Genomic DNA, 71,769 nt, shown 5'->3' with positions numbered 1-71,769 from the left:
ATAACTTGAGCTCGTTGCCTTTGGCAGGCCTCCGACAGATGAAGAAGCCTCGCTTGATCTAGAGCAGGGACGGAAGGTTGCTGACGTCTACTTCGAGTAGTTGTAGGCACTGCGGCCGCAAACACAGGCACCCCCAGCGACGAAGGTGCAGGAAGATCAGGCTCCAGGACGGCAAAACTATTTGTTGTTTGTATCCTATCCGGGCCTCTTGTTGGGAGTGTAGACTGCTTTGCCGGAGGTTGCTGTCTTCGGTGTCCACGGCTCGTGACATGCGACCATCGTTGATGGTCTTGCTCCTCTTGCTGTGCTCCTTTGACTCCGCTATCAGATGGGGGAGCTCCGGGCTTTCTCTCTCCAGTTTCCTGTAAAAATTAAACTGTGGTGTTAAATAGTTTCAACTGTAAGTTCCCTTGCCCCAATGGGGTGTAAACTAGAATGCTAGCTTCTCTCATTCTTTGTCCAAATGCTTCACTTCTGCTTTTCTGTAATGTTGTAACTACTTAGTTGACAAAAAAAAGTGTTTCTCTTCCCTTTTTTCTAAACTATGTTGGCTGTTTGAATGGTCCCTTTTTGTGTTGAGGGGAAAGAAGGCGAGAAAGTTACTCTAGCCTATCTGCAAAAATATGATTCTAATATAATTGGCTTTAAAGTTCCAAACCCTCACTGGTATGAACGGTGTCAGCATTTTTTTTACATTTTGTATTCTTTGGAACTTAACATGAATTGTGGGATTTTGAGTACTTTATAGGTAGAGGACATTGTACAGTACAAGGCTATGTCAATAACTCAATTTAAACAAAAATGCAGATAGATCCTTATACTGTAGACTCAAGCTTTCATAGTAGCTCCTCTCCCTTCTTGTCTTGAAGCTAGGTCCAGTAGTAGCTCCTCTCTCTCGTCTTGAAGCTAGGTCCAGTAATAGCTCCTCTCTCCTTGTCTTGAAGCTAGGTCCAGTAGTAGCTACTCTCTTTCTTGTCAATAAGCTAGGTCAACTGGCTGCTCCTCTCCCTGTGCTGATGCTATATTTACTGTTGTTGAAATGCAGTGGAATCAACATTGATGCAACTAGTTTTTGTCAAGTGGGTATTTACAGAACTAGCTTTGTCATGAGAAGTGCTTTAAAGGAGCCATAAAGTTAATATGAAATTAAAAAGTAAACAAAAAAAGAGTAAATTAACAGTTCATTTCTGATGTCATACTGAATATGTGTTTGTATGTGAAAAGATGGCGCCGGAGAAGATGGCTGCCGTTTTATGGGCCCTTATCCAACCGTGCCATTTTGTTTTTTCACGTTGTTTGTAACTTATTTTGTACATAATGTTGCTGCTACCGTCTCTTATGACCGAAAAGATCTTCTAGAACAGAAATTACTCACCTTGAACTGGACAAAGAATCTCTCTTTAATGAGTCAGGTCGGGGAACAATTTACTCCAGACACCCGAACAGGCCCTCATCCCAGTCCTTCGCAGGAGAAAGAGACGGAAAATATTTTGCAGAAGATCGGGGTGCCTTGTGAGGATCCGCTCGACGAGAGGCTAATCTGCCGTTGCCATCTGTACCATTAGCCAACGTACAATCGCTGACTAATACATTGGATGAACTAAAAGCACGTATATCCTACCAATGGGACATTAAAATCTGTAATATCTTATGTTTCACCGAGTGGTGGCTGAACGACGACATGAATAACATACAGCTGGCAGGTTTTACATTGTATCGGCAGGATACAACAGCAGCCTCTGGTAAGACGAGAGGTGGCGGCCTATATATATTTGTAAACAGCTGGTAAACGATATCTAAGGAAGTGTCTTATCTATACATAAGTCACTTTAATAACTACCTACATGTACAGTGCCTTGCGAAAGTATTCGGCCCCCTTGAACTTTGCGACCTTATGCCACATTTCAGGCTTCAAACATAAAGATATAAAACTGTATTTTTTTGTGAAGAATCAACAACAAGTGGGACACAATCATGAAGTGGAATGACATTTATTGGATATTTCAAACTTTTTTAACAAATCAAAAACTGAAAAATTGGGCGTGCAAAATTATTCAGCCCCTTTACTTTCAGTGCAGCAAACTCTCCCCAGAAGTTCAGTGAGGATCTCTGAATGATCCAATGTTGACCTAAATGACTAATGATGATAAATACAATCCACCTGTGTGTAATCAAGTCTCCGTATAAATGCACCTGCACTGTGATAGTCTCAGAGGCCAATTTTTCAGTTTTTGAATTGTTCAAAAAGTTTGAAATATCCAATAAATGTCGTTCCACTTCATGATTGTGTCCCACTTGTTGTTGATTCTTCACAAAAAAATATTTTTTTTATATCTTTGTTTGAAGCCTGAAATGTGGCAAAAGGTCGCAAAGTTCAAGGGGGCCGAATACTTTCGCAAGGCACTGTATATAGAACCTCAACTACCCGGTGCCCCCTGTACTATTGTTATTTTACTGCTGCTCTTAATTATTTGTTACTCATTTCTTAAAACTGCATTTTTGGTTAAGGGCTTGTAAGTAAGAATTTCACAGTAAGGTCTACACATTGTATTCAAAAATAAAAGAGAGCCGCACACTCTAGGAGCTCAGATGCAAAAATGTAATACCAACATTTCGACAGCCAAGCTGTCTTCATCAGGGTATAATAACAAACACTGCGGGATGACTCGTTTATATAGTGTCAAAAGACACAGGTGTCTGTAATCATGGCCAAGAGTGGCTTAATACCATTGGTTAATAATCAAATATTAAAATGTCAAACAAAGAACAGCATACAAACAAATGGATAGCATACGATCATAGATTAATTTAACTACACAAGTTTACAAACAATTACAATGGCAAAATCACAATCACAAGAATGGCTACACATTGTATTCGGCAGATGTGACAACATTTTATTTGATTTTGTGTTGACAGAATCCTGTAACCTACTGTATGTATAAGCCTGATTCCATTGTGTTCCCCTTTCCCTAACATTTTGGTGTTGCAGATCTAAAAGAATGGGATAGGTGATGACTCCATGTGCTTTTCTAATAGGCCAAGTGAAGCATCCTCCATATTGCTTACATCCTTCCAGTCCTGTCAAACTTGTGCACACTGAAGGGGTAGGAGCTAACTGCCAAACTGGAACTAGGCCTTGTTTGAGTTTCTCATGGCTTACTATTTTCCTCAGCCCACAGAGGCCAGCATGCATGTGTTTATACAACAAACCCTGGTTCATCAGATTTGCAGTCAGGACATAACAGATTGTTTATGTCAGAGCTGGGGAAAACAGCAGCACTCCATCAGCAGAGACATTAAGCATATTTTTCAGAACTTCTCAAGATTATAAAAAAAGAGAAATAACAATGTTATGGATTAAATCCATACCGAGTTTAATATGAAAGCTCCATTACTTCTATCACTGTGTCAGTATCTTCACAGATGATCCATGACCAACTGTAAACCCAGGATAAAGAGGTTCAGTGAATGTGGTCTGGACTCTGTGGAGGAGAGTCATTGTGTCAGAAACGTTGTAGAAGGACAGAGTTCCTGCCGTGTGGTCCAGGTACACGCCAACTCTGGAGGAGCAGGGGACAGTGATAACAGTTGTAGAGCAATTGTGCATGAAATTACAGCTAGAGGTTGAGCAGTATAAACTCAACGACTGATCATTCCGTCCAAATGCAGCGACGCCATTCCATTGGTCTCCTTTCCTGATGATTCCTTTATATGAGACGGCTACATTAACAGAATCCCCACTCCACTCTACCTCCCAGTAGCTGGCTCTAGACAGACCCTCTCTACACAGCACCTGGACGAAGTAGGTAAATCTGTCTGAATGGTGAAGGTAGGGCTGGGCCTTTCCAATATTTGTCACCTTCCTGTTTCCCTCAGACAGACACAGGCACTCTTGAGCTGAGTTAGGATCCAATGTGAGCGGTAAGGAATCTGAGAAAATGTCAAAACAAAGTTGAAAATGCAGATGTAATAGTGTGTGCATGCATGGGTATATGGAATTGTGCGTTTCAAACTCACATTTCAAGAACTCTTCTCTGATCCTGGGTTCGGGGAGTGGAACATCATGAAGATTTGTTGCTATGGATAACAGAGATAATCAAATATAGCTGATCCACTCTGATCATTGTGGCCCTGGGCACACTCAACAACAGTTATGTTAAAACGTTTGTGCACTTACCTAGATTGACTAGATAGTGTTGTTTTTCCCGTAGAATCTCATAAAAGGCTGCTTTCACCTTAGAGCCTCCTGAGTGTAGGGCCTCGTACAGCAGTCTCATCTGTTCCTGGCTGGGCCTGGCATCACGGATAGTATTATACATTTCTTTATGAAGCATGCATCTCTGAAGAAGTTCATCTGCTATAGGCATCACCATGGTTACCCTCTGAATGAGCTCAGACCTTTGCTCATCCACAAACTGGACACCTTCAGTTGGAGAGAGAGAGAGAGAGAGAGAGAGAGAGGTAAAGTTATCATGACAATAATATCACCATCTTTCAATCTGCCTTTAGATTTTTATAGTACCAGTCAAAAGTTTGGACATAGGGTTTTTCATTATTTTGATGATTGTCTACATTCTAGAATAATAGAGAAGACTATTATAGAAGACTATAAGACTATCAAAACTATGAAATAACACATGGTATCATGTATCAACCAAATAAGTGTTAAACATATATTTAATATTTCAGATTCTTTAAAGTAGCCACCCTTTGCCTTAGTGACAGTTTTGCACACTTTCTCTCAACCAGCTTCATGAGGTAGTCACCTGGAATGCATTTCAATTAACAGGTGTGCCTTGTTAAAAGTTAATTTGTGGAATTTCTTTCCTTAATGTATTTGAGGCAATCAGTAGTGTTGTGACAAGGTAGGGGTGGTATACAGAAGATAGCCCTATTTGGTAAAAGACCAAGTCCGTATTATGGCAAGAACAGCTCAAATAAGCAAAGTGAAATGATAGTCTATCATTAATTTAAGACATGAAGGTCAGTCAATGTGGAACATTTCAATAACTTTGAAAGGTTCTTCAAGTGCAGTCGCAAAAACCATCAAGCGCTATGATGGAATTGGCCCTCATGAGGACCACCACAGGAAAGGAAGACCCAGAGTTACCTCTGATGCAGAGGATAAGTTCATTAGAGTTAACTGCACCTTAGATTGCAGCCCAAATAAATGCTTCACAGAGTTCAAGTAACAGACTCATCTCAACGTCAACTGTTAAGAGGAGACTGCGTGAATCAGGCCTTCAAGGTCGAATTGCTGCAAAGAAACCACTACTAGTAAAAAATTAAGAAAAACCCTTGAATGAGTAGGTGTCCAAACATGTGAATGGTACTGTATATGAATTGATAAATCATTATCATAAAGGCGACCTAAAATCTAATATAATTTAATATTGAGTTGGCCCCAAAAGCAACATTACCATATTCCTCTGTACTTATGGTCGCTGGCATCAGCACTAGAATGGTATGAAAGAGGGCCAACGAGAGAGAGATTTCATGAAACATGTCATGTTAAAGATGCAATATAGAAAGTCTGACAAGCTAAAACATTGTTCTCACATTTACTGTTCAAAATCTAATTACACGATCATACCATATGATTTACTCTCTTGCCAGATAAAGCAACATAATCTTTATGTACAAACATTTCCAAATAACAATAAGATATAACGCTGTACTTTTGCTGTTTGTGTGTGAAGTCCTACCTTTCCCAGGTATCTTGGCCATTTCCTCCTTGAATATAACCTCCAGTCGCTGTTTAAGTGCAGATATTGATTTCTGTAAATCCTCAAATGAGATTTGGTTGACAGTGATGCTGGGTAAGGCCTCAGATCCAGGAGGGACACAGACAGACTGGAAACTCTACAGAGACAGATCAGAAAACAAGAAAAAGATTATCAACGTGGGCAAGACAAAAGAGCTGATCGTGGACTACAGGAAACGCCCCCATTCACATCAACAGGGCTGTAGTGGAACGGATTGAGAGCTACAAGATCCTCGGTGTCCACATTGCTATGGACCTATCACGGTCCAAACAGACCAACACAGTCGAGAAGAGTGGACGATAACATCTCTTCCCCCTCCGGAGGCTGAAAAGATTTTGCATTGGCCCTCAGATCCTCAAAAAGGTCTACAGCTGTACCACTGAGATTATCGACTGGCTCATCACCACTTGGTATGGCAACTGCTTAGCTTTCGACCGCAAGGCGCTACAGAGAGTAGTACGTACAGCCCATTACATCACTGCGACCGAACTTCCTGCCATCCAGGAACTCTATACCAGGCAGTGTCAGAGGAAGGCTTTAAAAATTGTCAGACTCCAGCCACCCGAGTTATAGCCTATTCTCTCTGCTACCACATGGCAAACTTACTAGGACCCAAAAGCTCCTGAACAGCTTCTACCCCCAAGCCATAATACTGCTAAAAACACTCTACCCACCCACTCACACACTCATCACATATGCTGCTGCCACTGTATACAGTGCCTTGCGAAAGTATTCGGCCCCCTTGAACTTTGCGACCTTTTGCCACATTTCAGGCTTCAAACATAAAGATATAAAACTATTTTTTTTGTGAAGAATCAACAACAAGTGAGACACAATCATGAAGTGGAGCGACATTTATTGGATATTTCAAACTTTTTTAACAATCAAAAACTGAAAAATTGGGCGTGCAAAATTATTCAGCCCCTTTACTTTCAGTGCAGCAAACTCTCTCCAGAAGTTCAGTGAGGATCTCTGAATGATCCAATGTTGACCTAAATGACTAATGATGATAAATACAATCCACCTGTGTGTAATCAAGTCTCCGTATAAATGCACCTGCACTGTGATAGTCTCAGAGGTCCGTTAAAAGAGCAGAGAGCATCATGAAGAACAAGGAACACACCAGGCAGGTCCGAGATACTGTTGTGAAGAAGTTTAAAGCCGGATTTGGATACAAAAAGATTTCCCAAGCTTTAAACACCCAAGGAGCACTGTGCAAGCGATAATATTGAAATGGAAGGAGTATCAGACCACTGCAAATCTACCAAGACCTGGCCGTCCCTCTAAACTTTCAGCTCTAACAAGGAGAAGACTGATCAGAGATGCAGCCAAGACGCCCATGATCACTCTGGATGAACTGCAGAGATCTACAGCTGAGGTGGGAGACTCTGTCCATAGGACAACAATCAGTCGTATATTGCACAAATCTGGCCTTTATGGAAGAGTGGCAAGAAGAAAGCCATTTCTTAAAGATATCCATAAAAAGTGTCGTTTAAAGTTTGCCACAAGCCACCTGGGAGACACACCAAACATGTGGAAGAAGGTGCTCTGGTCAGATGAAACCAAAATTGAACTTTTTGGCAACAATGCAAAATGTTATATTTGGCGTAAAAGCAACACAGCTGAACACACCATCCCCACTGTCAAACATGGTGGTGGTAGCATCATGGTTTGGGCCTGCTTTTCTTCAGCAGGGACAGGGAAGATGGTAAAAATTGATGGGAAGATGGATGGAGCCCAATACAGGACCATTCTGGAAGAAAACCTGATGGAGTCTGCAAAAGACCTGAGACTGGGACGGAGATTTGTCTTCCAACAAGACAATGATCCAAAACATAAAGCAAAATCTACAATGGAATGGTTCAAAAATAAACATATCCAGGTGTTAGAATGGCCAAGTCAAAGTCCAGACCTGAATCCAATCGAGAATCTGTGGAAAGAACTGAAAACTGCTGTTCACAAATGCTCTCCATCCAACCTCACTGAGCTCGAGCTGTTTTACAAGGAGGAATGGGAAAAAATTTCAGTCTCTCGATGTGCAAAACTGATAGAGACATACCCCAAGCGACTTACAGCTGTAATCGCTGCAAAAGTTGGCGCTACAAAGTACTAACTTAAGGGGGCTGAATAATTTTGCACGCCCAATTTTTCAGTTTTTGATTTGTTAAAAAAGTTTGAAATATCCAATAAATGTCGTTCCACTTCATGATTGTGTCCCACTTGTTGTTGATTCTTCACAAAAAAATACAGTTTTATATCTTTATGTTTGAAGCCTGAAATGTGGCAAAAGGTCGCAAAGTTCAAGGGGGCCGAATACTTTCGCAAGGCACTGTATCTATCCTGTTGCCTTGTCACTTTACCCCAAACTATATGTTCATATTTACCTCAATTTCCTCGTACCCCTGCGCATTGACTCAGTACTGGTACCCCCTGTACTGTATATAGCCAAGCTATCATTGCTCATTATGTATTTATTTCTATTAACATTTTTTTAAATTTAAATTCTGCATTGTTGAGAAGAGCTCATAAGTAAGCATTTTACTGTTAGTCTACGCCTAGTTGTTTACGAAGCACGTGCCAATTAACATTTGATCACGGAGAAAGACATTGACTACACTTCAGGAGTGACACCTGCTGCAATGGACAAAGAGTCAGTGATGCCACCTGGAGGAAATGGATGTGATCCTCTGTGTGTGAGAGTTGCTCCAACTCAGCCTCTCTCCTCTTCAGCTCAGCTACATCCTGCTCCAGTTGCTTCAGGAGTCCTTCAGCCCGACTCACTTCAGCCTTCTCCTGGGCTCTGATCAGTTCCTTCATCTCAGAGCGCGTTTTGTCAATAGAGTGGACCAGCTCAGTAAAGATCCTCTCACTTTCCTCAACTGCGGTCTGTGCAGAGCACTGTTAGGACAAACAGAGAGGAGGGGTTACATTTTAATAGGGCTAGGCCCCTTTTTTCTCCATTTCCTCCTGAAGCCCAAAGTAAACTGTCTGTTGCTCAGGCCCTGAAGCCAGGATATGCATATAATTGGTACCATTGGAAAGAAAACACTTTGAAGTTTGTAGAAATGTTCAAATAATGTAGGAGAATATAACAATAGATATGGTAGGAGAAAATCCTAAGAAAAACCAACCAGAATTTTTTGGGTTGAGAGAGATCCTCCTCTTAAAATGGCAAGTATAAGGTCATATTGAAAATTAGCTCCCTGGGTGCAATTCCTATGGCTTACACAGGGTGTCAGCAGTCTATGTTCAAGGTTTCAGGCTTGTAACTTCAAAACGAATAAGAAATATGAGTTTTAGTACAGGGACACAGTCTTGGTAATTCGTGTTTGCGCGTGCCATGAAGACAGGGCGCACCTTTCCTATTGAACATACTTCTTTCCGTAAGAAATATTATAGTTTGATTACATTTGAGGGTATCCGAGGAGAAGATAGAAAAGTATTTTGACTTGTTGAAACAAAGTTTAGGGATAGATTTTAGGATTCCTTTCTCTGCATGTTGAACGAGTGGATTCCTCAAATCGATGGCACAAACTAAACTGACTTTTTGGGATATAAAGAAGGATTTTATCTAACAAAACGACACTACATGTTATAGATGGGACCCTTTGGATGACAAATCAGAGGAAGATTTTCAAAAAGTAAGTGAATATTTAATCGTTATTTGTGAATGTATGAAACCTGTGCCAGTGGAAAAATATTTTGATGTGGGGTGCCGTCCTCAAACAATCACATGGTATATTTTCGCTGAAATAGCTACTGTAAATCAGACAATGCAGTTAGATTAACAAGAATGTAAGCTTTCAGCTGCTATAAGACACTTGTATGTACTTAAATGTTGAATATCCATCATTTTTATGATTATTTATTTGAATTGCGCCCCCTCCAGTTTCACCGGAAGTTGTCCCACTAGCGGGATGCCTAGCCATAAAAATTAACCAGTCTATTTACTCAGCTCTCACCAGAACCCCAGCCTGTTCCCCCTAGATATACTGCACTTCAGTTTAGGAATAGTAAGTCACTTTATAGAGTACTATCTGTTAAGTGGAAACATGCAAAACTCACCTTGAGTGACTTCACAGCCTGTCTCACCTCCTGTATCTTCACCTCTCTCTCCTGAATTCTCTGCCTGGCCTGGTTCTCACTTAACTGTTTCTGTAGAGAAACAAATGTCATAGAATGAAAGCTTAAATATCATGATGTTAATTTATATTGGCTGTGTCTTTCTAAAAGCATACATTTGTCACATTAGTACCATCATATAGACGTGTTAGTAACATCATACAGACATGACTCTCACATTAACTTATTCTGATTAATTACATTGTCAGATACACTGTATCCTGGATGAGATGTTTAGAGTTGTTGCCCTTACCAGCCTCTCAATCCTTTCTACTGCTGGGGAAACGGTATCATGGCCTTTGTGTTTCTCGATCTCACACTGATAACAGATACACTGCTGATCCGTACGGCAGTAAACCTCCAGCAGCTTGTCATGATGAGAGCAGATCTTCTCCTGTAGTTGTGTGGAGGCTTTGACCAGCTTGTGTTTTTTAAATGCAGGCGATTCATAGTGATGCTGGAGATGAGTCTCACAGTAAGAGGCTAAACACACCAGACAGGACTTTACGGCTTTTAATTTTTTCAGAGTACAGACGTCACACTCAACATCTCCAGGTCCACCAAAACAGAGAGCTGGAGGAGCAGCTTGGATTCCTGTCTTCTTCAGAATCTCCACAAACTCAGTTAGTAGAGGGTTTCTGTTCAGAACAGGTCTTGGGGTAAAGGTCTGCCTGCACTGGGGACAGCTGTACACACCTTTTAGATCGTCCTGATCCCAACAGCCTTTAATACATTCCATACAGTAGTTGTGTCCACAGGGAATAGTTACTGGATCCTTCAGTAGATCCAGACAGATCGAACAATTGATCAGGTCCGTGGCCTCTGCCATGTTGATACACACACTGACCAAGTAGCAGAGTTCTGTAAGTAAAGCATTGGTGGTTGTGAATGGGAAGGAAACACTCTATTCTGTAAGAGGTGTGGTGTTGAGCAAAGATCAGGCAGTTGTTGCAGACTCAAGGGCATATCTACAGTAAGTTCCTTTATTTCTTAAAAACGAAAGAACACTCATGAATAATGACTATTTGGTCACACGAAAAATAACTTTCAAATAGTCTTCATAAGCACTATAAATGCTTCACAGTCAAACAAAGGCTGATATTATATTGCCACTATTTAATAATAACTTATTTTTCAATTAAAATGTTTCACTTTTATTTAGACAGGTGGGTAATTGACGAATGCGTTTCCTACAATTATGACCTGCCATTGGCTGTGAGTAGATCACCCCAGCTTTCCCAGAAATGCCAACTTTTGATGCATGAAATAAAGCTGCTTCTTCTGACATTATTGTAAAAAAAAAAAGAAAAAAAAAAGGTATTTATTTATTTAAAATGTATTTAACTAGGCAAGTCAGTTAAGAACAAATTCTTATTTACAATGACGGCCTACCAAAAGGCAAAAGGCCTCCTGTGGGGAAGGGGGCTGGGATAAAAATAATAAATATATATAAAAATAACATGGTAGCAGCACAAAACATGGTACAAACATTATTGGGCACAGACAACAGCACAAAGGGCAAGAATGTAGAGACAACAACACATCACGCAAAGCAGCCACAACTGTCAGTAAAAGTATCCATGACTGAGTCTTCGAATGAAGAGATTAAGATAAAACTGTCCAGTTTGAGTGTTTGTTGCAGCTCGTTCCAGTCACTAACTGCAGCAAACTGAAAAGACGAGTGACCCAGGGATACATGTGCTTTAGGGACCTTTAACAGAATGCGACTGGCAGAACGGTTGTTGTATGTGGAGGATGAGGGCTGCAGTAGATATCTCAGATAGGGGGGAGTGAGGCCTAAGAGGGTTTTATAAATAAGCATCTTGCTTGGGTCTTGCGACAGGTATACAGACATGACCAGTTTACAGAGGAGTATAGAGTGCAGTGATGTGTCCTATAAGGAGCATTGGTGGCAAATCCGAATGGCAAACAACATCTAGCACCCTTACCTGTCGATCTATAAATTACGTCTCCGTAATCTAGCATGGGTAGGATGGTCATCTGAATCAGGGTTAGTTTGGCAGCTGGGGTGAAAGAAGAACGATTACGAAAGAGGAAACCAAGTCTAGATTTAACTTTAGCCTGCAGCTTTGATATGTGCTGAGAGAAGGACAGTGTACCGTCTAGTCATACTCCCAAATACTTGTATGAGGTGACTACCTCAAGCTCTAGATCCTCAGCAATAGTAATCACCTCTGTGGGGAGAGGGGCATTCTTCTTACCAAACCACATGACCTTTGTTTTGGAGGTGTTCAGAACAAGGCTAAGGGCAGAGAAAGCTTGTTGGACACTAAGAAAGTCTACACAATTCCAGTAACCGTCCGGTTCCCCTCAGAAAGAGACAGGTGCTCATTAACTGTGTTGGGTTCCAAGGTCCACTGGCAAGAATCCCCCGTGACAGATGTATCAGGTAGTTCCGGGATTATAAGGCCTTTTACTTACACTTTCAAACCTCCGCTCTGGTCTTGGGCTCAGGAGTGGGGTCCATGATGTCACTATAGAGAGACAAACAACTCTTTCGTTTAAATCAACATAATCTTCGATAAGATTACAGCATTTTAGGAAAACTTCTATTACAAAATGAAACGCTACCACATCTACATGGAGACTCAACCTCTTCAACTGAATTCCACTAAAACAATGATTATATCTTTACCAAAGTCATGAGGTAAGGCAGCTTGGAGTTGTCTTCTTCATTTACCCCAGAGCAGTTCTAGGCCTATTGGTTTACACTCCCATAGGCACCAACATCTCACTTCCTCTTCAGTCTCTGCTACTACTTACTTAGTAAGTGACTCATGAAAGATAGCAAGCCCATAAAATGTGCATTACTGCCACCAACTGGACATTATAAAAACCCACAGCAATCAACAGGCAAGAAAGGAAATCAGAATTTATAATCAACACCTAGCCCCTACACTTTAGGCACTTCTATACATCTGAAACAATTGGAAAGGTGGAAGACATATGGTGAAAATTCCATCCAGCCAAATTTTACATAATTCTCGCAAAATGTGCACTTGCACACTTCTCAACATGTATTTGAAAGCATTGGATTGTAAACATTGGCTGGAGAGTTTCCACCATTGTTAAATCCATGAGCGGAGTGTGCAACTTCACAGGGTGGAGGATCAAAACATAATCTTAGAAGGCATGATGACCCAATTACCTATCAAATTATTTCATACAGGAGGGTCTTTCATACAGGAGGGTCTAGGGGTATTTTGAATTCAGCAGCGCTCACAGCTTTCGACACATTTCCAAAGCAACTTTTAAATTGCATATTCTGAACATTTTACTGACTGAATACACTCAATATCGCTCCCCCAGTCTCTCCCTTATGACAGTGCAGACTAGAAGGTCATGGTTCACCCATGATGATTAAGGGTAGGATTTGGGGAGAGTAACCCCATGCTTGTTCTGCCAGACATAACAGCATTCAGACCAACAGCCTGTTCTTCTCCATCTGATTCATATCATTCCAAAGGGCTCAGACCTCAATAAACAACACTACATAACTCCACTCTGCTGATTTACTGGCATGTCCAGATGTGGTCACCACAGAAAATTAGAAGGACTACTGGTTAGATAGGAAACGGAAACCAATTGTTACTTACCTTATTAATGTACTGAATGTGCTGGTTGACAACATGCATAATAAAGTTTGCTTAACTATATATATATGTCTGTCGCGACTACAACACAAAGCATATTGAAACATGGTGGCAGCGGTACTCAAAAGAAACTGGATCTCATCGATTAAAATAAAGAATACATCCCAGGCGTCAGTTTGGAAAAGTGCCGCGTTAACAAGCTCGTCATCACGCTAAACATCAACGTTAGCTTTTATCATAGAGTCACGATAGCCAGCTAACTGGCTATTGGATACAAGCAGATTCATGAGTAGCTAACGTTCCATTCTACAAATAAATCGTCATGGAAAAAGCACTGAAACTAAACGGGAAAAATATACTTTGATGATTGTAATTTAGCACTCACCTGGAAAAGATGGATCGAGGAATTAAATTTGTACATGGGAGAAAAACCTGATGACTACACAGTGGATCTACTGTATAATCGCAGTGGATATTTATGAGACCCTCTTTTTTAATGTATTATGAACACAACAAATACAAAAAAACAGAAATATACAAACAAGAGTACATAAACCTAACAGACAGGAGTATTACATATCAAGATTAATTTTCAATTTGTTAAATATTTTGATGGTGCGTATTGCTTTTTTGTTTTTACATTTACTGATCATTTCAAAATAATATTTCAATTCTATCTTAAATCATGTGAAGAGGGGTTTGTTCTCTACCCACTTCATTTTATGGACAAAGCATCTTCCATGAAAGAGTTCAAACCAGTTCTGGAAAAACAAAGACTTGTTTTTGTTTTATGTCTTTATTATTCCAGATTGTATACCTATGAGGGGAAAATTGTGTTTGTACATGAGGTTCCAAGTAAGAAGTACTTGTTTATGAAAGTTTGCAAGCTTAATGGGGATTTTACCCATATCAAAGATGCATTTGAGTAAGAATTCTAGACCACCAATTTGTTGGAATATTAAATTAGGGATGATATTCCAAATGCAATCCTTATTTCTTAAATAGTTTTGTATCCATTTAATCTTCAATATTACATTAGAGGTTTTACAATCCAGAGCATTCAACCCTCCCTCACCTTGGATGCTACATATTACCGCTTTTCTTAAGTAATGAGGTTTATTCCTCCTTATGAAGTTAAATCATTTAGTATCAACCATTTTAGTTACTGACAGAGGAACATCCAAGGCAAGGGAGGTATAAACTAATCTGGTCAGACCTTCAGATTGTGATAAAAGTAAACGTCCAGACAAAGAAAGATCTCTTAATAACCAGGAGTTAAATCTCTTTCCAATGTCCTCTACAATAGGAGAGACATTTAAGTTGGCCCTTTCTGTCTGATCTTTGCTAACTGTAATACCAAGATATGTGATCACATCTTTTACGGGGATATTACATACTGAGTTTAAGTCACGTCTTTTCAACGCAAATAATTCACATTTCCTAATATTCAGAGATAAACCTGATACACGTGAGAAGGCATTAATACACTCAATAGCTTTCTTGACTTCATTATGATCTTTCAAAAAAAAATGGTGGTGTCGTCAGCCAATTGTGAACATTTTATCTCTTTGTCTTGTATCTGAATACCCCTAAAACTATCCTTATTTATACGAAGTGCCATAACGTGTGTGACCAATAAAAATGAGAAAGGAGAAATTGGGCATCCTTGTTTAATTCCACGTCGAACGTCAAATCTTTGAAGTTCCATGGGATAATTTAACAGAGCTGTTACTATTATTGTAAAGTGTCTTAATTACACTTTGAAAATATTGACCAAATAATGTTCAACTGTATCAAATGCCTTGTAAAAGCCTACAAATAAAATAAAGCTATCTTCCATAATGTGCCCATAGTAGTCTATCAAGTCCAATACTAGTTGAATATTATTACATATATGTCTGCCCTTCATAAAACCAGACTGGGTATCATCAATGATTTGGTCAATACCTTGTTTAATTATTTCTGAAAAGATGGATGCAAGTAGCTTTCCTTCATTGTTCATTAATGTGATTGGTCTCCAATTTTCTAACATCATAGAATCTTTGTTTGGTTTTGGTATTACAGAAATTAAGCCCTGTGTCATAGAAACAGGCAGGACCCCTAAATCAATTGCCTCCTTAAAAACATTAAATATAAATTCAATAATCTCCTCCTGAAAATATTTATAGAATTCACCTGATAATGCCATCATTCCCTGGAGATTTGTTCTCTTTTAACTTGCTGATACATTTTTTATTATTTAATTGATATAAATAAATTCATCACAAGACTTTTGGAGGTCTTCATCTATGAATTTTGCACAGTCTTTGACAGAGTCTAGAAAGGCAGATATGTTACTAGTAGGACAGGCATTACTGTTATAAAGGTTACCATAGAATTCTGAAACATATTTTGAAATATCTTTGGGGTTTTCATTTTCTTTGCCATCTATATTGAGCTTATTCATAAGTAAATTCAGAATTTTTTCTTTCTAAATTGTAAAAGTATTTTGTATTTTTTCACGTTCCTTCAACCATCTCCTTCTTGATCTTACAAATGCCCATTTTGCTTTATCTTCATACATTGGGTCCATTTCTAGTTGTAAAGAGAATAACTGAGCCTTTCCTTCTTCATCAAGGTCTTCCATAGAGATTAGAGAAAATATTTCCTTAACAAGTTTATCTTCCCTCAATCTTTTAAGTTCTGCAATTTCTTTACCTCTTCATGGCTGTTTGTCTTATTTCATGCTTCATTAATTCCCAATATTTCCCATAAGACTTAAATAGTTGTGCTTTCCTCCAATTGTCTTGTGTAATATCTTTGGCATCCATCTTGAAACTATCATCTTCCAACAGTCTACTATTGAGTTTCCAATAACTCTGATTCGGTTTAACTTCAGATCCATTAATATTTAAAGATAAGAATATAACTTTATGATCAGTAAGAATTGAAGGCTCAATTGATACCTTGACTACAGAATTATCTAATGAATTAGAAATCAACCAGAAGTACATTTTTGACTGTCTGGACATGTCCTTGTTACTCCAAGTGAAGTCCCTTTTATCAGGACAAATCTCCAAATATCTACTAATCCAAGACCAAGACATAGGTTATTAAATTTAGGATTAACTATGCTGGATCTGTTAGGAGGGGGATATCTGTCAATCATCACATTAGATACAGAATTAAAATCTCCACCTAAGATAATTTTTACATCCTGAAATACACCTAGAACTCTATTAATCTCTTCTTCAAATTCTTGAAATAATATCCTGTTGTTTTGTTTGTTGTTGGATGCATAAATATTCACTAATAAAAACATTTCATTGTTGAAATTTACTGTTAAAATTAACCAACGTCCAGAGTGGTGAGTCTACTACTGATGATCTTCCCTTTAAATGCACCTCATAAAACTGCTACACCTGCAGAGTGGTTGTTGCCATATGATAACCAGATATCGTTACCCCATTGATTTTTCCAAAAAGAAAGATCGGAAGAACAAGAATGTGTCTCTTGTAGAAAGTAAAAGTCTTCATTAAACCGTTTGCAACACAGGAAAATAGCCTTACGTTTGAGTATATTACGAATACCCCTGACATTAAATGAACAAAGAGATAAAGACATTCACTTCAACCAACAACCTTGTTATGCTAATACAAGCTTTTCCTAAGGATATGTAACTAAAAAGGATTGACATCCCATTATTAACCTCTCCAACAAAAACAAAAACAAATATAGGGTCATAAAGTTACCAAAGTATTCTTACTCCCACAAGGGGGAGACATTGTGTAGACTTTACAATAAGCAGTTATTCACCTATAGTTAGTGTTTAGCTTACCAGTTCTCAGGTCAGCCTTTTCTCATTCAAGTGTTTGTGTACATTTTTATAATAAAAGGCTGCTTTTCACCTGGTATTCAGTTTTTGGCCTGACAGTTCTGCCCGAGTTAGACTCTGGCTCTCTCAAATGTTCTGATTTGGCCGCATTTCTTTCCCATCGATGACCACTTGCACAGATAAAACATGTCATTTTCCCTGCCTTCCGAGCTGCAGCCACCATCGGCCACAGTTTCTCTCTTGTCACTTTGTCTGCTGAGGTCAGAGCCTCCGTGAACCTCAATTTTAGCTTGATGAGGAATCACAATTCTTCGCTCGCCTCCAAAGAAGATCCAGTGTAGATCTGTTGGTGAACCGGATGATGGTTGTCCTCGGTCTCGTCTTGATCCTTGTCTTCCCAAACGATGGATGATGTCTACATTTTCCTGAAGTTTGGCTTTTGATTCGGGAACGACAGCTCCAGAGATGTCAACAACTCTGCATTTGATGTCCTCACCCGCCTGCTCTGGAATTCCATGGAGCCTCAGGTTCCACCTGCGCTGGTATCTCTCCTCCTCATTCACCTTCTGCTCGAGTTCAGCAGCTTCTTTTCACTTCCACTTTCTTCATGTCACTTTTGAGGGTTTTCACTTCTACAAAGATAAAGTCAACAGATTTCTTAATGGCCTAAATTTTCATCATATTCTCCCTAACCCTGACCTCCAAGCCATTTGCCCTTTCATCCATCTTTGCTGTCAAAAGCATTACAATATTGTTTTGCATCTCAAGAAGTGACATATCCTCTTGGCCTCTCATCTTTTCCCCCTGGGGCATGATTGGAGTGCCGGGGTCGTTAGGTAAAGGCCTGAGCTGGGGACTGGAGGGGCACAAGTTGTGAGCATTGTTGTCCGTGCTCACCACATTTTCATCACCCATTGCAGTATTTCCCCCCACAGTTACATTCTGAAGAGGAGTACCCAAAATCATACTATCTTTTGTGGTAAATTGTCCATCTGACAATCTCTCCATTTCTTTCCTTTTGGTTCTGGTCGTGGCAGTTTTGATATACATTCAACAAGCTAGTTTTTGAGTTAGCTAGCTTATCAGGCTATCTAGTGGTCGCAAACTTAGTTTTAGAGGTGAATAACTTGCAGAAAGTAATCAATTACTTTGGTAAATAAACTAAACCATATTCATACATGGTTTTATGGCCGTAGAAATAATCCAATGGTCATAATTAGGTAAGGAAATCCCATAATTCCTTCAACTACCAAAACAAATCATCTGTACTGACCGCCATCTTGCGCACACATTTATGAGACCCTCTGTGTGGGAAGTACAAAAGACAATATCTTTGTTGAGGAAGTAATTGCAGCGATGGATGTATTTTGTGATCCCAACAAAAAATATATTTTAATGTGCAGTCAGGGCCAAGATGAGAGTTAAAACAAATATCTCACTGAATTGAGGACTCTAGTGGCCACCTACAACTTGAGTAATCACAGACTCTCTTATCAGAGACAGGATTGTGTGTGGCACGTGTGACCCACACTTAAGAGAGCGCTTACTCAGAGAGACTGATCTCAGTTTATAGAAATGCATACAGATTAGAAGAGCTGCAGAACTGTCCAGAAAGAGAGCTAAAGTCCTAAATGTGCAGGGCCCTGTAGCAGTGCATGCATTTACACAGGAAGAGAGACAGAGAGGGAGAGGAGACCCTGCAGAGGGACAGAGAGGGAGAGGAGACCCTACAGAGGGACAGAGAGGGAGAGGAGACCCTACAAATGGACAGAGAGGGAGAGGAGACGTTACAGAGGGACAGAGAGGGAGAGGAGACGTTACAGAGGGACAGAGAGGGAGAGGAGACGTTACAGAGGGACAGAGGGGGAGAGGAGACGTTACAGAGGGACAGAGAGGGAGTGGAGACGTTACAGAGGGACAGAGAGGGAGAGGAGACGTTACAGAGGGACAGAGAGGGAGAGGAGACGTTACAGAGGGACAGAGAGGGAGAGGAGACGTTTGTACATGGGAGAAAAACCTGATGACTACAAAGTGGAGCTACTGTATAATCGCATTGGATATTTATGAGACCCTCTTTTTTAATGTATTATGAACACAACAAATACAAAAAAACAGAAATATACAAACAAGAGTACATAAACCTAACAGACCTAACAGTATTACATATCAAGATTAATTTTCAATTTGTTAAATATTTTGATGGTGCGTATTGCTTTTTTGTTTTTACATTTACTGATCATTTCAAAATAATATTTCAATTCTATCTTAAATCATGTGAAGAGGGGTTTGTTCTCTACCCACTTCATTTTATGGACAAAGAGGGACAGAGAGGGAGAGGAGACGTTACAGAGGGACAGAGAGGGAGAGGAGACGTTACAGAGGGACAGAGAGGGAGAGGAGACGTTACAGAGGGACAGAGAGGGAGAGGAGACGTTACAGAGGGACAGAGAGGGAGAGGAGACGTTACAGAGGGACAGAGAGGGAGAGGAGACGTTACAGAGGGACAGAGAGGGAGAGGAGACGTTACAGAGAGACAGAGAGGGAGAGGAGACGTTACAGAGGGACAGAGAGGGAGAGTAGACGTTACAGAGGGACAGAGAGGGAGAGTAGACGTTACAGAGGGACAGAGAGGGAGAGTAGATGTTACAGAGGGACAGAGAGGGAGAGGAGACCTTACAAAGGGACAGAGAGGGAGAGGAGACGTTACAGAGGGACAGAGAGGGAGAGGAGACGTTACAGAGGGACAAAGAGGGAGAGGAGACGTTACAGAGGGACAGAGAGGGGGAGGAGACGTTACAGAGGGACAGAGAGGGAGAGGAGACGTTACAGAGAGACAGAGAGGGAGAGGAGACGTTACAGAGGGACAGAGAGGGAGAGTAGATGTTACAGAGGGACAGAGAGGGAGAGGAGACCCTACAGAGAGACAGAGAGGGAGAGGAGACCCTACAGAGAGACAGCGAGGGAGAGGAGATGTTACAGAGGGACAGAGAGGGAGAGGAGACCGTACAGAGGGACAGAGAGGGATAGGAGATCTTACAAAGGGGCAGAGAGGGAGAGGAAACATTACAGAGGGACAGAGCATTATACCATGCAGATACTGTGGACGGACACGAGAGAAAAAGGGAAACATGCCCTGCATATGGACAAAAAATGTCAATCCTTTGGAAAAAAAAACTATCACCTCTCTACGGTTTGCAAAAGTGCAGGGACCAGCAAGGATATTCTCTGCATCACACTAGGGCCAAAGTTAGAGAGCATCAATGTGGTACAGGAGAAAACCACAGACCCCAATGCAGCTCTCTTTGCAACCATGCTGGTCAAGAAAAAGTCAGTCAGATTTCAGCTAGATTGTGGTGCAAGTTGTAATATTATCCCTGCAAACTTCACAAAAGCCAGTCACCTAGAGCCCTGCAGTCAGGTATTGGTGATCTATAACAAGAGTACTCTGACACCACTGGGGAAGTGCACACTTAAATTAATCAATCCACGCAATAAGAAAACCTACCAAGTTGAGTTCATCGTAGTCAACAAGAACTTGCACAGGCCCATTCTAGGAAGTAAGGCTATCCAGGCAATGGAGTTGATTACTGTGCAGCACCACAACTTCATGGCCCTCGATAAAACTACAGGATCCTGGACATAATAGCAATTAAAATTGGAGTATTCTGATGTATTCTGAGATGGATGCTTACCCTGCAAACTGAGGCTGTAAGTGGATGAGCGAGTGGAGCCCGTCCAGCTGCCAAAGAGAAGAGTGCCAGCAGCACTATATAAAGCACTCAAAGAGACGCTTGTGGTCTAGAGAAAAGAAGGACGATAAAAGCAGTTGAAAAAAGCACAGATTGGATTAGCAGCCTGGCCGTAGTGCAGAAACCATCTGGAAACATACGAGTGTGTACTGATCCGAAACCTCTGAACAAGGCGCTCAAGAGGAGCCATTACCCACTTCCCACTATTGAAGACGTGCTGCCAGATCTGAACAGAGCACGCATGTTCTCTGTTTGTGATGTAAAAAAATGATTTTGGCATATGGAACTGGAGGAGGAATCAGCTATCTCACCACGTTCTCTACTCCCATGGGACGCTACAAGGTGGCTGCACATGCCAATGGGAATCAGTCCAGCCCCAGAGATCTTTCATAGGAAGTTGACCCAGGCAATGGAAGGTCTTCCAGGAGTCAAAACCATTGCAGATTACATTCTGATTGTGGGAGAAGGAGACAATGATGAAGCAGCGACTCTGGACCATGACAAGAACCTGAGAATGCTCCTGGACAGATGCAGGAAGCTCTATATCAAGCTGAATAGCTACAGCTCAGGCTGCCCTACATTGGGCCCCTGCTAACATCAGAGGGATTGAAAGTGGACCCAGAAAAAGTGACAGCCATCAGACAGATGTTTAGGCCTACAGATTTGCAGGGGGTTCAGCGCTTCCTGGGCAGGGTAAACTACCTAGCAGCCACGCCACCGAGCTCTGCGAGCCACTGCAACAGCTAACACACAAGGACTCACTGTGGGAGTGGTCAGAGAAAGTTGGCTTTCAATAAAATCAGGGATACCAGTGCACAGACCCCTCTGCTGAAATACTACAACCCAACAGAGCAGCTTGTACTACAGTGTGATGCTTCAGAGAGTGGGTTAGGAGCATCCTTGATGCAGGGAGGACAGCCAATAGAATACACCAGCAGAGCCCTGACAGAGACTTATAAAGGGTATGCACAGGATAGAGAAGGAGCTGCTTGCAGTGTTTGGCATGGAGAGGTTCCACCAATTCACATATGGATGAACTGTCGACGTGCACAAGCCTCTAGAGAGCATCATGACAAAGCCTCTCCTCAGCACACCAAAAAGACTACAACACATGCTCATGAGACTCCAAAACTATGAGGTCAGTCTCTGATACGTTCCTGGAAAACATGAGCAGGACGAACAGCGCCTTGCAAAACGAACAGCGCCTTGGCGTTTTTCCTATTTTGTTGCACTACAACCTGTAATTTAAATTTATTATATTTGGATTTCATGTAATGGACATACACAAAACAGTCCAAATTGGTGAAGTGAAAAAAAAACTTGTTTCAAAAAATTACATGAAAACTAAAACGGAAAGTGGGGCCTCCATATGTATTCACCCCCTTTGCTTTGTAGCCCCTAAATAAGATCTGGCGCAACCAATTACCTTCAGAAGTCACATAATTAGTTAAATAAAGTCCACCTGTGTGCAATCTAAGAGTCACATGATCTGTCACATGATCTCAGTATATGTACACCTGTTCTGAAAGGCTCCAGAGTCTGCAACACCACTAAGCAAGAGGCACCACCAAGCAAGCGCCACCATGAAGACCAAGGAGCTCTTCATGGTGTTGTGGAGAAGTACAGATCGGGGTTGGGTTATAAAAAAATATCCAAAACTTTGAACATCCCATGGAGCACCATTAAATCCAGTATTAAAAAATTGAAAGAATATGGCACCACAACAAACCTGCCATGAGAGGGCCGTCCACCAAAACTCATGGACCAGGCAAGGAGGGAATTAATCAGAGGCAACAAAGAGACCAAAGATAACCCTGAAGTAGCTGCAAAGCTCCACAGTGGAGATTGGAGTATCTGTCCATAAGGACCACTTTAAGCCGTACACTCCACAGAGCTGGGCTTTATGGAAGAGTAGCCAGAATAAAGCCATTGCTTAAAGAAAAAAATAAGCAAACAAGTTTGGTGAGAACACCATCCCCACAGTGAAGCATGGTGGTGGCAGCATCATGTTGTGAGGATGTTTTTCATCGGCAGGGACTGGGAAACTGGTCAGAATTGAAGGAATGATGGATAGAGCTAAATAGAGGGAAATTCTAGAGGGAAACCGGTTTCACTCTTCCAGAGATTTGAGACTGGGACGGAGATTTACCTTCCAGCAGGACAATGATCCTAAGCATTCTGCTAAAACAACACTAGAATGGTTTAAGGGGAAACATTTAAATGTCTTGGAATGACATAGACCAATGCCCAGACCTCAATCCAACTGATAATCTGTGGTATGATTTAAAGATTGCTGTACACCAGCGGAACCCATCCAACTTGAAGGAACTGGAGCAGTTTTGCCTTGAAGAATGGGCAAAAATCCCAGTGGCTAGATGTGCCAAGCTTATAGAGACATACCACACGAGACTTGCAGCTGTAATTACTGCAAAAGGTGGCTCTACAAAGTTTTGACTTGGGGGGGTGAATAGTTATGCACGCCCAAATCATGTTTTTCGTCTTATTTCTTGTTTGCTTCAAAATAAAAATGATTTCTTCATGCATTGCGCCGACAGAAATAAACATATCTCTGGGAATAAGGGCGGGGGTATATGCTTCATGATCAACAACTCATAGTGTAACCATAACAACATACATGAACTCAAGTCCTTCTGTTCACCTGACCTAGAATTCCATACAATCAAATGCCAACCATATTATCTCCCAAGAGAATTCTCATCAGTTATCGTCACAGCTGTGTATATACCCCCTCAAGCAGATAACACAATGGCCCTCAAGAAACTTTACTGGACTCTATGTAAACTGGAAACTATATATCCTGAGGCAGCATTTATTGTAGCTGGGGATTTTAACAAAATCAGCTTATTGATTGTGGCACTCACGAGGACAATACACTGGACCACTGATACTCTAACTTCCGTAATGCGTACAAGGCCCTCCCTTCAGCAAAACCGACCATGATTCCATCTTGCTCCTACCGTCCTATAGGCAGAAATTCAGACAGGCTGTACCCGTGACTAGAACCATTCAATGCTGGTCTGGCCAATCAGAATCCACGCTTCAAGATTGTTTTGATCATGCGGACTGGGAAATGTTCCGGGCAGCCTCAGAGAATAACATTGATCTATACGCAAATTCAGTGAGTGAATTTGTAAGGAAGTGCATTGGAGATGTTGTACCCACTGTGACTATAAAACCTACCCTAATCTAAAACCTTGGATGGATGGTGGCATTCATGCAAAACTGAAAGTGAGAACAATTGAAAGAGGACTGGGAATATGGCAGAATATAAAGTGTAGTTATTCCCTCCGCAAGGTAATCAAACAAGCAAAATGTCAGTATAGGGACAAAGTGGAGTCACAATTCAACAGCTCAGACACGAGACAGATGTGGCAGGGTCTACAGGCAATTACAGACTACAAAAAGAAAACCAGCCACGTCACGGACACCGACGTATTGCTTCCAGACAAACTAAACACCTTCTTTGAGGATAATACAGTGCACCACAGCATCTCAGTGCTAGAGGTGTCACTACAGACCCTGGTTCAATTTCAGGCTGTATCACAACCGACCGTGATTGGGAGTCCCATAGGGCGGCGCACAATTGGCCCAACATCGCTGGGGTAGGCTGTCATTTTAATTAAGAACTTACTCTTAACTGATTTGCCTAGATTGAAATCAGAATTGTCAAACAGTTCTGAGAGCAGAACAGTCTCCCAGATATCACAGGAGTGTTGAATGGACAATTGACTCAACAGGCAAAGCTACAATTATACTGAACAAAAATATAAACGCAACATGTAAAGTGCTGGTCCCATGAGCTGAAATAAAAGATCCCAGAAATGTTCCATATGCACAAAAAGCTTACTTCTGTTAAAGAGCATTTCTCCTTTGCCAAGATAATCCATCTACCTGACAGGTGTGGCATATCAAGAAACTGATTAAACTCCATGATCATTACACAGGTGCCCATTGTGCTGGGGACAATAAAAGGCCACTCTAAAATGTGCAGTTTTGTCACACAACACAATGCCACAGATGTCTCAAGGTTTGAGGGAGCGTGCAATTGGAATGCTGACTGCAGGAATGTCCACCAGAGCTGTTGCCAGGCAATTGAATGTTAATTTATCTACCATAAGCCACCTCCAACGTCATTTTAGACAGTCAGGTCCAACAAAAGTATGAGCTCCTGCTGTTGTTTTCCCAATGAGAACACAATCCCTGTATCCAAATCCAGACTCAAATACATCAAGATACAGTATTCAATGTCTGTCGGCCGTAGGCCACTGAAACGCAAATATATCTTTCACATATCTTTTCTTCTCCCACACGGTCTCCTATGTTTCATGTATGTTTTAGATTATCAGACAGTGACTGACACACATCACTGCATACAGACACCCTTCTGTTTAATTCAATACAAACAACTTCAGGGGATGAGGAGTGAACAACCATTTCAATCTCAATCCATACATTAACAATCAACAAGATAAATTATGAAATCGTCAAGTGCAAATCATTACACAAATAATTTCAACTTTTCTATTCCAAACAACATTCCAACTACTTCAAATAGGCAGAAAAATACTGCTGTGTAAAAAAACAAGGTTGAGAAATACAGAACGGACCCTTCATTAATCCTCCATGACCATGAAATGAACATATTTCAAATATAGTACTAAATTAAATAAAACATTTTATTTTATTTACAGTAGCACAGCATAGTAATTCATTTCAAACTGGGGACTAAATTATAGTATTTAAACTATTATTGAATATTACATTAGAGTATTTCAAATATCTGACTGTGATTTATGTACAATAGACAATGTGTTCTTCTAGGATCTCATGGAGTCTGAATCCATACCCTGGGCTTTAGCCTGTAGGGAGAGAAAGAGAGAATGAGAGAGACGGAACAAAATGGAGAACAAGACCCAAAAAATGACAAGAGAGCAGGGTCAGTTGAATACTCACCAACTGAAATTGAAGTCAGTGACATACATACATACATTTTTGTAAAACCATTGTTGATGCCTATCACCTGCAGGCGTTTGTATTTCTTGGCCAGGTCAACGTTGGTGCGTCCCGGCTGGAACGGATAGGCCCAAAGGATGGAGTTCCAGGATGGACCAAACCGCTCTATACCGCGACACAGATAACTCTCCTCCTCACGGCTGAAGTTCCTCCTCTCCCTCCTCTGTAAATAGATAGAGGTCGCTGAAGACAGACCTGGCTCTCAAGAGCAGACAGGCTATGTGCACACTGCCCACAAAATGAGGTGGAAACTGAGATGCACTCCCTAACCTCCTGCCAAATGTATGACCATATTAGACAGACATTTCCCTCAGATTACAGACCCACAAAGAATTTGAAAACAAATCAAATTTGGATTGCCTCCCATATCTATTGGGTGAAATTCCACAGTGTGCATCACAGCAGCACGATTTGTGACCCGTTTCCACAAAAGGGCAACCAGTGGAACAAACACCATTGTAAATACAACCTATATGTTTATTTATTTTCCCCTTTGTACTTGAATGATTTGCACATCATTACAACACTGTATATATACAAAATTGTACATGTCGTTATGTAAGTAATGTTTACTGTTTAATTTTCCATTTCACTTGCTTTGGCAATATAAACATGTTTCCTATAAAGCCCCTTAAACTGAAATTGAATTGAGAGAGGGGGGGGGGTCAATGTACAAGGAATGTAGGAGAATGCAGGGTAAAGAACAGTAAGAGAGAGAGAGACAGACAGAGGACATGAGACAAAACACAAACACACCTCATTGGTATTCACCCTCTTTTCCTTGGTTTTGGAACTGCTCTGCTGCAAGACAGAGGACACCATGACACACATACCTCTGGATAACATTCCCCTACTACACACACACAGGCATAGTGGTCTCTGCTCCCACATTACCTGATTACTAGAACACTGGTCGTTCTATACAGTCCATCCACTATAGATTAACCTCCAATTCAACACTCACTTCTACAGAGACATCTGGATACAGTCACAAACTCCCGACATACTCATCTCTCTTACAGTCAAAGATGGGTTTCCCATAGAAAGAGTCTTCTGCTGATCATCCATGACACCGTCCTCCCCATCCATGACACCGTCCTCCCCATCCATGACACCGTCCTCCCCATCCATGACACCGTCCTCCCCATCCATGACACCGTCCTCCCTTCTGTCTGCATGTGTGTGCGTGTGTGTGAAAGTGTGAGAAAAAAAAGAAGAGGGAGACAGTAAGCAAAGAACAGACGTGTCAAGCCTCATTGTGAGCAGAGACCAACAGCTCATTGAGGTAAACAGAGACACAATCAAATAAAGAGAAAATACAATCTCTCCCTCTTTTTCTTCTTCATTGGAAGTGACATTAGGTCATCAGTCAGGCCTAATACAGCTGCCTGCTACCAGAACAATAGAACACAGAAGAGATTCACTGACCAGAGAGGGAAAAAGGGAGAAATAAGGATAAATGGAGCATGAGAGGGGCAGAGAGAGAATGCGGGGGGGAGAAAGCAAGAGAGAAAAACAGAGAGGGAAAGTGGGTTAGAGAGCAAAAGAAAAACGAACAGACAAAGAAAGAGTGTAGTATTTCTTTGAAGGAGGAAAGGTGCTCAAAAAGAGCAGAGTAAATCTGTGAACTGTGAATCAACACACAGAAGAGGTGGACACTGCTACACGATTAGAGCGCTATAAGAGTGTAAACTAGCTGGAGTTGTACTGGTATAGAACAGTGTAAACTAGCTGGAGTTGTACAACTGTACCTCTCTAGAACAGTGTAAACTAGCTGGAGTTGTACAACTGTGCCTCTCTAGAACAGTGTAAACTAGCTGGAGTTGTACAACTGTACCTCTCTAGAACAGTGCAAACTAGCTGGAGTTGTAAAACTGTACCTCTCTAGAACAGTGTAAACTAGCTGGAGTTGTACAACTGTACCTCTCTAGAACAGTGTAAACTAGCTGGAGTTGTACAACTGTACCTCTCTAGAACAGTGTAAACTAGCTGGAGTTGTACAACTGTACCTCTCTAGAACAGTGTAAACTAGCTAGTGTTGTGTTATACAGCTGTAGAGGTCAGTAACAGAGTTGACTAGCTATCAGCCAGTGTGAGAAGATTTCTCTGTGCTACAAGGAATACACTGGAGACCAGGAATCCCACGGGGGGAAAAACACATTCAATTCGCATATTAGTTGTAACTTCATAGCAGCCTGTTACCAGCATCTAACTTAAAGGGTAAATCCACTCATTAGTCCACTGTTGATACAGTCCCAAAATGTTTTGCATGTAAGCAGACAATTTTCTAAATATTGGACTTTTGCCGCCCTGGAACCAGAGGTTCCGGGGCCTTCGTCCGTGGTGACTTCCCAATCAAGATCGGATCCAGAGGTACCTGCTTCTTCATTCTCGGCTCTGTCTCCCTCTCCGGTGGCTTCTACCTCGGGTTCAGATCCTAGGAACTCCCAGCCTCACTAGACCATGAGGCTGCCTGAGAGAACGGCCCATTCAACATCACCAACTGTCATCATATGCAGCTCTATGATGAGAAACATCTCGGTCCCCAAGGCAAAAACCCTGTGCTACCAAGGAGCATGAGTACAGGACATAACAAGGCTGCTTCCGACTGTTCTACCACAGGAGCATGAGTACAGGACATAACAAGGCTGCTTCCCGCTGTTCTACCACAGATGCCGGGAGCTGACACTGTCGTAGTCCATGTGGGGTCAAACAACATCAGGAGGGATAGCTCAGAACATTTGAAAATTGATTTTAAAATAACTGATTTTAGTATTAAAAGACTCCAAAAACACCCAATAATTTCAGGTCCAGTACCATCGTTGTGAAAGATTAAGCAGACTGCTGGCATTACACATCTGGCTAAAAGACTACTGTAGCTCTGCTGGAGTCACTTGTACTAGTAACTTTGACACCTTCTGGAAACAGAAGATACTGTACAGGAATGACAAGAGTCCATCCAAATCATCTTGGCTCCTGGACTCTGTACATGCATTTCAAGGATGCCTAGAAACAATGACTGGTATATGATCCAGGACCAGCTCAGTTAAATCAAATCAAAATCAAATTTTATTTTTCACATACACATGGTTAGCAGATGTTAATGCGAGTGTAGCGAAATGCTTGTGCTTCTAGTTCCGACAATGCAGTAATAACCAACGAGAAATCTAGCTAACAATTCCAAAACTACTACCTTATACACACAAGTGTAAAGGGATAAAGAATATGTACATAAAGATTTATGAATGAATGATGGTACAGAGCGGCATAGGCCAGATGCAGTAGATGGTATCGAGTACAGTATATACATATGAGATGAGTATGTAAACAAAGTGGCATAGTTTAAAGTGGCTAGTGATACATGTATTACATAAAGATGCAGTAGATTATATAGAGTACAGTATATATGTATACATATGAGATAAATAATGTATGGTATGTAAACATTATATTAAGTAGCATTGTTTAAAGTGGCTAGTGATATATTTTACATCAATTCCCATTATTAAAGTGGCTGGAGTTGAGTCAGTGTGTTGGCAGCAGCCACTCAATGTTAGTGGTAGCTGTTTAACAGTCTGATGGCCTTGAGATAGAAGCTGTTTTTCAGTCTCTCGGTCCCAGCTTTGATGCACCTGTACTGACCTCGCCTTCTGGATGATAGCGGGGTGAACAGGCAGTGGCTCGGGTGGTTGTTGTCCTTGATGATCTTTATGGCCTTCCTGTGACATTGGGTGGTGTAGGTGTCCTGGAGGGCAGGTAGTTTGCCCCCGGTGATGCGTTGTGCAGACCTCACTACCCTCTGGAGAGCCTTACGGTTGTGGGCGGAGCAGTTGCCGTACCAGGCGGTGATACAGCCTGACAGGATGCTCTCGATTGTGCATCTGTAGAAGTTTGTGAGTGCTTTTGGTGACAAGCCGAATTTCTTCAGCCTCCTGAGGTTGAAGAGGCGCTGCTGCGCCTTCTTCACGATGCTGTCTGTGTGGGTGGACCAATTCAGTTTGTCTGTGATGTGTACGCCGAGGAACTTAAAACTTACTACCCTCTCCACTACTGTTCCATCGATGTGGATAGGGGGGTGTTCCCTCTGCTGTTTCCTGAAGTCCACAATCATCTACTTAGTTTTGTTGATGTTGAGTGTGAGGTTATTTTCCTGACACCACACTCCGAGGGCCCTCACCTCCTCCCTGTAGGCCGTCTCGTCGTTGTTGGTAATCAAGCCTACCAGTGTTGTGTCGTCCGCAAACTTGATGATTGAGTTGGAGGCGTGCGTGGCCACGCAGTCGTGGGTGAACAGGGAGTACAGGAGAGGGCTCCGAACGCACCCTTGTGGGGCCCCAGTGTTGAGGATCAGCGGGGTGGAGATGTTGTTGCCTACCCTCACCACCTGGGGGCGGCCCGTCAGGAAGTCCAGTACCCAGTTGCACAGGGCGGGGTCGAGACCCAGGGTCTCGAGCTTGATGACGAGTTTGGAGGGTACTATGGTGTTAAATGCTGAGCTGTAGTCGATGAACAGCATTCTCACATAGGTATTCCTCTTGTCCAGATGGGTTAGGGCAGTGTGCAGTGTGGTTGAGATTGCACCGTCTGTGGACCTATTTGGGCGGTAAGCAAATTGGAGTGGGTCTAGGGTGTTAGGTAGGGTGGAGATGATATGGTCCTTGACTAGTCTCTCAAAGCAATTCATGATGACGGAAGTGAGTACTACGGGGCGGTAGTCGTTTAGCTCAGTTACCTTAGCTTTCTTGGGAGCAGGAACAATGGTGGCCCTCTTGAAGCATGTGGGAATAGCAGACTGTGATAGGGATTGATTGAATATGTCCGTAAACACACCAGCCAGCTGGTCTGCGCATGCTCTGAGGGCGCGGCTGGGGATGCCGTCTGGGCCTGCAGCCTTGCGAGGGTTAACCCGTTTAAATGTTTTACTCACCTCGGCTGCAGTGAAGGAGAGTCTGCATGTTTTGGTTGCGGGCCGTGTCAGTGGCACTGTATTGTCCTCAAAGCGGGCAAAAAAGTTATTTAGTCTGCCTGGGAGCAAGGCATCATGGTCCGTGACGGGGCTGGTTTTCTTTTTGTAATCCGTGATTGACTGTAAACCCTGCCACATACCTCTTGTGTCTGAGCCGTTGAATTGCGATTCTACTTTGTCTCTATACTGACACTTAGCTTGTTTGATTGTCTTGCGGAGGGAATAGTTACACTGTTTGTATTCGGTCATGTTTCCGGTCACCTTGCCCTGATTAAAAGCAGTGGTTTGCGCTTTCAGTTTCACGCGAATGCTGCCATCAATCCACGGTTTCTGGTTTGGGAATGTTTTAATCGTTGCTATGGGAACGACATATTCAACGCACGTTCTAATGAACTCGCTCACCGAATCAGCGTATTCGTCAATGTTGTTGTTTGACGCAATATGAAACATATCCCAGTCCACGTGATGGAAGCTGTCTTGGAGCGTGGAATCAGATTGGTCGGACCAGCGTTGAACAGACCTCAGTTAATCCCTACCATTGTGACAATGAGTTGTATATGTAGCCTAAAAAACAAGGTCCATGAAGTCAATAACTTGCTTGCATAAGATTACATTTATATGCTGACCATCTCTGAAACTGACTTAGATAATACCTTTGATAATACAGTGGTAGCAATACATGGTTATAACATCTACTGAAAATACAGAAATGCCAAGGGAGGCGGTGTTGCTGTCTATATTCAGAACCACATTCCTGTAAAGCTTAGAGACGATCTAATGTTAAATACTGTTGAAGTAATATGGCTCCAGGTTCATCTGCCTAACCTAAAGCCCATTCTGGTGGGAAGCTGCTACAGACCACAAAGTGCTAACAATCAGTATCTTGATAACGTGTCAAATGCTTGATAATGTACATGATCTCTGTTGATAAGTAGTGCCTTGCGAAAGTATTCGGCCCCCTTGAACTTTGCGACCTTTTGCCACATTTCAGGCTTCAAACAAGAATCAACAACAAGTGGGACACAATCATGAAGTGGAACGACATTTATTGGATATTTCAAACTTTTTTAACAAATCAAAAACTGAAAAATTGGGCGTGCAAAATGATTATGATTATGAAATTACTGATGATTGGCTGAGAGGAATTGATGATAAAATTATTGTGGAGGCTGTCTTGTTAGACTTCAGTGCAGCTTTTGAAATGATTGATCATAGTCTACTGCTGGAAAAAACCTGTGTGTTATGGCTTTACACCCCCTGCTATAATGTGGATAAAGAGTTACTTGTCTAACAGAACACAGAGGGTGTTCTTTAATGGAAGCCTATCAATTATAATCCAGTTAGAACCAGGAATTCCCCAGGTTAGCTGTTTGGGCACCTTGCTTTTTTCAAATTTTACTAAAGACATGCCATTGACTGAGTAAAGCCAGAGTTTCTATATATGCTGATGACTCAACACTATACACGTCAGCTACTACAGCGGCTGAAATGACTGCAACACTCAACAAAGAGCTGCAGTTAGTTTCAGAGTGGGTGGAAAGGAATAAGTTTGCCCTAAATATTTCTAAAACTAAAAGCTTTGTATTTGGAACAAAACAGTCACTAAACCCTAAACCTCAACTAAATCTTGTAATAAATAATATGGAAATTGAGCAAGTTGAGATGACTAAACTGCTTGGAGTAACACTAGATTGTAAACTGTCATGGTCAAAACATATTGATGCAGTAGTAGCTAAGATGGGGAGAATTCTGTCAAAAATAAAGCAATGCTCTGCCTTCTTAACAACACTATCAACAATGCAGGTCCTACAGGTCCTCGCACCTGGACAGTATTCAGTCGTGTGGTCAGGTGCCACAAAAAATAAAATTGCAATTGGCTCAGAACAGGGCAGCATGGCTGGCCCTTGGATGTACTCAGAGAGCTAATATTAATAATATGCATGTCAATCTCTCCTGTCTGAAAGTTATGGAGAGATTGACTTCAACTACTTTTATTTATGAGAGGTATTGACGAGAGGTCTACCGATTATGATTTTTCAACGTCGATACCGATTATTGGAGGACCAAAAAAAGCCGACACCGAATATATATATATATATATATATATATATATGTAATAATGACAATTACAACAATACTGAATGAACACTTATTTTAACTTAATATAATACATAAATAAAATACATTTTTCCAAATAAAAAATTAAACAATTTGGTCAATTTGGTTTAAATAAATGCAAAAACAGTGTTGGAGAAGAAAATAAAAATGCAATATGTGCCATGTAAAAAAGCAAAAGTTTCAGTTCCTTGCACAGAACATGAGAACATATGAAAGCTGATGGTTCCTTTTAACATGAGTCTTCAATATTCCCAGTTAAGAAGTTTTAGGTTGTAGTTATTATAGGAATTATAGGACTACTTCTCTCTATACCATTTGTATTTCATATACCTTTGACTATTGGATGTTCTTATAGGCACTATAGTATTGCCATAATCTTGAGAGTTGATAAATCATAAACAGCGCTGTGCTTCAAGCATTGCAAAGAGCTGCTGGAAAATGCAGAAAGTGCTGTTTGAATGAATGCTTACGAGCCTGCTTCTGCCTACCACCGCTCAGTCAGACCACTCTATCAAATATCATAGCATAGACTTAATTATAATATAATAAACACACAGAAATATGAGCCTTAGGTCATTAATATGGTCAAATCCAGAAACTACCATTTCGAAAACTAAACGTTTATTCTTTCAGTGAAATACAGAACCGTTCCGCATTTTATCGAACGGGTGGCAACCCTAAGTCTAAATATTGCTGTTACATTGCACAACCTTCAATGTTATTTCATAATTATGTAAAATTCTAGCAAAATAATTACGGTCTTTGTTAGGAATAAATGGTCTTCACACAGTTTGCAACGAGCCAGGCGGCCTAAACTGCTGCATATACCCTGACTCTGCTCGCACTGAACGCAAGAGGTTTCCCTAGTTAATATTGCCTGCTAACATGAATTTATCTTATCCAAATATGCAGGTTTAAAAAAATATATACTTGTATATTGATTTTAAGAAAGGCATTGATGTTTATGGTTAGGGACATTGGTGCAACGATAGTGCTTTTCTTCCGCGAATGCGCTTTTGTTAAATCACCCGTTTGGCGAAGTAGGCTGTGATTCGATGATAAATTAACAGGCACCGCATTGATTATATGCAACGCAGGACAAGCTAGTTAAACTAGTATTATCATCAACCATGTGTAGTTAACTACCGTAATTTCTGGACTATTAAGCGCACCTGAATATAAACCGCACCCACTGATTTAAAAAAAAATAAGTATTTTGTACATAAATAAGCCGCAGGTGCCTACCGGTACATTGAAACAAATTAACTTTACACAGCCTTTAAACGAAACACGGCTTGTAACGAAACATGGCCTGTGTTAAAAATTAAACAGTAGCCTACCAAGGAAGTCATTGGTCACTATCTTCCTCCTTCTGTGCACTGAAACCACTGAAGTCATCTCCTTCGGTGTCGGAGTTGAATAGCCTCAGAATTGCTTCATCCGATGTTGGATCGTTTTCATTGTCGCTCTCGTCACTTTCATCCGGAGGCAAATTCCCCGCTGAGCTCATGCTGCCCTCAACAACACGCAGCAGTCCAGCCTTTCGAAACCCGTTGATGATAGTGGATTTTTTGACAATGCTCCACACTGTCTGGACCCACTGGCAGACTTGACCATAAGTGGCTCTTTGCATGCGGCCCGTTTTAGTGAAGGATTTCTCCCCACTTGTCATCCAAGCGTCCCACTGAACACGGAGCGCCACCTTAAATGCACGATTTACACTGATGTCGAGTGGCTGCAAATACTTTGTTGTGCCCCCAGGAATCACAGCTGGAATTGAGTTTGTCCTCTTGATGGCTTCTTTCACAGAATCTGTTATGTGGGCCCTCATGCTGTCCAACATGAGCAATGCCTTGTTCTTGTGAAAGAATCCTCCCGGTCGCTTGCCGTAACACTCCGTATGCTTTTCTTCCCTCTGAAAGCTTTTGTTGTCTTTTTGCACTGAGTCAGTTCCTCACGCTGCTGTTTCCAACGTCTTATCATCGACTCATTAAGGCCAAGCTCCCGTGCAGCAGCTCTATTTCCTTTTCCAACAGCCAGATCGATCGCCTTCAACTTGAAAGCTGCATCATATGAATTTCTCCGTGTCTTTGCCATGATGAGGGTGACAAAATTACTACCGTAATCAGAATGATGGGAAGTTTGAGCGCGCTCGATTTACGTCACATTATGTGACGGTACTCAGTTTTTTGTCGGCATGAATCTTGTGAAAGCGGGAAAAATCCATAAATTAGCCGCGTCATTGTATAAACCGCGAGGTTCAAAGCGTGGGAAAAAAAGTAGCGGCTTATAGTCCGGAAATTACGGTAGTGATTATGTTAAGATTGATTTTTAGAAGTTTAATGCTATCTAGCAACTTACCTTGGCTCCTTGCTGCACTCACGTAACAGGTGAGTGCAGTGGATTGCAACGTAATCGGCATCCAAAAATGCCGATTACCGATTGTTATGAAAGCTTGAATCGGCCCTAAATAATCGGCCATGCCATTAATCAGCCAGACCATGCCGATTAATCGGTCGACCTCTAGTATTGACACTACTAGTACACAGCTCGGACACCCATGCATACCCCACAAGACATGCCACAAGAGGTCTCTTCACATTCCCCAAGTCCAGAACAGACTATGGGAGACACACAGTATTACGTAGAGCCATGACTACATGGAACTCTATTCCACATCAAGTAACTGACGCAAGCAGTAAAATTAGATTTTAAAAAACCTTATGGAACAGCAGGAACTGTGAAGCAACACAAACATTGGAACAGACACATGCATACACACACGATAACATACGCACTATGTGGAAGTGGTGGTGTAGGGGCCTGAGGGCACACAGTGATGATGCCACACACACACAGATGATACATGAGAAACGATACGGTTATCTCATTATTGGCTGGGTAAAATAAAGGCTAAGGTGTTGTCATGGTGTCTGAACATACAGTACCTCCTCTCTCCTGCCCCCTGCTGGTCACAGAAGAGAGGCTCTTCATCAGACCTTTATGCAAAGGATTCCGAGCGATACCTTCACATGGAACACAGGTCTCAAGGGGAGTGAGACTCACATCTAAGAGAGAAAACATGGAGGGGCGAGAGAACTATATAATATATTATTGTTTTTCACAGAAAAGACAGAGGGGATATGCAAATATTTTGTTGAGATGGTGAATCTTACGGTTGTGATCAGTGTTGCGTTGTCCGCTGTTGGTTGAGAAGCTCCTCAGGAGGGCTCCTTTACAGACAGGAGTCAGACTGGCCTCTGTTGCAACAGGACACATATCCCAATTCAAATCACATCGGTGTGTGGGTGTGTTCAGCACTTCAGGAATCTTATCTCTGCAGTGATCCCAGACGCTCTGTGTCCCTCGCTGAGTCTCTCTCTGTCCCGTTGTGTGTATTTCTCTCCTCCTGCGTATATCTCGGAGGTGCTGTGTGTAGCTGTGTGTGGCCTGCTGCAATACCAGGTGCAGGTCACAGCTGTGGGGACAGTTCCTTTGGAGGACAGGGAACGACCGGCTGGTCACCAAACCGAACACACAGCCTAGGGAGAAGGAAACAGCTGGGTGAACACGGTTTTGCTAAGAGACAGTTAAGCTTTTTTCAGAGCTATAGATAAATAGATACACTACATGAACAAAAGTATGTAGACAGCTACTTGTCAAACATCTCATTCTAAAATCATGGGCATTAACATGGAGTTGGTCCCCCCCCTTCTATAACAGCCTCCACCATTCTGGTACGGCTTTCCACTAGTTGTTGGAACATTGCTGCGGGGACTTGCTTCCATTCAGCCACAAGAGCATTAGTGAGGTCGGGCAACGATGTTGGGTGATTAGGCCTGGCTCGCAGTCGGCGTTCCAATTCATCCAAAAGGTGCCACAAAGTTGTAAGCACAGAATTGTCTAGAATGCTGTAGAGCTAAGATTTCCTTCGCTGGAACTAAGGAGCCTGAACCATTAAAAACAGGCCCAGACCATTATTCCTCCTCCGCCAAACTTTACAGTTGGCACTATTGGGGCAGGTAGTGTTGTACTGGCATCTGCCAAACCCCGATTCATCTGTTGGACTTCCAGATGGTGAAGTGTGATTCATCACTCCAGAGAAAGCGTTATCAATGCTCCAGAGTCCAATGGAGGCAAGCTTTACACCACTCCAGCCGACACTTGGCATTGTGCATGTTGATCTTAGGTTTGTGTGCCGCTGGTCGGCCATGGAAACCCATTTCATAAAGCTCTCGATGAACAGTTCTTGTGCTGACGTTGCTTCCAGACGCAGTGTCGAACTCAGTAGGTAGTATTGCAAATGACGACAGATTATTTTTACGTGCTACGCGCTTCAGCAATCCGCGGTCCCGTTCTGTGAGCTTGCGTGGCCTACCACTTCGCGGCTGAGCCGTTGTTGCTCCTAGACGTTTCCACTTCACAATAACAGGACTTACAGTTGACCGAGGCAGCTCTAGCAGGGCAGAAATTTGACAAACTGACTTGTTAGAAAGGTGGCATCCTATGACGGTGCCACGTTGAAAGTCACTGAGCTCTTCAGTAAGACCATTCTACTGACAATGTTTGTCTATGGAGATTGCATGGCTGTGTGCTCTATTTTATACCTGTCAGCAACGGGTGTGGCTGAAACAGCCAAATACACTAATTTCAAGGGGTGTCCACATATTTTTGTATACATAGTGTAGACAGTTTTGCATTGTCACTTTATCCCATTGACATTTTTGTACCTTCCTCATCCAACGGTTTCTTCTGCCTGCTCATTCCTGGCTTGCCTGGAGCTGGGCACTTGAACACTTGGCTAAAACACACACCATGAGGGAGAGAAGAATGGGACACAAATTACATTTCTTACATAACATCGACATGAAACACTTCACAAGAATCATGTTTCAATAAATACAGCATTTGCATATAGTGCAGAGTGCTGACCTGTGTGTGTGTGTCTGGGAGTGTCCTTCTAGTGGACTGGAGGAGGAAGGGACCAGTGTTCCTGTCCCCAGATATACAGAACACCTCTCATCCTCTCCATCACGGGGCTGCCCAGGGACACTAGCTCTACCAGGTCCAGCATAGCCCACGGCTGACACAGACGGTGTGTGAGCCTGCTCTCTCATGCCAAGGTGCTTGTCTCTGCGGTTCTCGGTCTGTGTGTGTGATGCTGTGTTTGTGCCTTTCTCTGTGAGTGTGTTTGTGTAGAGAGGATAAGTATTTCTCTTAGCTGCCAAGCCCCTGTCCTTCTCTGGTTGTGTGTTTCCAAGTGTGTACACGTGCAGAGTGGTGTGCCTTTGTGTGTGTGTTCTCTTCTCCCTCTCACTCTCTCTGCTGCAGTGGCTGCGTTTCTGAGGCTCCTCACTGGTCTGTCTCCTTACACGCTTCTGATCAAAACACACACACACACACACCTTGACACTTAACTTACTATAAAATACCCAAGAGAGTCAGTGCTCTTGGATAGCCTAGTACAGTGTCTGTAAAATAGATTGGTCCTGTCCAGAAACAACATGTCACAGGGCAAGGTGGAGCTACCATATTTCTTATTATACCTATCCAATTCCTTCAGATTGACATGACGTCCCCTAGAGGGTAGGGGTTGTTTCTGGACAGAACCATTGTGTGTGGAGTGGACCAGAGCTGTGTTAGACCCGCACCGTTAGGTCCTGCCCTGTGTTTGTGGGTTGATTCTCCTCTAGGACTCTATGGTGTAGATCCTCTCTCTCTCCATCCCCACCCCTCCCCACTAGAACCGGCCAGACTGGGGTGTGTTCACAGGACATCCCCCTCTCTTCTCCTCCTCCCTCCTCTCTTCTCTCTTGACCCCAACTCTCTACTCCTCTCCAACGCTCTCTTTCCTCATACCTCCTGTCTCCATTCCACTCCTGGTATGGTAAAGAGGTGTGGTGAGGGGGTAGGGATAAGGATGGGGGTAGAGGTAGGGGTAAAAGTAGCTCTTTCCTCTCCCATTCTGCAGGGTTCTGTCGGTCTGGGGAACTTGGTTCAACCCCCTCCCACTCCTCCTCCGCTCCCTGTTCAACAACCCCAACACACACACAATGACATCGTTGAATAATATAGGACTAGAATTAGATGCAGAAGGCTTTCACTTCTCTTCACGAAAATGTAAGTTATTTTTATTTGTTTGATTGAACGGTTATGGGTCTGAATAAATAACCGCTATAGCCTACCGCCAGCGCGCGTTCGCTCTTCTTTCAAACTACCTTCTATTGGCTGCTGTATTTAACATTAAGCAAACAAGAGCTTGCCTCCCTCTTCAAATAGTTTATTGGTATAAGAAATACAAACAAAAAAAATGTCCAGAACGCTAGTCTAGATTATCCTGCATGGGAGAAGCCAGTGGAGCACAGGTGCATTTGTTTTGCACAAGAGACAGAGGCTATACGTTAGAAGCTTATTATGCATAACCCATCATTAATTAGCTAAATATAAGGCTAATACTGCATTGAATGTATTACCTGAAAGAGGTAGGCTAGGACATCTATATATAGGGCTATATATCAATGTATGTTTTTTATTTGATTTAACTAGGCAAGTCAGTTAAGAACAAAATCTTATTTACAATGACGACCTACCAAACTGAGTGGTTCTAGCCCTGAATGCTGATTGGCTGAAAGCTGTGGTATATCAGACCGTATATCACGTGTATAACAAAACATTTATTTTTAATGCTCCAATTATGTTGGTAACCAGTTTATAATAGTAATAAGGCACCTCGGGTGTTTGTGATATATGCCAATATACCACGGCTAAGGGCTGTATCCAGGCACTCTGCGTTGCGTTGTGCATAACAGCCCTTAGCCGTGGTAAATTGGCCATATACCACACCCCCTGGTGCCTTATTGCTTAACTAGAACATGATTATCTATTTTGGATGCAATTTGAATGGAGTTAATGGAGAGAAAGAGAGTGCTTGGGCGTGCACTGATTTAAAGCAACGATATTCGAGTGACTCTGCAACTGCAACAAAATTGTAAAAGTATTTACAATTAAAAAACAAGGTGACCCCCAAAAGATGTGCATTTGTTCTTTATATTACTGTAGACTATGCTGCAGCAAATGCAGGCCTACAGCACCTGTCACAAGAAAAAAAGTTAACATGATGAGATGATAGGTCTACATGCATAGTGAACTGCTCTCCATACTGAGATGGGCTGTCTGTCGCCACCCTGAGTGTTGATAATTCATCATGCAATTTAACAGTTACATTTCATGCCATGCTGTTCATATAAATAATGTATTATAATTGACCAGTTTCTCGCAGTTATTTATCCCGGGAAAAGAGAATGGTCTTGGGTGGTAAATCCCAGTAACCGGGTTCCCGCCATGTATATGTGTGTGTGTGGTGTAATATACCTGAGCCTGTTGTCTCTCCAGCTGGTTGATCCTGTGCAGCATGTCTCGTGCTGACTTCCAGTACCCCTCCAGGTCCACAGGGGGCTCCAGCTCTGCAGTCTGACCCTGAGACTCCCCATGAACCGCACCGCGCAGAAACACAGCTGGGAGGACAGGGAGGAGCAGGATGAGAGGAAAGACAATGCTACGGACATAATGAAATGGGTAGACTCACTTCAACACTGACATCTGATGTTTGCATACAGGCCTGTGTGTGTACTCACTAGCCTGTCTGCAGGTCTGTAGTATGAAGGCAGCAGCCTTCCTGAGCTCTTCACTGGTAGACTCAGTCAGTAGAGTGATGAGGGACAGACCTCCACACTGTAAGAACTGAGACCGGTGCTCCTCTAGAAGAGAGAATTGAATTAAATAAATACTGTAGTTATCACAGTTATTACTGTGCAGTTATCATTGTTGTAATAACTTAATGTTTTCTTTGGAATTGTAAGATGTTTTATCGTCATTATTTGATGCAAATAAAGCTGTGCGTCCCAGCCATACCAGAGGCCTCAGTGCAGTGTCCCAGGGTGAGTATGACAATGAGCCTGTCTTGGGGCTCCAGGCTGGGGCTGGACAGCAGGGAGTGGAGCTGAGGAACCAAACCATAACCTGCCAGACCTGACGCCAACACAGCTATGCATAGTAGAGGGAGAGAGGATCAAATGGACAGGTTACCTAAGGAGGGCTGGTTTGCATGGCTGTATGAGAGTGAGTTCGCCCTAGCAGCAGGGGAGAGGGGTTGATTTGGGATTCAGGGATTGAGTCACTCACGGTTGTCAATGATGCAGGCTGACAGGGTCTTGGTCATGATGACAGACAGCTGACAGGCCAATGGGCTGTGGGATGCATCAGAGGCTAAGCGAATCAGAATGAGTGTCAGATTTCCGAGCCCGCCGACTGTGGAAAAACTATCCTGAGCACAATCTGTGAGAGGGGTCGAGAGAAATAGATAGTGGGAGACACAGAGATAGGAGATGAATACAGAATAATGAGTGTTCAGATAAACCAATAAATCTACACTGTAGCCTCTACAGACTAAAGGCCTGCACCCATCCTTCCTTAACACCAGGGAGAGAAAGAGAGAGATATAAACCTTCATTTGAACAGTAACCAAAACGCTCTAGGACACTAATCTCTACAGACTGAAGGTCTGCATCTATCTTTAAGATCTTTGCCTGGCCGCCCTAGAAATAGAAACAACACTGCACTTATAAAACTACTCGGATTACAATTACAAACTGTCCATTGCAAAAGCAACCTAAGTATTCTGTGTGTGACAAGACAACTCAATAAAATCTGTTAAAAAGGCTAACATACCTTTTCAATCACAAGATACTGATACATACAGTAGGTAAGTAACTGACTCTAAACATTAGTGTCAGTGTATCATCCCTGTTTTACTCACGGTTGTTGGCAACAGTCATAGATATAAAGGAGCAGATGGGCTGAACCATCTCTGCGTAGGGGTGAGAGAGCTGCTGCAGCCAGCCCTTGACCAGGGGGAAGGCTGACACACACATACACTGGCTCTCCTCTAGGGAAAGAACAATTTTCTTTGTCCACCAAGTTACACACATGCATAACCACCCTTGTTTATTTAATGTACAGCTGCATAGAACACTGTACAAGGACACAAATACACACAGACACACACAATACCATTCTGGGGATTGTTGACACAGCCACAGAGAGCACTGGACACAGAGGTCCAGAGTTGGAACAGCTGAGTGACGTTAGCAGGTCTCACTGTGGCCTCACCAGAGAGAGGGAAACTAGTCCTGGGGAGAGAAACAAACATCAATCAACCTGAATTGGAGTTGCCCTGTACAGTTTTACTTTAATACAATGTAATCATCTGCTCACCTCTTGACCATGCTGGTCTTGATTGTAAAATATAATTAGTTGTCTATTTCAACCCATGTCTGCCGGAAACCCAGTGAAGTACATTTCAGTGTTTACCTGAACAAGTCCAGCAGGATATCCAGACAGCCTGAGGTCTGAGCGAACTTCTGGCCAGACCCTGAAGCAGCACACACACAATTAACCACATATGTATGTACAATATATACAGTCTAGTGCTTTTCACATTAACATCAATAAAGCCTTGTTCACACTGGAGGTTTAGAAGTGACTCAAATTCTTTTTTTTGTTGCATATCCAAATCTATTATTTTTCCTGCAAAGCTGATTTCAGCATTACGTCCTGCAGTGTGAACAGGGCTTAAAATCAAGCACTAGTACAGTGGCAAGGAAAAACTCCCTGGAAGGTAGAAACCTTGAGAGGCACTAGACAGGGGAGCCCCATCCTCCTCTGGCTGTACCAGGTAAAACACCTGCCCGTCATGACAATCACCCTCTGTTCGAAATCAACTCTCAACCCCAGCAGGACCAAAGAAACCCAAAGTCAGTTTTTCCTGTCTGCTCTTACGGTTGTTGGCGACAAGGACAGAGAGCAGGTAGACAGCTACTCTCCTCTGGGTCAGTGGACTGTCCTGCTGCATCATACACTCTGCCAGATCACTGAATGTCTCCCTCCTACACAGGGCCTGCTTACAGTACACTGCACATACACACAGTGTTTACAATACACGTACGTCAGCATCAGAGAGAAACTGCTTAAAGTACACTACCATCATACACACCATTGGCCTCTGCCAGCATTCCCAGTGTGAACTGAGCAGTCTCCCTGACCTCTGAGTGAGCACTGGATTTAGAGAGGTTGTACACAAACACCACTCCTCCCATCTCTCTGAAGAAGTCCACATTCTCTTCTGAAACAGAGAGAATCAGTGACATTACATCACTATTAGTGGTTCATTTGTCTATTACATCGATCTACAGAAGATTTGCTGTTTGTGTGGGCGTGTGAGAGACCTCTCTGTTGACAGATGGAGTAGATGGTGAAAAGAGCTTGTTTCTGTGAAGCAGGACATTTCATCTGGTACTTCAGACACTCCAGCAACAAACTCAGATCTGTCTTTGTGGCTGCAAAGTAGAAAAACAAATTTAAAAAAGACAAACCAAACAAATAAATTAACAAAAACATAAAGTAGTGTCATGTGTAACATATAAAAGTCCAGCAATAATATTCACCATTACGCTTGCTTATGCTGGAAACATACATTTCCATCTTCAATGGATTGAGCTGCCAGGGTGGGACATGGATATGTTTCAAGAAATAAGGATGCTAGCTAGGACTGTAGGACAGATGTTGTTACCAAAGAAATACAGGCTGTATTAATCTGTGCTGTTGCTGTAACTAGCTAGCTAGCAAGAAAGTACGATCCAAGAGGTTTAGAAACTCTGTGGGGTGGTGCTTTCAAAACAACTGGGAAGTTGAAAGACAATAAACAGGTAAAATCATGACGTCGGTGATCTTTAGGTCGGAAACTCCGAGCTCTCGAAAGAGGCCCGAGTTGCAGACTTGGACTGCCAAGTTGGATGACCGTTCAAAACACGGTTTCCCTCCCTCTCAGTTCCCAGTTGTATTTGAGGCCGGATATGTTATGAACGCGGCAGTAGTCACAGATTGTTGTCACCACCTGAGCTAGCTAACGTTAGCTATCTGCTACTAGATGTGTCACGACTCTCATGAGCGACCTTGCACTAAAAAAAACAGCTATCTAGCTACCTGTCTAGTACTTGCCAATTCATCAATACACTTCATGAATTACAATTAAAATCAAAGCATACACTCTTACATTGTCATTTGCTGGACAGCAAACAGACTTTAAGATGTTTATGTGTTGATGCCTTTGCTGGTGCACCGGATGGAAAATTGTGGACTCAAATGTACCGCCACCGTTTCTGATTGGCCTCCGTAAAGGCGCGACTTGTCGGAGGCCGAAAGAAGCCAGGGACTTTAAAAAAAAAAACCTAGCTAACTTTAGCTAAATATCAACAGGTCAAGGTGTCTTAGATTCAGTATTATTTACAGTAGTGTAAAATAGTTAGTTATGCGTTAGCCTGGGCAGCTGCTAGTGGGCTTTATGGATCTCCAGTATCTATGTAGTTATAGTGTTACTAGTGGAGATCCATAAAGCCCACGATTTAGCCAGAGGTTGGTTAAGATAGCAGCTGCCCAGGCTTCAGCTCGGAGTGAAACTCATGTCATTTACGTTTGCCTTGCACATTTCAGACGTTTCCTAGCTAGCTAATGTTACATTGCAACAGTTACCAGGCCAACAGGGCAGGGGTCGCTTTAGCTTTTAGAAATCTGCATTTTAAAAACGCACACCATCATAAACATTTTTTTAAAAGCGCTGCATAGGCCTTGCAACATTTACGGTGATATGGCCTCTGCAGAAGTCGGCATTCATACTTGCGCTTTTCCCAGCAGCTCAGAGATGTGAAGTGAGTTTGTGTTTAAACAGGACCTCCCACCCTCACCTACGGTTAATGCGGAGGCCTAAAATGTAAGAGGCGTATGGCGATGCGGTAGAGTTAAATGTGGCCTCTGTGTGCCTCCAATCTGGCTTGCAATTGCACCATACCACCCATATGGCGTCCGCGTTTTCGGATCACGCATAAATTGACTATTGATCCGAGATTGATGTATTTTTTTAATTTAACTAGGTAAGTCAGTTAAGAACACATTCTTATTTACAATTACGGCCAAACCCGGACGAGGCCCTATGGGACTCCCAATCACGGCCGGATGAGATTAAGCCTGGATTCGAACCAGGGACTTCTTGCACCCGAAATGCAGTGCCTTAGACCGCTGCGCTACTCGGGGGCGTGCAACTATAGTTTTCACACAAAATAAAATAATGTAAAGCTATTTGGCTAGCAACTAAGCTACACAACATAAGAAGTTTACAATGAAAGAGCAAGGTATTTTTTTGCCAACAGGTTTATCATAGAAAGCATTTAGCCAGCTACATTTTCTAATGTTTTGCTTGAAGTTAATCTCTTATTTTAAATAGCTACCGGAGAAAATGTGTTAGTTAGCTAGCGAACTACATACATATCAGGAGCAATAGGGACGTCGCACGTACCTGTGTGAAACTAGCCACAAATATTACACATTTGTTGAAATCGGACTGTGGATGTATTAGACTTTAGAGTTGCGTTGGGGCATATCACTTTGCCAGTGCCGTTTAAGATGAGGGAGGACGATTTGTTTTTTCATGAGCATGGCCTTATTTATATTACAGCATATTGGTTGACTATCATTCATATTCCATTTACCCTGTTCAATGTAACAGAGATACATTTTAGGTTCCAGACAATGACAAATGGACAGACAGTGACATTCAGTACCACCTTGCAAACTCTTGCCTGCATCTAGCTGATATAGGGTGTAATCATTAGTCCAACAGTTGCAAACAAGACTTTCTATTGGACAGATTCAGGTATGTTGATCCCTGTTTTGTTCTTTTTGCTTCAGTTTAAGAAACTTCCGTTTAAGAATCCATTTCAACAGAATTGGTGAAATGAATACACCCCTGATCACGAGTAAAGACAGTTCACTTTCATAGCAGCCACATTTTATTCCTTCTCGCATCCATGCACTCTCCTCCTCTCACCTCTTCCCTTCGCTTGTGGGTTTCAATGCACAACACAGCTGTATGTGGCCAGGCGAAATAACCTTTCCAAACCAAACCGCTACACACACCCTACATTGTTGTTACCACATTAGCTAAAGTAACATCCTTGTCAGCATGGCTAATAAAACTAATGCGTTAGTAAACCCGATACAATCATGAAGCAATGTTAGTGTACTAACAGTTACCGGCGGTCCCCGGTGGCAATAACGGATTAGTACCAAAAGCTTACCTTGACTTGGAAGAGTTCCAGTGTTGTGTTAGAAAGTCATAGCCAGTTAGCTAACATAGCATCCCTCTGTTTGAGCAGGGTGTTTCAGTAGGCTAAACTAGCTAGCTGCATTTGTTTCATGCTTCGCAAGTAAACAACAGGTGTAGACTAACAGTAAAATGTTTATTTGCGGGTCCTGTACAATGCAGAGTTAATTAAAGAGAAAACATTTAATTGAAAAAAATATAAATAGTTACATGAGGAATAAACACACAGTGAATAACAATGACGAGTAAAAATAACATGCTAAATATATATGGAGTACCAGCACCGAGTCAATGTGCAGGGGTACGAGGTAACTGAGGTAGCTAAGTACATGTAGGTAGGGTTAAAGTGATTAGGCAACAGGATAGTAGTAGCAGCAGCGGTTAGCCATTTGATTAGCTATTTAGCGGTCTTGTTTAGCGGTCTTATGGCTTGGGGGTAGAAGTTGTTCAGGGTCCTGTTGGTTCCTGACTTGGTGCACTGGTACTGCTTGCCGTGGGTAGCAGAGAGAACAGTATGGCTTGGGTCGCTGGAGTCTTTGACAATTTTTTGACACCACCAGGTATAGAGGTCCTGGATTTAACTTGCTTACCACTTTGTCCATGTGGTTTCTTCCATCACAGACTCCATGAAATGATGACCTATTCCTAAATATTTGGTCAAATTATACATTTTGTGTATGGTTTACTAGAGACAAGGGTGGCTCAATTTACTATTTTGGCTCAACTTTCCCCACTCACCCCTACTAGACTTTAGTTGAGAAACCAACTGCTTCAAAGACACAATGTAAACAACGATGAACTAGGGTGGCAGGTAGCCTAGCAGTTAAGAGTCTTAACTGACTTAACTGATACAAATCGGAGCTACATGTGTAGACTAGTAGTACCAAACTTGACCATGGTTTAAATAAATCATATTTTCACATGAACTCTCTGGTGCACTCCCTCACTTTATACTGTCTGATAAAATCCTTAATATATTTATGACTTTATGTTAGCCGGTGTTAGTTTGCTAAAACTGCTATGGACCTTATTTTGACCAGATATGCTGACAATCTACGGTCCACAAACTGTGAAGGTTTCATCGCTATTGACATATGAAGTTTATATACATGTGTAATGCCGAGTTGACAGCAATTCCATTTAGATTAGTCAGATCAGGGGAGGAACTGAAATTGCCATTGTTTTCTGTGGAGGTTCTTTTCAAATCATGATTTGAACTTGAAATTAAAGCCAGTCAAAATGTCTTAATAGTTGTAACTCATTGAAAGTGAGTTAAAATGGAGTTTTCCTCTGTTTTCCTTTTTATGCTCACTTCGTCCACAGGGTTTCTTTAGTATAATTAACATTATGGAGCTGAGGCTGGAGGAAGTTTACTTTTTAGTCAATCAAACTGTCTGTACTGTACTGTCAATATTTTAAGTCACAATGTACCATCTTCTGTATAAAAAAAGGACATTTTGTAAATTAAGTGATTCCCTTCACAATAGGTAAATAAGGCCTTGCTTTCAGCTTCGAATGGAGATTTAGAGATTTGTTAATGACTCAACAATTATCTTCCTGCACCACCTCCACTACTTTCGGTATCTTGGGCTACTTGTTTCATGCACAAGGTGAATATAAAATTAACTTTTATTTTAAGTTTTCGATTGGAAAATATTGAACTTTTTAGATGCTTCACATTTGGAAAACTGTGTAAACTGAAAGCGGTTTGTCAAGATCTGATAAAACTGTGCAGGTTGTGCCAGATAAAACAACCTTCTTTTCATAGATATTTACACACTAGGTTTCCATTGACCCAGGTTTATTCGACAAAAGCAATGTAACAAAACAAAAAATCCTTGCGACATGTGTAATGGAAACAAACCGCAGGTAAATGAACAAACAGATTACCGACCATTTCCAGTCCCACCATACGTTCTCCACTATGCAATCTGGTTTCCGAGCTGGTCATGGGTGCACCTCAGCCATGCTCAAGGTCCTAAACGATATCATAACCACCATCGATAAATCGCAATACTGTGCAGCCATATTCATCGACCTGGCCAAGGCTTTCGACTCAATCACCACATGTCAATCACCACATTCTTATCGGCAGACTCAACAGCCTTGGTTTCTCAAATGACTGCCTCGCCTGGTTCACCAACTACTTCTCAGACAGAGTTTGGTGTGATAAATCGGAGGGCCTGTTGTCCGGACCTCTGACAGTCTCTATGGGGGTGCCACAGGGTTCAATTCTCTTTTCTCTGTATACATCAATGATGTTGCTCTTGCTGCTGGTGATTCCCTGATCCAACTCTACGCAGACGATACCATTCTGTAAACTTCTGGCCCTTCTTTGGACACTGTGTTAACAAACCTCCAGACGAGCTTCAATGCCATACAACTCTCCTTCCGTGGCCACTAACTGCTCTTAAATGCAAGTAAAACTAAATGCATGCTCTTCAACCGATCGCTGCCCGCACCTGCCCGCCCATCCAGCATCACTACTCTCGACGGTTCTGGCTTAGAATATGTGGCAACTACAAATACCTATGTGTCTGGTTAGACTGTACACTCTCCTTCCAGACTCACATTAAGCATCTCCAATCCAAAAAATTAAATCTAGAATCGGGTTCCTATTTCGCAGCAAAGCATCCTTCACTCATGCTGCCAAACATACCCTCGTAAAACTGACTATCCTACCGATCCTTAACTTCGGCAATGTCATTTACAAAATAGCCTCCAACACTCTACTCAGCAAATTGTATGCAGTCTATCACAGTGCCATCCATTTTGTCACCAAAGCCCCATATGCTACCCACCACTGCGACCTGTATGCTCTCGTTGGCTGGCCCTTGCTTCATATTCATCGCCAAATCCACTGGCTCTATAAGTCTTTGCTAGGTAAAGCCCCGCCTTATCTCAGCTCACTGGTCACCATAGCAGCACCCACCCCCCACTACCACGCACTCCAGCAAGTATATTTCACTGGTCACCCCCAAAGCCAATTCCTCTTTGTCCGCCTTTCCTTACAGTTCTCTGCTGCCAATGACTGGAACGAATTGCAAAAATCACTGAAGCTGGAGACTCATATCTCCCTCACTAACTTTAAGCATCAGCTGTCAGAGCAGCTTACAGATCATTGCACCTGTACATAGCTCATCTGTAAATAGCCCATCCAACTACCTCATCCCCATATTGTTATTTTTTTTTCTTCTCCTTTGAACCTCAGTATCTCTACTTGCACATTCATATTCTGCACATCTATCACTCCAGTGTTTAATTGCTAAATTGTAATTACTTCGCCACTACGGCCTATTTATTGCCTTACCTCCCTAATCTTACCTCATTTGCACACACTGTATTTCGACTTTTCTATTGTGTTATTGACTGTATGTTTGTTTATTCCATGTGTAACTCTGTGTTGTTGTTTGTGTCGCTTTGCTTTATCTTGGCCAGGTCGCAGTTTTAAATGAGAACTTGTTCTCAACTGGCCTACCTGGTTAAATGAAAAAATATATATAAAGACACATTTTCTTAAGATTCACAACATTTTTATCCTTTCGACGGGGCAGAATTTCATTTTGTCAAACTTTTGTGACAAATGATGGTGTAAACTGTGTTTTTTGAGTAAATGATGATTGAAATTTTGAAGGTAGACCTATGACGGGCACGTGATGTAGGTTAATAATGTAGGCTCCACTACACATTTCATTCTAAATACCTATTGAGAACAAAATGTTTTTTTTCTACAAAAAATACAATTTCTTTGCTGGACAAGGATTGTCCTGACATTCAAACATGCCTGAATAGGGAGCAATAGAAGCCTAATAGCGTATTTTTGTAGGCATCGTGTCCACCAAGGTTCGTTGAACAAAACCTATGGGAAAATTAATGGCGTTTTTGAATAAACGGCAAAAATAAGGTCTGTGTTAAACACAGGCTTAGTAGATCTTATACGTATTGTTTTATGATATACTCTTCATCAGCTAACGTCACTTTTTGTGAATTTTGAAGCGTTTCTGTAATTTTAAAAACACATAAATGCTTCATAGATCATAAAGGTCACGTTAACTGATATTATCTCATAAAACAAAACGTATAAAATCTCCTAAGCTTGTGTTATCCTCAGACCTTATTTCCGTCATTCGTCCGAAAATTAATCTTTCCCCATTCATTTTCACCATAGGAATGGCTGAACGAACCGTAGATAACTCATTTCCGGGTTTTAGGACTACAAGCTGGCAAACTCAATTTATTTGCCTTGATTTTCTGGTTGGCTGTCAGGTTTCACCATCCAATAATGTCAGATATACAGGAATAACAAGTTTCCCCATGGCACGGGCCCTGGCAATACGTTGGCACATGATAATTATTAGAATATGTCAAATATTAGTCAATTATTGCATTCTATCCATGCTGGCTTTAGTGGGCTACAGATATGTGGAAGGGCATAATAGACTGTCAACAATTTATTAATGGCTAAATGAGTAATGGAAATACTTCAGCCAGTACATTTTTACTTGACACTGTAAAGGTGTTGCTTTTTAAATTGTGAAGTCATTACCTCCAGCTGTTTTCATCTACACTAAATGGTTTAGTGGGAAACCACTCTAGTAGGCAATCTATTTTCTATGCGATTTTTGTAAATGTAGACAAAACAAATCACTGGACAAGTTAATTAATGAAACATAGCTACTGACTGAGACTATCATTACGACTAGAGGTGTCACTACAAACCATGGTTCGATCCCGGGCTGTATCACAACCGGCCGGGAGTCCCATAGGCCGGTGCACAATTGGGCCAGCGTTGCCCAGGTTGGGGGAGGGGTTTGGCTGGGGTAGGCCGTCATTGTAAAATAAGAATTTGTTTTAAACTGACTTGCCTAGTTAAATAAAGGTTAAATTTTTTTTTAATGAATAAACTGCAAAAGCAGCTGTAACTCGGGATAATTCCTCATTTGTGTTAAATGAATTGCTTTTTAGTGATTGAACAGACGCTCTTATCCAGCACGATAGTAGGCTAGTGAGTACATACATTTTCCATGGGGGAATCAAACCCACAATCCTGGTGTTGCAAGTGCCATGCGCTACCAACTGAGACAAATGGGACAAATGAAAGAAAGAGGAATTAGAGTGCTACATTTGCTACAGTACCTCAAGTTTATTTTACCTTTAGTTTATAGTTTATAAATGGGGAAGATTTAATGGTCTCTTTCTTTCTCCCCATCCCCAACCTCTCTCTCTCTCTCTCTCTCTCTCTCTCTCTCTCTCTCTCTCTCTCTCTCTCTCTCTCTCTCTGAATGAACTGCTTCTCTCCATTCCAGTCCTTCTTCTTCCAACCATGTTCAGAAAAGTATGGTAAGGTGACATATTTCCTGTTGGGGTCAACTCTGAGGTTAAAGTCTACTACTTTAGTAGAGAAAGAACAATATAACATTTTATACATTCTCAAAATTGTTAATAGATGCTCCCGAATTAAGTACTCTCTCTAAGATTTGCTGTAGTCATCAATTAACCCACTGGTTTAAATCATTCACAGATGAATCAGTTACTTAGCTAGTTGTAGCAAGGACTAAGACCCATAATACCAATATTGCCAAGTATTATTGTTATAATAGCACTGACAGATATATGCTATTGTCACTTTCTGACCTTAGTTCCTTTGTGATGTCTTTGTTTTAGTATGGTCAGGGTGTGAGTTGGGTGGGCAGTCTATGTTCTTTTTTCTATGATTTGGTATTTTTGTGTTTGGCCTGGTATGGTTCTCAATCAGAGGCAGCTGTCAATCATTGTCCCTGATTGAGAACCATACTTAGGCAGCCTGTTTTCACCCTTGAGTTGTGGGTGATTATTTTCTGATTTGTATCTGTACCAGACAGAACTGTTTCGGTTTCATGACGTTCTCGTTTTGTATTTTAGTGTTCTGAGTTCTATTAAAGAATATGAACACTTACCACGCTGCGCATTGGTCCTCGCCTTCTTCCACCACAGACAACTGTTACAGTTATGTTTGTCAAACATTAGTGAAAACAACATTTTAAATGTACCACCCACCGTGTCTTATTATTGTAGTGTCAGGTTCACCGAGAAATGATTTAAGATTCTCTCCCTTACTGAAGGTGTCCAGTTTGTGGATGAGCAAAGGGCTGAGCTAATTCACAGGGTAACGATGGTGATTCCCAGAGCAGATGAACTGATCCAGAGAAACATGCTTCATAAAAAAAATACAATCCGTGATGCCAAGCCCTGCTAGGAACAAATGAGACTGCTGTACGAGGCCCTATATTCAGGAGGACCAATGGTGAAAGTAGTCTTTTGAGATTCTATTTGAAAAACAACCTCATCTAGTCCAAGATATGGGTACGAGGCTCTGTTTTTATAGACCATTTGACTTTTGTATGTTGCGCGTATTGTTAAAATATCTGTAGTGAACAATAATGTAAAATGTTCAATTATATTTGTATAGAAAAGACTAAGAAACAGGTAAGGACAATCTTCTTGTATCACTCTGATGTAAATGTATCGTATATTTTACAATGACTAGTCCTTGAGGAAACAACTCTGCCATTTCATTATCATTACCACCACATTTAATTATATTCACTTGCTTTTAAGAAGATGCAGGAGGTGAGACTTAAGTTGAGTGTTGACAACTCCCATGTAGCTTATTGAATTAGCAGATTCTTAGACTAAAACCAATGAGGAGCCCATGCAGGGCCTCATTCAAATCTTACTGTATCCTACTGTGGGGTTATCTGGGGTCCTGGTGTGAGCTGAGTGAATTGGTGGGATGATAATAATTGTTATTATTTTGTATGTATTGTATCGCTTTCTGGAAATATGTTTTACACCAACATCCCATCAGAACAGCATAACCACGTAGTTAATTTTTTACGTTTATTTATTTAACCTTTATTTAACTAGGCAAATCAGTTAACAAATTCTACCAAGCCTACCAAAAGGCCTCCTGCAGGGACGGGGGCTGGGTTAAATAAATAAAAAATAGTAATAATATATGACAAAACACACACGGCAAGAGAGACAACACAACACCTCATAAAGATAGACCTAAGACAACAACATAGCGAGGCAGGAAAACATGACAACACCGCATGGTAGCAACATATGATAACATGGTAGCAGCACAAAACATGGTACAAACATTATTGGGCAGAGACAACAGAACAAAGGGCAATAAGGTAGAGACCACAATACATCACACAAAGCAGCCACAACTGTCAGTAAGAGTGTTCATGATTGAGTCTTTGATTGAAGAGATTGAGATAACTGTCCAGTTTGAGTGTTTGTTGCAGCTCGTTCCAGTCGCTAGTGGCAGCGAACTGAAAATACGTTTTGTGGACCTTTAACAGAATGCGACTGGCAGAACGGTTGTTGTATGTGGAGGATGAGGGCTGCAGTAGATATCTCAGATAGGGGGGAGTGAGGCCTAAGAGGGTTTTTATAAATAAGCATCAACCAGCCACCCCAGTCATAGATTGTTCTCTCTACTACCGCATGGCAAGCGGTACCGGAGTGCCAAGTCTAGGTACAGGCCGGTGCTGATGGAAGAGAATAGCACCCCGCAACAGTCAACAAAGAGCTATTTGAAAATGTAATGCTTAAAACCATCAAATTAAATTGTTTGAGGACAGATTTGGTGGAGACAACCGAGCACTGAAGGGGATCCTTGGTAAAAGAAATTGCCACTCCCCCACCTTTGGAAGATCTGTCTTGCCGAAAAAGGTTATAACCAGAAAGGTTAACATCAGTATTCAAAACACTCTTCCTTAACCATGTCTCAGTAATGACCAACACATCTGGATTGGAGGTGTGAACCCACACTTTCAATTGATCCATTTTAGGTAATAAGCTTCTCGTGTTAACGTGCAGTAAACCCAGGCTTTTACGAGAGCAGAAATCAGTGAAACAGATATCAGAGCACAAGTCAGAATTGGGGCAGTAGAATTAGCAACAGTAGATGGGCCAGGGTGTACATGCACATTTCCAGATATCATCAGCAGTAATATAATCAAGACAGGGAGAGCTCTGTAGTGTTGATTTATGACATTTGAATATGCATTAGATGGCAACAAGATTGTGTTGTACAGCAATTTCATCAGGTAATATGAATACACAGCCAGCAAGAGGTGGTTAGAATAGGATGGCATGCCAAAAGTCTGTGTAACCAATAGAGAGGCAGAGTCCCGAGTGTGGGAACAAACAGTCTGTCCCATGGTTGGGTTAACAAGAAAGTTCATAGTCAACAAAGCATGCAGGAGTCATGAGGCAAATAGAAAAATAGCAAAATGCACAAGAAAACTAAAATATATATATAATCCTTGGTAGCAGTAATCCCTGCAGGTAATTTAGCCCCAAGTCGTTATATAATATATATATATATATTATATATATATTATATAACGACTTGGGGCTAGCCATTGTTCAGAGTTCAGTCACTCACCCCAACAGTGTGTGTGTGCTGGAGGTGAACGAAAGCTCGGGAGAGAGGGGGGGAGTGTGGTGGGGGTACCTATACCAGACAGGGGGAGATAGGGCAGAGGGTGAACAGATCGCCAGGTGGAATCCATCCAGCAGTGCAGCAGGCAACAGGAGTAGGTGTCACACCCACTTGGGAGAAGCTTTTATTTATTGTAGACAATGCCAATGGATAGTCTCTGAACAGCGGGAGGGGTCTTCAAAGGCCTCTGGATTTGGGTGGGGCAGACTGCGAGAGACTCCTGCCACTTGTTGGGACAAAAGGCTGCGACATCTCTCACTTCACACCTCCGTGCTAATTGAATCGTGTCTGTCCTAGCAAGCCTGGCAGCCTTAACTCAGCATTCAGTCCACATAAAGTGAAATATATAATTGTAATGTACTTTATAATTGTTTCTTCTTCTTGGCTTTCGAAATAGCATCGGACCAAACACTACTCACTCAGTTCCAAGTTGGATGGTAGCCTCAGGTCTCTGCTGTTTGTTTGCCAGGGCACCCTCCGTATAGCTTGGAAAAGGGAATCCTTGGTAGCAGTAATCCCTGCAGGTAATTTAGTCCAAAATTAGGTTGTAGGTTTGGTGTTTTGATCTTTAGCGAAGGCTATGCTCTGGAAGATAGCATCTTGCATATGTCCCTGCCGAACAATCCAACTAATTCTAACTCCAAATTTATCCTTTTGTTAAAAACATGTTGAAAAATGCAAGAACTCGCATGCAGCTGTGTCTCTCTCTCTCTCTCCCTTGCATGTATAAATACATACACCAATGTAAATTACAAAAAATATTACAACAAAAACATTACATGTGAATACAGTTCATGGGATGTTGTTGGGCAGCGTTATTTGTTTGATTAAATTGGTTGTAATGAACCCCCCCCCCCCCCCTCTTCTCTATGTGTTTCCTAATGGGTACCGTGCACAGGCAGCAGTGGAGGACAGTGAGGGGCTGTCAAAGATGAAGGTTGTTTCACCTCCTGACCCCAATACCAGAGAGGAGTTCTTGAAATGTGAGTAAATATCTACACACAACTATAATACGATTTCACTAGCCTGCCTGACCCACACACAAATGCGTGCAGGTATACAGACACATGCAAACACAATGTTTTATTTCAAAATAATTTCAGATTCCTGCCAGCTCACATTGGACCCCAACACAGCTAATAGATATCTGCGTCTGTCTGAGGGGAACAGGAAGGTGACCAGGAGTGAAAACGCTGAGTCCTATCTTCACCATCCAGACAGATTTAACTTCTACTGCCAGCTGTTGTGTAAAGAAGCTTTGTCTGGAACCTGCTACTGGGAGGTAGAAAGGAGTGGAAGCAAGTGTAAAGTTGCCGTGTCTTATAAAGGGATCTGCAGGAGAGGAAATGGAGTGGATGTTAGCTTTGGAAGAAATTATCAGTCCTGGACTTTGGTCTGTGATCCGTCTATCTGCTCTTTCAGGCACAATAATATCAATACTGATATCCCTACCCCCTGCTCCTCCAGAGTAGGAGTGTACCTGGACCACAAGGCAGGAACTCTGTCCTTCTACAGTGTCTGACAAGATGACCCTCCTCCACAGAGTCCAGACCACATTCACTCAGCCCCTCTACCCTGGATTCTGGGTGGGTCTTTTTCAGCCTGGCACAATAACATAATACCTTTATGAAAACAGTAATACAATCTACAAGTGAGTGCACCCGTGCACTATTCAGAGGATGCAGTCCATTTCAATGAAAGGGATTTAATCTGTTAGACATCAGCTTTGTACAAGCTCCATTGACAATGAGCTGTTTGCATTGTTTGTTGAAATAAATTCTATGCAATCTGATGTAGCTCATGGAATGGATGTTTCTTTTGTATTATATGTTTTGTTGATGTTTAAATGTCTTCCGGTCCACAGTTATGGAGCTTTGACTTGAAGGGTTATGGCTGTTCTAGTAAATGTCATTAAATCTCAAACTTACAATAAGAAAGTTCTCTCTCTCTCTATGGTTGTGACAGACCACTTGTAGCCCCTCTGCTGGCCAGACCTGGTATCTGATACGTGAGTTCAGATCCAGGAAGTGAAATGTTATATGGGTTAGTGGGAGCCACTCCTAAGCCTACTCCTCAGCACAATTGGAAACGAAACTCATCTCTTCAGCTCAGTCTGCTTGCGTTTCAAAATGGCAGAAGCCATGGACTCAATCAGTTGTTCAATCTGTTTGGAGATACTGAAGGATCCAGTGACTATTCCCTGTGGACACAGCTACTGTATGGACTGTATTAAATGCTGTTGGGATCAGAAGCTTGTCTGCAGCTGCCCCCAGTGCAGACAGATCTTCCCTACAAGGCCTGTTCTGAACAAAAACACTGTCATTGCAGAATTGGTGGAAACACTGACAGAAATAAATATGAAGAATATACAGGAGGTGAGACTTAAGGTGAGTTCTGTACCATCACTCATTCATATATATTTATGTACATATTCTTTATCCCTTTACACTTGTGTGTATAAGGTAGTAGATTTGGAATAGTTAGGTTAGATTACTCGTTGGTTATTACTGCATTGTCGGAACTAGAAGCACAAGCATTTCGATACACTCGCATTAACATCTGCTAACCATGTGTATGTGACAAATAAATTTGATTTGATTTATTTGATTTGAGTGTTGACAACTCACATGTAGCTTATTGATTTAGCAGATTCCTAGACTAAAGCCATTGAGGAGCCCATGCAGGGCCTCATTCAAACACCACTGAGTCCCAGTGTGGGGAATAGGCTATCTGGGGTCCTGGTGTGAGCTGAGTGAATGGGTGGGATGATGATGATAATAATAATCATTCTTTGTGCCTCTTTTTTTGTGTCTTGCATGATCTCAACAACACAGCATCACAACATTTAGCGCTTAAAGGGATATATATATATATATAACCGGGCAAGTCGGTTAAGAACAAATTCTTCTTTACAATGACCACCTACCACGGCCAAACCCTAACGACGCTAGGCCAATTGTGCCAAACCCTAACCCGGACGACGCTAGGCCAATTGTGCCAAACCCTAACCCGGACGACGCTAGGCCAATTGTGCACCACCCTATGGAACTCCCAATCATGTCCGGGTTCTGATACAGCCTGGAATCGAACTTGGGTCTGTAGTGACGCCTCGGGCACTGAGATGCAGTGCCATTGACTGCTGCGCCACTTGGGATCCCCTAATAGTTCACCCTAATTATAAAATTACATGTTGATTTTCATACCCTGTAAACAGTCTATGGACAAGGTATGATGACAATGAATGCTTGGTTTAGTTTCTCTAGCACTTTTTCCATATGCTAACGTTTTAGCATTTGTGGCACAAATCCTTTTCAAGTCATGGTACCAATATTAGCATTTTCCGCGCATTATGTTCAAATCATCTATAAGTGACTTTGTTGAGTTTCACAATCAATTTGAAATGCTTTTGGATGATTTGGACATGATGCGTGAAAAATGCTTATATCGGTACCATGACTTGAATGGGATTTGTACCACAAATACTAAAACGTTAGCATTTGGAAACAGTTCCAGGGAAATAAAACAAAAGCATGGATTGCTGCCATACTGCTCACTCCAGGGTCAGGAAAACCAATGTGTCATTTTGTAATTTTGGTAAACTATCCATTCAAATGCATACACCAATGTAGATCACAAACAATATTACAACAAAAACATTACATGTGAATACAGTTCATGGATAAGTTGCAGTTCACACAGTTCAACTCATGTGAGGGGGGAGGAGGTTGTTGGGCAGAGTTATTTGTTTGAACCCCCCTGTTAATGAACCCCCCTCTTCTCTATGTTTCCTAATGGGTACCGTGCACAGGCAGCAGTGGAGGACAGTGAGGGGCTGTCAAAGATGAAGGTTGTTTCACCTCCTGACCCCAATACCAGAGAGGAGTTCTTGAAATGTGAGTAAATATCTACACACAACTATAATACGATTTCACTAGCCTGCCTGACCCACACACAAATGCGTGCAGGTATACAGACACATGCAAACACAATGTTTTATTTCAAAATAATTTCAGATTCCTGCCAGCTCACATTGGACCCCAACACAGCTAATAGATATCTGCGTCTGTCTGAGGGGAACAGGAAGGTGACCAGGAGTGAAAACGCTGAGTCCTATCTTCACCATCCAGACAGATTTAACTTCTACTGCCAGCTGTTGTGTAAAGAAGCTTTGTCTGGAACCTGCTACTGGGAGGTAGAAAGGAGTGGAAGCAAGTGTAAAGTTGCCGTGTCTTATAAAGGGATCTGCAGGAGAGGAGATGGAGTGGATGTTAGCTTTGGACGAAATTATCAGTCCTGGACTTTGGTCTGTGATCCGTCTATCTGCTATTTCAGGCACAATAATATCAATACTGATATCCCTACCCCCTGCTCCTCCAGAGTAGGAGTGTACCTGGACCACAAGGCAGGAACTCTGTCCTTCTACAGTGTCTCTGACAAGATGACCCTCCTCCACAGAGTCCAGACCACATTCACTCAGCCCCTCTACCCTGGATTCTGGGTTGGTCCTGGTTATGGATCATCTGTGAAGATACTGACACCAATATAGTAAATTAACAAAGTTTTATCTACACTCATTGACTTTCAGTGTGTTCATAAGCATCGTAAAATCTTTTTCAGCCTGACACAATAACATAATACCTTCACACTATTCAGAGGAGGCAGTCCATTTCAATGAAATGGATTTACTCTGTTAGACATCAGCTTTGCACAAGCTCCATTGACAATGAGTTGTTTGCATTGTTTGGAAAGAAACACATATTTATCTACACTTATTGACTTTCACTGTGTACATATACATCATGCAATCTGTTTCAACCTGACAGACTTAACATTATTGTATGATACAAACTGCTGGTGAATGCACAACATGTGCACTACTGTTAAAATATGAACTGTCCACAGTCTATGTCACTGAAAGGGATTGATTCTAATGTTAGGCATCAGTGTACACAAATTACTATACCCTGTTCAAAGGCACTTAAATATTGCCCATTCACCCTCTGAATGGCACACATACCCAATACATGTCTCAAGGCTTAAACATCCTTATTTAATCTGTCTCCTCCCCTTCATCTACACTGATTGAAGTGGATTTGACAAGTGACACCAAAAGGGATCATTGCTTTCACCTGGATTCACCTGGTCTATGCCATGGATAAAGCACTTGCATTTCAAAATGGCAGATGCCATGGACTTGATCAGTTGTTCAATATGTTAGGAGATACTGAAGGATCCGGTGACTATTCCTTCTGGACACAGCTACTGTATGGACTGTATTGAAGGCTACTGGGATCTGGATGTCCAGAAGCTTGTGTGCAGCTAGCCCTTGATCATGACTCTCTGTTGCATTACATTACACATAAAAGTCATTGGACGGTGCCGTTTTCTGTAGGGGGAAGAGAGCCATGACGCTCTTTCCGAACATTATCATGAATCATTTGCGGTACAGTTTTGGAAGCATAAGGACCTTGTATTTCACATCGGCAATAAATTATTTTCAAAAAACAAAAGATTAAATTGATGCACAATTTTATAGGGTTAGGATTCCCACACAGACAACAGACGGAAGACCAACTGGACTACCTGTGCTAATTAGCTATATGCGTCTTTCGAACACCTGTGTATAAATGGAAGATGGAGGCCACAAACGTGTTGTCCCTGAAAAATACTGTCAGCTACAACTGTGTTAAAACCGATTAAAACAGTATACAGTGAGTGTGTATTTTGCATTTGTGAATATATTTTGTGATATGAAAGTGGATGGATTTATGTTTCTAGAAACGTACCACAATTGAGAATTCACTTTTAGATGGCTGTTGAGATCAACCAGCTGGCAGCAAACACAACTGTCACGACTCCCACCGAAGGTGGCTCCTCTTCCTGTTCGGGTGGCGGTCGTTGTCACCGGTCTACTAGCTGCCACCGATCCCTTTTCCCTTTTCTGTTGGTTTTGTCTTATTGGTTACACCTGTTTCTTGTTTAGGTTTTAGTTGGGCTATTTAAGCCGGTAAGGCCCGCCTGCTCTTTGTGCAGGCTTAATTTTCCTCTGTTTATGTTTGTGGTGGTGCGTTTCCCACGGACGGGTTGGGTCCTGGTTTTGGGCCAGTCTCGTATGTGCACCCAGTATTGGCGTGACCATTTTTCTCTGTTACGGAATAAAACATTGTTCTTTACCTTCTGCTTCTTGGGCCTGACTCCGCACTCACTACGCCTAAAGTGCGTTACAACAACGAGGACCGCCGCAGTGCATCCACCTGCCTATGTGGTGACCAATTCATTATTTTAACCCTCACAGACTCCCCCATGCCATCTCTCTCTCCCTCAGACTAAAAACATGTCGTTTGGGGTCTTAGACAGTGCCTGGGTTGCCGCTTTTCCTGGGACGGGGTCCCTGGACGAGAAAAGGTTGAAGACTTGTAGGCTTGGCCCTAATTGATGTGCTCTCTGTCACCTGGAGCTGCATGTCAGATGGTCCAGGATCACAAGGAAAGCACAAAGGACAATGCTAGTCAGCCCTTCCCTTTGAGTGGTCAAAGTGTATCTCTCTGTTACACTATTCAGAGGACTAACTATTGATTATGATAGAGTAATACTATAGTATCCATGTCTGGTATCTCTCTTAAACGTGTTCACTGAGGATAACTCTGACGCTCTCTATATGGATGTACTGTATGATCTCTGTGGTTACTTGTATTCATATAGGGGGAACTCTGAATTACTCTATGCAAAGGGGTTGTATATCTGTACAGGGTGGACTTCTTAGGAATTATTTACATTGCTCTCATGCACTACACAAGCCTTTAGACGCTGTGACACCCTGATTGGGCCTTGATGGTCAGGCTAGTCTGTAAACTTGGTATGTTTTGTTTGGTGAATGGGGGTTGGTTTTGGGTTTTGTTCTCCCTCTTATCCTGTATCCAGTCCATGGAGGAAAGTTATATGATCAATTCTCATTTCCTAGGCTTCCTGACCAAGAAGGCATCTCTTTGTTCCTGCTTTGTCATCTAAGATAACCTTAGGATCTACACTACTGTTCAAAAGTTTGGGGTCACTTAGAAATGTCCTTGTTTTTGAAAGAAAAGCACATTATTTGTCCATTAAAATAAAAATTAATCAAATTGATCAGAAATACAGTGTAGACTGTATTTCGAATCATACAAGACCGGCTCCGGCACTCGTCGGATGTGGCAGGGCCTGCAAACTATTACAGACTACAAAGGGAAGCACAGCAGCTGCCCAGTGACACGAGTATACCAGACAAGCTAAATAACTTCTATGCTCGCTTCAAGGCAAGTAACACTGAAACATGCATGAGAGCACCAACTGTTGATGCAATCTCTATTGCACTCCACACTGCCCTTTCCCACCTGGACAAAAGGAACACCTATTTGAGAATGCTATTAATTGACTGCAGCTCAGCGTTCAACACCATAGTGCCCTCAAAGCTCATCACTAAGCTAAGGACGCTGGGACTAAACAGCTCTCTCTGCAACTGGATCCTAGACTTCCAGACGGGCCGCACCCAGGTGGTAAGGGTAGGTAACAACACATCCGCCACGCTGATCCTTAACACGGGGGCCCCTCAGGGGTGCGTGCTCAGTCCCCTCCTGTACTCCCTTTCACTCATGACTGTATGGCCAGGCACAACTCCAACACCATCATTAAGTTTGCTGATGACACAACAGTGGTAGGCCTGATCACCGACAACAATGAGACAGCCTATAGGGAGGAGGTCAGAGACCTGACCATGTGGTGCAAGGACAACAACCTCTCCCTCAATGTGATCAAGACAAAGGAAATGATTGTGGACTACAGGAAAAAGAGCACCAAGCATGCCCCCATCCTCATCGACAAGGCTGTAGTGGAGCAAGTTGAGATCTTGTCTCTCTGCTACCAGATGGCAAGCGATACCGGAGTGCCAAGTCTAGGCCCAAGAAGCTTCTAAACAGCTTCTACTCCCAGCTTCTACCCCCAAGACTCCTGAGCAGCTAATAAACTGGCTACCCAGACTATTTGCACCCCCCCCCCCCCCCCCCACACTTCACTGCTGCTACTCTCTGTTATTATCTAGGCATAGCCACTTTAACAACCCTTACCCGCATGTACAAAAGTATCTTAAATACCTCGACACCGGTGCCCCCGAACATTGACACATTGACTCTGTACCGGTACTCCCTGTATATAGCCCCACTGCTGCTCTTTAATTATTTGTTTTTCTTATCTCTTACTTATTTATTATTACAGTGCCTTGCGAAAGTATTCGGCCCCCTTGAACTTTGCGACCTTTTGCCACATTTCAGGCTTCAAACATAAAGATATAAAACTGTATTTTTTTGTGAAGAATCAACAACAAGTGGGACACGATCATGAAGTGGAACGACATTTATTGGATTTTTCAAACTTTTTTAACAAATCAAAAACTGAAAAATTGGGCGTGCAAAATTATTCAGCCCCTTTACTTTCAGTGCAGCAAACTCTCTCCAGAAGTTCAGTGAGGATCTCTGAATGATCCAATGTTGACCTAAATGACTAATGATGATAAATACAATCCACCTGTGTGTAATCAAGTCTCCGTATAAATGCGCCTGCACTGTGATACTCTCAGAGGTCCGTTAAAAGCGCAGAGAGCATCATGAAGAACAAGGAACACACCAGGCAGGTCCGAGATACTGTTGTGAAGAAGTTTAAAGCCGGATTTGGATACAAAAAGATTTCCCAAGCTTTAAACATCCCAAGGAGCACTGTGCAAGCGATAATATTGAAATGGAAGGAGTATCAGACCACTGCAAATCTACCAAGACCTGGCCGTCCCTCTAAACTTTCAGCTCATACAAGGAGAAGACTGATCAGAGATGCAGCCAAGAGGCCCATGATCACTCTGGATGAACTGCAGAGATCTACAGCTGAGCTGGGAGACTCTGTCCATAGGACAACAATCAGTCGTATATTGCACAAATCTGGCCTTTATGGAAGAGTGGCAAGAAGAAAGCCATTTCTTAAAGATATCCATAAAAAGTGTCGTTTAAAGTTTGCCACAAGCCACCTGGGAGACACACCAAACATGTGGAAGAAGGTGCTCTGGTCAGATGAAACCAAAATTGAACTTTTTGGCAACAATGCAAAACGTTATGTTTGGCGTAAAAGCAACACAGCTGAACACACCATCCCCACTGTCAAACATGGTGGTGGCAGCATCATGGTTTGGGCCTGCTTTTCTTCAGCAGGGACAGGGAAGATGGTTAAAATTGATGGGAAGATGGATGGAGCCCAATACAGGACCATTCTGGAAGAAAACCTGATGGAGTCTGCAAAAGACCTGAGACTGGGACGGAGATTTGTCTTCCAACAAGACAATGATCCAAAACATAAAGCAAAATCTACAATGGAATGGTTCAAAAATAAACATATCCAGGTGTTAGAATGGCCAAGTCAAAGTCCAGACCTGAATCCAATCGAGAATCTGTGGAAAGAACTGAAAACTGCTGTTCACAAATGGTCTCCATCCAACCTCACTGAGCTCGAGCTGTTTTGCAAGGAGGAATGGGAAAAAAATTCAGTCTCTCGATGTGCAAAACTGATAGAGACATACCCCAAGTGACTTACAGCTGTAATCGCAGCAAAAGGTGGCGCTACAAAGTATTATTTATTTATTTTATTTTTATTTTACCTTTATTTAACCAGGCAAGTCAGTTAAGAACAAATTCTTATTTTCAATGACGGCCTGGGAACAGTGGGTTAACTGAACGACAGATTTGTACCTTGTCAGCTCGGGGGTTTGAACTCACAACCTTCCGGTTACTAGTCCAACGCTCTAACCACTAGGCTACCCTGCCGCCCCAATTAACTTAAGGGGGCTGAATAATTTTGCACGCCCAATTTTTCAGTTTTTGATTTGTTAAAAAAGTTTGAAATATCCAATAAATGCCGTTCCACTTCATGATTGTGTCCCACTTGTTGTTGATTCTTCACAAAAAAATACAGTTTTATATCTTTATGTTTGAAGCCTGAAATGTGGCAAAAGGTCGTAAAGTTCAAGGGGGCCGAATACTTTCGCAAGGCACTGTATATATATTTTTGGGGTATTTTCTTAAAACAGCATCGTTGGTTAAGGGCTTGTAAGTAATAATTTCACTGTAAGGTCACCTGTTGTATTCGGCGCATGTGACAAATAACACTTTTGTATTTGATATTGTTAATGTTGTAAATGACTATTGTAGCTGGAAATGGCACATTTTTTATGGAAAATCTACATAGGCGTACAGAGGCCCTTTATCAGCAACCATCACTCCTGTGTTCCAATGGCACGTTGTGTTAGCTAATCCAAGTCGATCATTTTAAAAGGCATTTTATCAGCCAAATTGATCATTTTAATTGATCATTAGAAAAATCTTTTGCAATTATGTTAGCACAGCTGAAAACTGTTGTAATGAAAGAAGCAATAAAACTGGCATTCTTTAAACTAGTTGAGTATCTGGAGCATCAGCATGTGTGGGTTTGATTGCAGGCTCAAAATGGCCAGAAACAAAGAACTTTCTTCTGAAACTCGTCAGTTTCTTCTTGTTCTGAGAAATTAAGGCTATTCCATGCGAGAAATTGCCAAGAAACTGAAGATCTCGTACAGCGCTGTGTACTACTCCCTTCACAAAACAGAGCAAACTGGCTAGAAATAGAAAGAGGAGTGGGAGGCCCCGGGTGCACAACTGCGCAAGAGGACAAGTACATTAGAGAGTCTAGTTTGAGAAACAGATGTCCTCAACTGGTAGCTTCATTAAATAGTACCTGCAAAACACCAGTCTCAATGTCAACAGTGAAGAGGCGACTCCGGGATACTTCTCCTCTGCCCAGTGTCTGTGTTCTTTTGCCCATCTTAATCTTTTATTTTTATTGGCCAGTCTGAGATATGGCTTTTTCTTTGCAACTCTGCCTAGAAGGCCAACATCCCGGAGACGCCTCTTCACTGTTGATGATGAGACTGGTGTTTTGCGGCAATTTATTGCTTGCCTTAATTTGACCAGACCACAGAAAGAGTAGCTACTGCCTTGGCAGCAGCTAATGGGGATCCATAATAAATACAAATACCACCACTATGCCTGACCGTTTTTATGGGGTTCTTACTGTGGAATGCAGTGTTTGGTTTTCGCCAGGCATAATGGGACACGTCTTCCAAAAGTTTACTAAAGTTTGTCAAAAAGCACCTGGAAGCACCTGGATGATCATCAAGACTCTTCGAAGAATGGATTACTTGCCTAATTAGAAGGAACCATGAATTCTGCTCTGTATCAGAGAATTCTACATGAGAATGTCATGCCATCCGTCTGTGAGCTGATTCACTTTTAATTCTCTCAATTTACAATGACACCGTTTTGGGTTTGATTGTTAAATGCAATGCCCCTTTAGACCTCCTTTAATGATTTGAAAACACAGTCATCCATTTCAGCGTATGGACCCAATTTTGCATTGAACATGTGCAAGTTTGGCATTTTAGATGCGTTTAAACATTTCATTACATTATAGGTTTTGTCCCCTTTAATTAAGTTGAAACACGCAGTATCTTTAGATCCTTTAGTTGCGTTCCATTGATGCATTGCATTTCTGCGTTAGGCCTAATATTAGACATTTGATTAGGCCACATTGTGCATTTGTGCCCAGTGTTTCCCAAACTCAAACTTCTTAATTGTTTTCACAGCGCTGCGTTTGGAATTCCATTTCCAAGTTAACATTCCAATTATAAGCACATTTGCGCTTCCATAGTATGCTTGATCAAATTGCATTGAACAGGGCAGCTCATTAATTTGCAGAGATTACTCGCGGCTGACGAATTCTAGGAGTTCAATTCCTTTCAAGCGAGCTGTCCTTGCGGTCCGAATGAAATGATAAATAGAAAAATATCCAGAGTGTGTCCATACCGGAGCTTTCCTTCCGATAGTAAATCCTTCACGGAGTCTTTTGACTTGTAGTCACCAAATACAGTAATTGCCTCAACAGCACTCTGTAGGGTAACACCATGGTGTAGCCAGAGGACAGCTAGCTTCCGTTCTTCTTTCGGTACATTGACTTCAATACAAAACCTAGGAGGATCACGGTTCTCACCCCCTTTCATAGACTTACACAGTAATTATGACAACTTCAAGAGGACGTCCTCCAACCTATCAGAGCTCTTGCAGCATGAACTGACATGTTGTCCACTCAATCAAAGGATCAGAGAATGAATCTAGTACTGAAAGAATAAGCTAAAGCTAGCTCACACTGCAGTGCATAAAAAGTGGTGACAATAGTTGAACAGTTTTGAACAAATTCATTTATTCAAAAGTGGAGGAGCAAGAGAGAGAGAGATTACTAGAAATATCATTTTTGTCACCTTTCACTTACTTAGCTAGCTAATGCAGCTAGCTAGTTAAGCCTACTCAAACACCCAGCTCAAACAGAGGATGCTATGTTAGCTAGCTGACTTTGACTATCCAACACTGGAACTCTTCCAAGTCAAGTTAAGCTTTTGGCTACTAATTAATTTCCCCCGGGGCCTGCCGGTGTAACTGCTAAACTGGTTACTGACTGTACTGCATGATTGTAGTGGGTTTGCTAACGCATTAGTTCTATTAGCTATGTTGACTATGATGTTACTTTAGCTAATATGGTGACAATGATGTAGGCTGTGTGTAGCGGTTAGTGGTTGTTACACATCAGACAACTGATGTGTTGTGCATTAAAGTCCACAAGCAAAGGGAAAAAGTGAGAGGAGGAGAGCCCATAGATGCGATAAGCAATACAACAAGTTATTTGTATGTGGCTGCTATGAAAGTGAACTGTATTTACGTTTATTCATTCCTCCGATTCAGTTGAAAAACATTTCTTAAACGGAAACGAACTGAACGAAACGGGTATAAACATACCTGAATTTGTCCATTAAAAACTCTTATTTGTAACTGTTGGACTAATGATTGCACCCTAGATCAGCTTGATGCAGGCAAAAGTGTGCAATGCGGTATTGAATGTGTCACTGTCTGTCCATGTGTCACTGCCTGTCACCTCAACATTTTATTTTAACCTGTGTGCACCTACGTTATAAACTTTCATTCTTAGGCTAGCAACCTAATGATGGGTATAGGGAAAATGTTTGTATCATCTAGTAGCCTAAACCTATCAATTTTACATTGAACTGGGTGAATGGAATATTAATGACATCCAATATGCTATAATAGGAATAAGGCCATGCTCATGAAAAAAATAATCATCCTCCCTCATCTTAAACTGCACCGACCGCCACTGATGTGAAAACATGTTTAATATTATTTGGGCAAATGATTGAAAATTAAATACAGAAATATCCCATTTACATAAGTATTTACACCACTGAGTCAATCAATACATGTTAGAATCACCTTTGGCAGTGATTACAGCTGTGAGTATTTCTGGGTAAGTCTCTAAGAGCTTTGCACACCTGGATTGTACAATATTTGACCATTATTCTTTTCAAAATTCTTCAAGCTCTGTCAAATTGGTTGTTGATCATTGGCCATAGATTTTGAAGCAGATTTAAGTCATTACTGTAACTCGCCCACTCAGGAACATTCACTGTCTTCTTGGTAAGCAGCTCCAGTGTAGATTTGGCATTGGGATTTTGGTTATTGTCCTGCTGAAAGGTGGATGAATCTTCCAGTGTCTGGTGAAAAGCAAACTGAACCAGGTTTTCCTCAAGGATTTTGCCTGTGCTTAGCTCACTTTTGTATCCTGAAAAACTCTCCAGTCCTTAATGATTACAAACATATGAATACCATGATTCAGCCACCACTATGCCTGAAAATATGGAGTGGTACTCAGTAATGTGTTGTATTGGATTTGCCTCAAACATAAGGCTTTGTATTCAGGAAAAAAGGTAATTCCTTTCCCACATTTTTTGCTGTTTTTCTTTACTGCCTTGTTGCTAACAGGATGTATGTTTTTGAATATTTTTATTCTGTACACGCTTCCTTGTTTTCACTCTGTCAATTAGGTTAGTATTGTGGAGTGACTACAATGTTATTAAACTCTGTCCCATTGGCTTCATGGTGAAATTCCTATTTCAGCTTTTCATTTTAAATTAATTTGTACATATTTCGAAAAACATACACATTTAATTCAACATCTAAAACCCCTCCCACTTTAGTAGATGCTTTTTCCACTTGGAAGCGCCAGGTTCACTCGACCTTATTCAAGGTTTCCACCTGCATAATGGTGAAGGAATTATGAGGGAATTAGGTCAAGGTTAGAATATGGCTTATCTGTAGACACACCTCCACCACACCTTCATTTCTTAGATCTCCACCTCAACAAATAGCTGGTGAACAGCATGCTATTCCCATTCTTAAGTTCAAGGTCAGAATAAGCATAGTGAAAAAAGTGCATAAAAAGGAATGGCGATTTATTTACGTGCTTAACTCGGGTCAGAATCGTCTCCTAAGGGATTTGATAAACAAAATATCCTTATAAAGTGTGCTTTACCGTGTCAAGTAAAGTGACACAAGGTCCCCTTTGGCACCAGGGAGTATGTACCAAGGCAAAGTAGGTAAAGACAAAGAAGTACTATTGAACTTTCCCTTTTCAATAATGTGCCGATACATACAGTGTCTTCCAATGTGTGCCTACAAGAGACACCGCCCAGGATTTATCAGTAGTCAGATGATGTGTTTTATAAAAGTCAAGGACCACATCTTGTCCTGGTCAACCATTAACACAAAACGTCATATAGTACCCTCCATGTGCCTCTCTGTCTAACCATTAACAGTAAAATGGCCAATATAGAGTGAACTCTCGACTTGAACCACTGTTATGTCTGCGGGGAGGCTAAATACATTTTATTCTATTACAGTGAAATTAAAATGGATTTAATTGTAATTTTTGGTCAATGATCTACATAAAATACTCTGTAATGTCAAAGTGGAAAAAAAGATTTTAAATGATTTTAAGATCAATAAAAACCAGAACACTAATATAGGTTGATTAGATAAGTATCCTCCTCCTGAGTCGAGGTATTGTGTCATGATATTCACTGTGTTATTGGTAAGAAACTCCCATGTAGATTTGGCCTTGTGTTGTAGGTTATTGTCCTGCTGAAAGGTGAATTCATCTCCCAGTGTCTGTTGTAAAGCAGACTGAAGCAAGTTTTCATCTAGGATTTGACCTGTGTTTAGCTCATTCCGTTTCTTTTCATGCTAAAAAAAACCTCCCCTTTCTTTGCCTATGTCAAGCATACCTAAACGATGATGCAGCCGCCACTATGCTTGAAAATAAGGAGGTAGTTAGTCAGGAATGTGTTGTATTGGATAAGCCCCAAACATAAGGCTTTGCATTTGCTGTCTTTTTTTGCAGTATTACTCTACTGCCTTGTTGCATACAAGCAATATGCAATATTTGTATTCTGTACATTTTATTCTTATTTTTACTTTGTCATTTAGGCTATTATTGTGGAGTCACTACAATGCTGTCGATCCATCCTCAGTTTTCTCCCATCACAGCTTTTGAACTCTGCAGCTGTTTTAAATCCCCAATGGCCTCATGGTGACATCCCTGAGCAGTTTCCATCCTGTCCTGCAGCTCAGTTCAGAAAGACGACTGCATCTTTGATGTGTCTGGGTGGTTTAATACATCATCCACAGCATAATTAGGACCCGTCAGGAAACTAGGCATTTGTTGCGCATCACTACTTCACAGGAGAGGCATTTGAACGTAAAACTTTTTTATTTATTATCAAAATTAGTTTTTTTGCAGATATGCCTTCTGGAACATGTGGACTTTCATGTGCCTTAATAACAAACTTATATGCCTTCTGTAAATATGTAAATATGAGCCTAGTTGGTTTCAAATCAAATCAAATTGTATTTGTCACATGCGCCGAATACAACAGTTGTAGACCTTACAGTGAAATGCTTACATACATGCTCTAACCAATAGTGCAAAAAAGGTACATACAGACACTGGTTAGTCAGGCTGATTGAGGTAGTATGTACATGTAGATATGGTTAAAGTGACTATGCATATATGATGAACAGAGAGTAGGCAGTAGAGTAAAAGAGGGGTTGGCGGGTGGAGGGTGGCGGGTGGCGGGACACAATGCAGACAGCCCGGTTAGCCAATGTGCGGGAGCACTGGTTGGTTGGCCCAATTGAGGTAGTATGTACATGAATGTATAGTTAAAGTGACTATGCATATATGATAAACAGAGAGTAGCAGCAGCGTAAAAGCCACAAGAAAAGACAGGAACCTTCCCGCTAGCCATGATTGGCTGAGATAATGAATGGGCTGAACATGCCGAGAGATTAGTTCGGATTGGTCTGCCATTTAGCACACTTCTGTCAATAACATGAGCTGCTCAGTATGTGTAGGTAATCCTTTCTGACGCTGCTTTTTTGAAAGATATCACATAGTAGAATTGCAAATTAGTTGCTCTCCATTTTCTGGAGCACATAATTTTTAAATCAGTGGAATGCTTGGTGGAATTAGAGTATGATAGCTAAGGAGATGGAGAAAATTATTGTGTTTGATTGCAAATAAGCAGAGGGAGTCGAAAAGAGAACACATAGAAGTCTGTTGTATAAAATTGCATCTTCAAACTAAGGGCAGCCATGACATCCGTGACAGATTGGGAGAAGCGTCCATTCATGTATACAGGTAAGATAGTCTAGCTAGCTACATTTTCAGATGTAATGCGTTTCTAATTTTGTCAGAAATTTGTTTGAATTTCAAGTTAAAGCGGACTGTTAGCTAGCTAGCTAACGTTATGTGTATGGTCTGTGTAATAATATTATTTGTATCGCAGAGCCATTTGCATTGCTAGTTATAGCCTAATGTTAGCTAGCTAGTTAACATTGAAACTGGTTGGTTAGCTACATGCAGAT

At 41.8% G+C, this 71,769-nt stretch overlaps 3 protein-coding genes across 12 annotated transcripts; 1 reads left to right on the top strand and 2 right to left on the bottom strand.

The window, feature by feature from the left end:
* Positions 1 to 2,803: 2,803 nt before the first annotated feature.
* LOC110496053 (E3 ubiquitin/ISG15 ligase TRIM25) lies at positions 2,804 to 13,762 on the bottom strand. Of its 5 annotated transcripts, none has more exons than XM_021571706.3 (10): positions 13,508 to 13,762; positions 12,333 to 12,385; positions 10,144 to 10,751; positions 9,834 to 9,923; positions 8,433 to 8,666; positions 5,709 to 5,865; positions 5,424 to 5,459; positions 4,181 to 4,426; positions 4,021 to 4,080; positions 2,804 to 3,933 (listed from the first exon to the last, which is right to left on the bottom strand). In XM_021571706.3, exons 3-10 carry the CDS (start codon positions 10,717 to 10,719, stop codon positions 3,404 to 3,406), a joined length of 1,929 nt encoding a protein of 642 aa, XP_021427381.2. In that variant the 5' UTR covers positions 10,720 to 10,751; positions 12,333 to 12,385; positions 13,508 to 13,762; the 3' UTR covers positions 2,804 to 3,403. The 5 variants fall into 5 exon arrangements, with proteins under 5 accessions (XP_021427381.2, XP_021427389.2, XP_090063300.1 ...); XM_021571714.3 differs by lacking the exon at positions 13,508 to 13,762 and adding an exon at positions 12,547 to 12,683; XM_090207174.1 differs by lacking the exon at positions 10,144 to 10,751 and having other exon boundaries at positions 13,508 to 13,754.
* An 11,697-nt stretch (positions 13,763 to 25,459) lies between these two features.
* On the bottom strand, positions 25,460 to 45,611 carry LOC110496029 (telomere repeats-binding bouquet formation protein 1). Of its 6 annotated transcripts, none has more exons than XM_021571668.3 (21): positions 45,561 to 45,597; positions 43,688 to 43,739; positions 43,469 to 43,579; positions 43,237 to 43,365; positions 43,023 to 43,154; positions 42,555 to 42,615; positions 42,255 to 42,373; positions 42,001 to 42,129; positions 41,367 to 41,519; positions 41,097 to 41,228; positions 40,820 to 40,942; positions 40,557 to 40,699; positions 38,837 to 39,211; positions 38,118 to 38,563; positions 37,916 to 37,986; positions 36,362 to 36,727; positions 36,134 to 36,253; positions 27,122 to 27,273; positions 26,858 to 26,902; positions 26,109 to 26,264; positions 25,460 to 25,947 (listed from the first exon to the last, which is right to left on the bottom strand). In XM_021571668.3, exons 2-21 carry the CDS (start codon positions 43,722 to 43,724, stop codon positions 25,906 to 25,908), a joined length of 3,042 nt encoding a protein of 1,013 aa, XP_021427343.3. In that variant the 5' UTR covers positions 43,725 to 43,739; positions 45,561 to 45,597; the 3' UTR covers positions 25,460 to 25,905. The 6 variants fall into 6 exon arrangements, 4 of the variants coding, with proteins under 4 accessions (XP_021427343.3, XP_021427335.3, XP_090063259.1 ...); XM_021571660.3 differs by lacking the exon at positions 45,561 to 45,597 and adding an exon at positions 44,296 to 44,579; XM_090207133.1 differs by lacking the exon at positions 45,561 to 45,597 and adding an exon at positions 44,296 to 44,579 and having other exon boundaries at positions 26,858 to 26,899.
* A 10,159-nt stretch (positions 45,612 to 55,770) lies between these two features.
* On the top strand, positions 55,771 to 60,613 carry LOC110496015 (E3 ubiquitin-protein ligase TRIM16). The gene is made up of 4 exons (XM_036955486.2): positions 55,771 to 55,881; positions 56,002 to 57,285; positions 58,707 to 58,791; positions 58,912 to 60,613. The coding sequence occupies exons 2-4, from the start codon at positions 57,028 to 57,030 to the stop codon at positions 59,442 to 59,444; spliced, it is 876 nt and encodes a 291-aa protein (XP_036811381.2). The 5' UTR covers positions 55,771 to 55,881; positions 56,002 to 57,027; the 3' UTR covers positions 59,445 to 60,613.
* The last annotated feature ends 11,156 nt before the right edge of the window (positions 60,614 to 71,769 follow it).

Source organism: Oncorhynchus mykiss, chromosome 2 (assembly GCF_057628025.1).
Source record: "Oncorhynchus mykiss isolate SJ-2025 chromosome 2, ASM5762802v1, whole genome shotgun sequence".
Classification (NCBI taxonomy): Eukaryota; Metazoa; Chordata; class Actinopteri; order Salmoniformes; family Salmonidae; genus Oncorhynchus; species Oncorhynchus mykiss.
This window is presented reverse-complemented; position numbering and strand designations above follow the sequence as displayed.

What these genes read in the sequence shown, in the direction of transcription:
- LOC110496053 (XM_021571706.3), bottom strand. Translation starts at nt 10,719, where the DNA reads ATGGCAGAGGCCACGGACCTGATCAATTGTTCGATCTGTCTGGATCTA. An exon ending in AGGCTGTGAAGTCACTCAAG is followed by an intron (nt 8,667 to 9,833) that starts GTGAGTTTTGCA and finishes TTGTCCTAACAG; the next exon opens with TGCTCTGCACAGACCGCAGT. An exon ending in ACACTATCTAGTCAATCTAG is followed by an intron (nt 4,081 to 4,180) that starts GTAAGTGCACAA and finishes TGTTATCCATAG; the next exon opens with CAACAAATCTTCATGATGTT.
- LOC110496029 (XM_021571668.3), bottom strand. Translation starts at nt 43,724, where the DNA reads ATGGAAATGTATGTTTCCAGCATAAGCAAGCGTAATG. An exon ending in ACACTGCACTGAGGCCTCTG is followed by an intron (nt 40,943 to 41,096) that starts GTATGGCTGGGA and finishes TCTCTCTTCTAG; the next exon opens with AGGAGCACCGGTCTCAGTTC. An exon ending in TGGGAAACCCATCTTTGACT is followed by an intron (nt 26,903 to 27,121) that starts GTAAGAGAGATG and finishes TCTGTCTTGCAG; the next exon opens with CAGAGCAGTTCCAAAACCAA.
- LOC110496015 (XM_036955486.2), top strand. Translation starts at nt 57,028, where the DNA reads ATGGCAGAAGCCATGGACTCAATCAGTTGTTCAATCTGTTTGGAGATA. An exon ending in TACAGGAGGTGAGACTTAAG is followed by an intron (nt 57,286 to 58,706) that starts GTGAGTTCTGTA and finishes TACCGTGCACAG; the next exon opens with GCAGCAGTGGAGGACAGTGA. An exon ending in CAGAGAGGAGTTCTTGAAAT is followed by an intron (nt 58,792 to 58,911) that starts GTGAGTAAATAT and finishes AAATAATTTCAG; the next exon opens with ATTCCTGCCAGCTCACATTG.